At 38.8% G+C, this 72,089-nt stretch overlaps 4 protein-coding genes and 1 long non-coding RNA gene across 37 annotated transcripts in view; 4 read left to right on the forward strand and 1 right to left on the reverse strand.

Moving 5' to 3' along the window:
- The first annotated feature begins 2,207 nt into the window (after window positions 1-2,207).
- On the forward strand, window positions 2,208-9,416 carry LOC128696779 (uncharacterized). Of its 4 annotated transcripts, none has more exons than XM_053788139.2 (3): window positions 2,208-2,241; window positions 7,493-8,018; window positions 8,809-9,416. In XM_053788139.2, exons 2-3 carry the CDS (start codon window positions 7,495-7,497, stop codon window positions 8,969-8,971), a joined length of 687 nt encoding a protein of 228 aa, XP_053644114.1. In that variant the 5' UTR covers window positions 2,208-2,241; window positions 7,493-7,494; the 3' UTR covers window positions 8,972-9,416. The 4 variants fall into 4 exon arrangements, with proteins under 4 accessions (XP_053644114.1, XP_069952087.1, XP_069952088.1 ...); XM_070095986.1 differs by lacking the exon at window positions 2,208-2,241 and adding an exon at window positions 3,176-3,230; XM_070095987.1 differs by lacking the exon at window positions 2,208-2,241 and adding an exon at window positions 3,227-3,281.
- Window positions 9,417-14,645: 5,229 nt separating this feature from the next.
- LOC128696895 (uncharacterized) lies at window positions 14,646-30,893 on the forward strand. The gene is made up of 8 exons (XM_070096123.1): window positions 14,646-14,905; window positions 16,828-16,962; window positions 17,322-17,450; window positions 18,202-18,313; window positions 18,648-18,755; window positions 21,345-21,399; window positions 29,137-29,223; window positions 29,612-30,893. The coding sequence occupies exons 1-8, from the start codon at window positions 14,740-14,742 to the stop codon at window positions 29,867-29,869; spliced, it is 1,050 nt and encodes a 349-aa protein (XP_069952224.1). The 5' UTR covers window positions 14,646-14,739; the 3' UTR covers window positions 29,870-30,893.
- A 1,212-nt stretch (window positions 30,894-32,105) lies between these two features.
- Window positions 32,106-35,492, forward strand: LOC138854217 (uncharacterized). Its single transcript, XR_011393439.1, has 3 exons — window positions 32,106-32,416; window positions 33,119-33,283; window positions 35,361-35,492. It is a non-coding gene; the product is annotated as an uncharacterized lncRNA (long non-coding RNA).
- A 3,504-nt stretch (window positions 35,493-38,996) lies between these two features.
- Window positions 38,997-43,426, forward strand: LOC138851051 (uncharacterized). Its single transcript, XM_070096155.1, has 4 exons — window positions 38,997-39,109; window positions 39,321-39,387; window positions 40,178-40,264; window positions 41,023-43,426. The coding sequence occupies exons 1-4, from the start codon at window positions 39,015-39,017 to the stop codon at window positions 41,581-41,583; spliced, it is 810 nt and encodes a 269-aa protein (XP_069952256.1). The 5' UTR covers window positions 38,997-39,014; the 3' UTR covers window positions 41,584-43,426.
- A 10,986-nt stretch (window positions 43,427-54,412) lies between these two features.
- LOC128696894 (voltage-dependent calcium channel subunit alpha-2/delta-3) overlaps window positions 54,413-72,089 on the reverse strand; it is a 346,629-nt gene continuing 328,952 nt past the window's right edge. For 26 of the 30 annotated variants that reach the window (XM_070096124.1, XM_070096134.1, XM_070096126.1 and 23 more), the window contains 4 exons: window positions 66,770-66,805; window positions 63,680-63,825; window positions 62,743-62,935; window positions 54,413-56,093 (listed from right to left, as the gene is read on the reverse strand). In XM_070096124.1, coding sequence (XP_069952225.1) covers window positions 55,980-56,093; window positions 62,743-62,935; window positions 63,680-63,825; window positions 66,770-66,805 — 489 coding nt within the window. In that variant the 3' untranslated portion in view covers window positions 54,413-55,979. The remainder of the gene's footprint in view (window positions 56,094-62,742; window positions 62,936-63,679; window positions 63,826-66,769; window positions 66,806-72,089) is intronic. The other 4 variants (XM_070096153.1, XM_070096146.1, XM_070096144.1 and 1 more) reach the window with 1 other exon arrangement.

Below are 72,089 nucleotides of genomic sequence, written 5' to 3' on the forward strand. Positions count from 1 at the left end.
AAAATATCTTAGTCTCTAAAATAAAAGGATTAATGTAAATTCTCGGTGTATATAAGCTGACAGAAATACACATCTTGGAGTATATATTCCATGAAAAATCTAAAAAAAAAAAAAAGTAATACGTATTGTTTCCTATTAATGTCGAATTGTGTTATATGTTATTTTCAAATAAATACAAGTGTCAGTTTGCTTATTTCAAATTTTAAGAGATGGAATGGGCAAAAATAATTTGTGTAATTATATATTAGCCACCAAAAAATATATCAGCAGGAACGCTATATAGATAAATACTGATATACAAAAACTTTTAGCACCTGATAATTAATAAAGCAATTTCTTTAAGTCTCCCTCTTATTATATGTTTTCTTTGTAAGCAGCATCTTTCTTCGTTTTCTATCCAGTTTTCAGATAAACTAATATTCAGGATGTTTTCACTTGTGAGCTAATTATTTAACATCGGCAGTTTCTCAGAGGCAAAGTGACCCGAAAAAAACACGTTCATCATCATTCAGTCCATGGCACGCCTACACTACGGTTAAAAAAAATACAACATATCAACACCTATGCTTCGGAGCGCAGGCACTGTACTTTAAACCTCCAGGACTCGAGTCCGGCTAACTGGCTTCCCTGAATCTCTTCATAAATGTTACTTTGCTCAAACTTCAGCAGCATATCAAGTCAAAAATAATTTGTCTCGACTCGCTCATATCTCATTAGCGCACACTTGCTGGAAGTCCAAACCCTTTGCAGACAAAGCCCCCTTTACCCTCTCCCTCCCTCCATCCTTTCCTAGGGCGACCTCTACCCCTTGTTCTTTCCACTACAGATTTATATGCTCTTAAAGTCATCGTGTTTCGTTCCAACCTCTAAATGTCAGAACCACAACAGCCCCTTCTCAGCCCTCTTTAATAATACTTTTAGTAACCCCGTGCCTTCTAATTTCCAAACTATGGAGTCTCTACATTATATTCACACTGCATATTCCACTCAGACATGATATCTCCACTGGGTCCAGCCTTCTCCTTGTTGCAATCTTTACAACCCATGTTTCACACCCAGATAAGAGCGTTGGTATAACCATAATCTCATACATTCCCCTCTTTGTTTACTTGGGACTCGCCTTTTTCCCCTCATCAATTCTATGATTCACCTCTTCTTTCATAGACCCATTTGCTAACACGCTCACTCCAAATATCTGAAAACGTTCACCTTCTCCATACTCTCTCCCACCAATCTGATATTCAGTCCTTCATTACCTAAAATATTTATCCGTATCACCTTGCTCTTTCATATGTTCACTTTTAATTTCCTTCCTTTACATACCCTTCCACACCCGTCCACCAACCTCTGAAGCTTCTCTCCAGAATCTCCCAAAAGCACAGTGTCATCAGCAAAAAGCAACTGTGACAACTCTCACTTTGTGTAAGATTCTTTATCTTGTAATCGCACCTCTTGCCAACACCCGAGCATTCACTTCTTACAGCCCATCTATAAATATTTTCAACAAAAATGGTGACATCACGCATTCCTGTCTAAGGCCTTACCATTTACTGATAATGTCCCTGAATAAAACTGATGTATATCATAAAGACAGGTAGAGGGATGGTAAACGCTTTTAACGCAAATGGGGTCGAGGAGGGGGAGGGAGATAGAGATAGAGAGATGGATAGATATATAGAACAGATACTTGGCTGCGATACAGAATTAATCTTAATTCAGAGCATCATTGCAGCAAGTATGTTAACTAACAGCAGGTGAACGAGTACGTGATCTGCCAATCGCCCTATCAAATCAGTTTCATCACTGCGCCAGCGGTGGTATTAGGTAAGGCAGGGGAGTGTCCCGTTGCCCAAGTGACCTTATAACCTCCTCTGGTGGTGATATATAACGGGTACGTAGGCTCGATCTTCTAACCCTTCTAGGGTAGGGTAGGTGCCTGAGCCCGAGCCTTTAGCTCATAAGACTGTCATTCCCATTTGCCCCCTTGGGGCGGGGATGGCAGACCGGAGAGGCCTAGCTTGTGGCTAGGCCTGGGGACAGTTGGTCCCAAAGATGAGGAGGTACTTGTGCCTCCTCCCATGGGAGACTTAGGTCTCAGACACTCCCTAAAGAGGGAGCCAAGGCCGGACCACCACTTGGAAAAGGCCCGGGCCGGGAGAATACCGGCTAATCTTTAATAATAATAATAATCGATCTTCGCTAGCGCACTCAGCTCATACACTGAGGTTTGAATCTCCTCCGGTACGGCTCGAAAACATTAGGGACGTGTTTCCATAAGACACCTGCTGTCCCTGTCCCTGTTCACCCATCAGTTTAAAATGGGTACTTGGGTGTTAGTCGACTGGTGTGGGTCGCATCCTGAGACAAAACTGACCTAATTTGCCCGAAATTCTCAGCATAAGGGGCTTTCTATAGCAGTATGTCATTGATGTCAGCTAGGTCTTTATACCATGTACATGTACTTGTAGTAAATAGATATTATTATTATTATTATTATTATTATTATTATTATTATTATTATTATTATTATTATTATTATTATTATTATTATTATTAAAACTAGTCTGGAGGCTCAGTTGGTAGCCTCAGATCGCACTCAGAGAAACATTGGTTAAGTTTCCCCTACATCTGCTGCCCTCGTTCACCTACAAATAAATAGGTATCTGGGTGCTAGGCAGCAGGTCTGGGTCACATTCTATGGAAAAACAAAATAAGCGCAGGGAAAGTTGATTATTTTGAATCTTTCTCGCGAATTCGCGATTAATTTACACACACACACACACACACACCAGGCCAAGAGCTTGGACTCGACCCCTGCAACCTCAACTAGGTGAGTACACACATGCAGTGTGCTGCTACATTTCGGGAAAAAAAGCTAGCTATTTTTCCGTTATATTCCATCACACAAGACGTGTTACATAGCGTTGACGTCTGTAAGCCTCAGCTGATAAACGTCAGGAGGCCTATAAGTCAGTGTGTCTGACTTTTTTGGGTTATCCTAGGTTCTCCACACATATGCTGTTATGTATAATAAGCTATGTAACGGTATTTGTGTATACCTGAATTAACTTACTTATGGCGGAAGGTTGAGGTAGCCTGAGCGGAGTGGACGGAAGGCGGTGAGGGGTATGAACGGATGTTTGGTGGGGGGTGGGGGTTATTGTGGGGTCTCACACTAGAAGACTGGGACAGCTCGCAAAACCTCCTGCAGTATATGGTTGTCTTGACTGGTGAGTGTGTTGTCTCCTCGTGTCCAGGGAACAGAGTCTCACCTACCTCATGTATGTGACTGATAAACCTGAGGATAACTAGGCTCCTCAAAGGGGCTTCTGGTTCATATTATTCACGGCACTGATGAATAATATTCAGAATATCGTTAGTGGAGCAGAATACAATTTGTTTTAACAGGAGTTGCTGTATCAGTGGGGTTATTCAGTGCAAGGCGTCCTGAAGACTCCAACTTCCGCGACGTGGACGAATTAACTAGTACTTACCAATTTCTGTAACTAAGAAAAATTGTTGTTACGGTTCTGTTGGAAAAAGAACCAAAACTTTGTTCAGTTTCAACTTTATTTCTGAGGGTTAGTGAGAATGGTTCCTTCTTGTTATAAAACTACTGTAACCTACTGTCATCTTAGCATTTAAATACTACTGCTAATAATAATAACACTTGACGACAGACACCATGATTCCTCTGTGTACTGATTTTGTCTATGTTCTCTGTAAATATTACAGTTTATTACTTAGGTAAGGTTCGTCAGGAAACAGGACAAGAGTTTCCTGACGCTGGTCGGTCATCTGACAGAAGACTTCTGCTTGTCTTGTTTCCTTTCATATTAACCGCATCATGAGAGCAGCGTTGTTGAAAGTCGAGCCTATACAGCTTTGACAGATTTTTAAGATTGAATAAGTAGGCCTGAGATCTAAAAAGTGTGAAATTATCTTGGAAAAGATTTGAAGCGATAGTGTGGCGGAGGGGAAGTATAAGAGAGGAAGAACAGGAAGGAGGAGAGGAAGCTTGGCATTCTGTACGTCAGGAGAAGCTGGATTATATGGGATATTGCCGACAAGCCTGGAAACGAAGGCACAAGTTTCAGAACAAACGTTTACTGAGAAAACGTCTTGCCCTTTGAAGAGTTTTATCATGCTCTCCAGAATGTAAAACGTTGTCCCACTGAATTCTTTTTTTTTTTTATCTGTATAGTAGTACTCGTTTGGCAGGAGAAATGAGAGAAATTTCACACTTTCGTGGCTTGTAAAATAGTTTAACTCCGCACAACCTTCCTCAGCTTATTTCAAGTCCAACCTTATTTATCTAAGGTATTACTGCATTCTCAAGATGTGAGTCGCTACAGTTGCCTAACACCCAGGTATCTCTTTACTATTTACTGTTAGGTAAACGGTAAATAGGTACCCGGAGACTATAATGAGAGGTACGACCACAGTGTAGGTGCTGTCAGAGGTACGACCAAGGCACGGATGCTGCGGCGGAGTGGATGACCTGGGCACGGTTGATAACTTGCGTGGGGAGAGCTCTAAACGCGTAGGAGTTCATACAAGTGCCAAAAGGGGGGGGGAGGAGGCATTCAGATTTGATCCAAGGAAGGGAACAGCGGATCCATTTTCTTGGATCAAGATCTCCTTACTGGCATCGACGAACCTCCCTTAAGGGAATGTGGCAGTAAAGCACGATCGCTTGACACGTCCAGAGGAGGACGGGTTACCGCAGGGGAAAGTAGCTCTGGTTACTAATTAGTCTCAGGAACGGTGTGCTAATACTGTCCTGCTGGTCGAGAACGTGTGGCGATGTATAGAATATTGATACAGTACCACAACCAGTGACTCCGTGCAAGATTAGGCGCTGTATGTGTGTGTACTCATCTAGTTGTACTCACCTAGTTGAGGTTGCGGGGGTCGAGTCCGAGCTCCTGGCCCCGCCTCTTCACTGATCGCTACTAGGTCACTCTCCCTGAACCGTGAGCTTTATCATACCTCTGCTTAAAGCTATGTGTGGATCCTGCCTCCACTACATCGCTTCCCAAACTATTCCACTTACTGACTACTCTGTGGCTGAAGAAATACTTCCTAACATCCCTGTGATTCATCTGTGTCTTCAACTTCCAACTGTGTCCCCTTGTTACTGTGTCCAATCTCTGGAACATCCTGTCTTTGTCCAACTTGTCAATTCCTCTCAGTATTTTGTATGTCGTTATCATGTCCCCCCTATCTCTCCTGTCCTCCAGTGTCGTCAGGTTGATTTCCCTTAACCTCTCCTCGTAGGACATACCTCTTAGCTCTGGGACTAGTCTTGTTGCAAACCTTTGCACTTTCTCTAGTTTCTTTACGTGCTTGGCTAGGTGTGGGTTCCAAACTGGTGCCGCATACTCCAATATGGGCCTAACGTACACGGTGTACAGGGTCCTGAACGATTCCTTATTAAGATGTCGGAATGCTGTTCTGAGGTTTGCTAGGCGCCCATATGCTGCAGCAGTTATTTGGTTGATGTGCGCTTCAGGAGATGGGCCTGGTGTTATACTCACCCCAAGATCTTTTTCCTTGAGTGAGGTTTGTAGTCTCTGGCCCCCTAGACTGTACTCTGTCTGCGGTCTTCTTTGCCCTTCCCCAATCTTCATGACTTTGCACTTGGTGGGATTGAACTCCAGGAGCCAATTGCTGGACCTGGTCTGCAGCCTGTCCAGATCCCTTTGTAGTTCTGCCTGGTCTTCGATCGAGTGAATTCATCTCATCAACTTCACGTCATCTGCAAACAGGGACACCTCAGAGTCTATTCCTTCCGTCATGTCGTTCACAAATACCAGAAACAGCACTGACCCCTGTGGGACCCCGCTGGTCACAGGTGCCCACTCTGACACCTCGCCACGTACCATGACTCGCTGCTGTCTTCCTGACAAGTATTCCCTGATCCATTGTAGTGCCTTTCCTGTTATCCCTGCTTGGTCCTCCAGTTTTTGCACCAATCTCTTGTGTGGAACTGTGTCAAACGCCTTCTTGCAGTCCAAGAATATGCAATCCACCCATCCCCTCTCTCTCTTGTCTTACTGCTGTCATCATGTCATAGAACTCCAGTAGGTTTGTGACACAGGATTTCCTGTCCCTGAAACCATGTTGGCTGCTGTTGATGAGATCATTCCTTTCTAGGTGTTCCACCACTCTTCTCCTGATAATCTTCTCCATGATTTTGCATACTATACATGTCAGTGACACTGGTCTGTAGTTTAATGCTTCATGTCTGTCTCCTTTTTTAAAGATTGGGACTACATTTGCTGTCTTCCATGCCTCAGGCAATCTCCCTGTTTCGATAGATGTATTGAATATTGTTGTTAGGGGTACACATAGCGCCTCTACTCCCTTTCTCAATACCCATGGGGAGATGTTATCTGGCCGCATTGCCTTTGAGGCATCTAGCTCACTCAGAAGCCTCTTCACTTCTTCCTCGGTTGTGTGCACTGTGTCCAGCACATGGTGGTGTGCCCCACCTCTCCGTCTTTCTGGAGCCCCTTCTGTCTCCTCTGTGAACACTTCTTTGAATCTCTTGTTGAGTTCCTCACATACTTCACGGTCATTTCTTGTTGTCTCTCCTCCTTCCTTCCTTAGCCTGATTACCTGGTCCTTGACTGTTGTTTTCCTCCTGATGTGGCTATACAACAGTTTCGGGTCAGATTTGGCTTTCGCTGCTATGTCATTTTCATATTGTCTTTGGGCCTCCCTTCTTATCTGTGCATATTCGTTTCTGGCTCTACGACTGCTCTCCTTATTCTCCTTTGTCCTTTGCCTTCTATATTTCTTCCATTCCCTAGCACACTTGGTTTTTGCCTCCCTGCACCTTTGGGTAAACCATGGACTCATCCTGGCTTTTTCATTATTCCTGTTACCCTTGGGTACAAACCTCTCCTCAGCCTCCTTGCATTTTGTTGCTACATATTCCATCATCTCATTAACTGGCTTCCCTGCCAGTTCTCTGTCCCACTGAACCCCGTTCAGGAAGTTCCTCATTCCTGTGTAGTCCCCTTTCTTGTAGTTTGGCTTCATTCGTCCTGGCCTTCCTGCTTCTCCCTCCACTTGTAGCTCTACTGTGTATTCGAAGCTTAAAACCACATGGTCACTGGCCCCAAGGGGTCTTTCATATGTGATGTCCTCGATATCTGCACTACTCACTACTCACTACCCACTACTCCGTGTGTGTGTGTGTGTGTGTGTGTGTGTGTGTGTGTGTGTGTGTGTGTGTGTGTGTGTGTGTGTGTGTGTGTGTGTGTGTGTGTGTGTGTGTGTGTGTGTGTGTGTGTGTGTACTCACCTATTTGTACTCACCTATTTGTGGTTGCAGGGGTCGAGTCTTAGCAGTGTGTGTGTGTGTGTGTGTGTGTGTGTGTATTAGAGCAATGAGTGTTTACCAACAACAGGCGTGAAACACTTTTGGCGTCTGCGTTAATTTTAAAGTGATAAATATTATTGACATTTGCTTTATTTTGCAGAAATGATGACGTGGTGGAAGGTGGCGTTGGTAGCAGTGACGACGGTAGTCTGCATGGTATCAAAGGCTTCCGGCGATATCAACGAAACCATTAAGGATATTTACGAGAACCCGTCGAAGGGGGAGGTGGCTATTCCCTTCAGCTACGACCCTGCGTCTACGTCCTTCAACACCACCATATCCTTCACGTGCCCGATCTTCTCCTTCACTCTGCCCGGCGCCGGGGACTTCTCTCCTGCAGGCATCAGCTTACAGTCCTTCGGCGGTCTTACCTTCATAGGGATCTTTCTGCTTGGAGGTTTGGCCATAGCAATATACACTACCAACCAGAAAGCCACAGGACCCGCCAGAGAGATTTCTGACGGGTATAGCCTCGGGGAATACTTGCTTAATGGTCTTATCACGGAGTCTCTCACCGTCATGCCCATCATTGTGGACAAGAACTGCGTCAAGCAGGCCATCTGCGAAGCCTACGTAGATTCCAAAAGATTCGGCTTCCTAACATTACCAGTCAGGCTCCTAGTGCCGTAAGTACTCAGTCATGTTCTTAATCCCTTGCCTCTGGTGTTTGCAGTCCTTGTACTACTAAGTATTCAAGTACTAATTACTTGAGTACTTAGTAAATGAGTATATTGCATGTCAGGCTCCTCTTACTAAGCACTCGGGTATTAAGTACTCAAGATAGGTTCCTTGATACTAGGCAGATGAACATATCCTCCAATTCCCTAAGTCCTGAATGACCCCTACATTACCGAAGCAACAATCCTGAGACTTAATATCTGCCCAGGATAGTACGGAATGAGAGAAGTGGGGAGATTAGGTTTGATCCGCTGAAATGGGAGGGTACCTCCAATTCCATGGATCAAAAGCTCTTTGCCATCACTTAGGCATCCCCTCGAAGGGACAAAACATTTATTTCTTATTATATACTTATGGTATCACTATGGCAGCAGCCCACGTATATCTACTCGGGTATAATACCTCATGTGGTATATACATTATTATTATTATAATCAAAAAGAAGCGCTAAACCACAAGGGCTATACAGCTGTGGTATATACAAAGCTAATATATTGATGAATATATCAAGCTTCATTCAGTCGTAAAGAATATTTCAATTTCATTCACAGATACACGGTTTAGCTCACCAAATTCTCTGAACCACATCTTTACTCCCGATGTAGGAAAAGAGTCATTGTAGATCTAGAAGCACTTTCATTGTATCTAAATTCAGAGCTATTCGAGGTGAATAAGCATTAAACAAGTATGTATCTTGTAGTACTTGAGATAAATTAGGATGCAATACTCTGTCATTAGGTCCCCTGGACTCGACGTACCTGAGGAGAAGCTAACGGAGCTGCAGAAGGCCGCCAGGTACGCCGAAGAAGGAGGCGAGGATTGCCATTACGAGTTCCCTTGTCTCCTCCAGCCTCTTGATCTCATCCTCTTTTTCTACGACTACTTGCGTGGCCACAAGTAGGCGTCCGCAATCACGAAGGCAATCGGCGCAACCAAGCTGAACTTCTACAGCAGTCGGCAAGAAAATTAATAAAGTTTAGGAGGGCAGTTGAATTCCTCCGGACGGCTTCATGGCGAGAACGCTCGGTTATAAAATAAAACTGTCTAACAGTGACTGGACGACTAATAGTATATAGAAAATCGAGTCTCCATCACATGCACATTGAGTAAACACCAGTGTGATACTTCATGATGTAAAATCAGTGGCTAGTATCCAATAGTCAGACTTCATGAAGTAAAAATCAGTGGCTAGTATCCAATAGTCAGCTACTAGTCTGGGCATTTTTAAGTAATCTAGTGGCATTTGAATATTTTACAGGCATAATTTATATTAATCATTCCCTTGTTACAGTTACTTTTTTTTTTTTTGGTAACAATGACATGTAACTCATTTTTACGAAAATAATAAAGACATGTAGAAAACCTGATTCATTATTCCTAAAAGATTTGATTTCTTCTTAGGCGAAAACTGTTTGCATTCTCAAACAGGTGATTTTCATTCAAACACAAATTTAAATATGGTTTTTCATAATAAGTACATGGTTGCAAATATGGACAGAAATAAGGGGGGTACCTACGTCGTCCTTTAAAATTATTTCTCCTAAAAATTAGTGAAATAAGTAGACTAAGGTGCTAAACACAGACTTGTAGGTTGAGGGACTAATTATCCCATCTTCCACTTCTTACCTGGAGTTTACCTGGAGAGAGTTCCGGGGGTCAACGCCCTCGCGGCCCGGTCTGTGACCAGGCCTCCTGGTGGATCAGAGCCTGATCAACCAGGCTGTTACTGCTGGCTACACGCAAACCAACGTACGAGCCACAGCCCGGCTGGTCAGGAACCGACTTTAGGTGCTTGTCCAGTGCAAAAAGTCAGTGAAAACCTCGTCTACTATCTACGATTTTGAAATAGATATCCAGGTGTTGCACATGTCTAGTTCCTCGTCTTGCAGAATGAAGTTAAATATACTTATGCAGATACAATATTGATTATTTAACATATGTTTGCAATCTGGAAAAATAAGATCGTTTAGATTAGGTTATATCAATTTAAGTTTTTTTTTTTGAATTTAGATTGTTTATTTTCGTGCAAAATAAAAAAAATAAGTTAGAAAATATTTAAAATTAGATAAACAAAGAAGTCGACATAGTGTGACGGTATAAAAAATATTTTCAGGATTTTTTTTGTTTTTTACTTGAACGTATTTTGTTTTCAGTGACCATCCCCATGAACGTAATAATAATTCATGAGCCAGCAGTGCCGCCATCCTGCTACACACTTGCTAGCTTCATGACTCACGTGAGTGTCAGGTGGCACTCCCGCTATGAGGGTCACTTGCTACTACCTAACAAATCCCCAGGCCCTAATGAACTGTTTGCAAGGGTGTTAAAGGAATGTAAAGAGGAACTTAGCATACCTTTGGCTAATCTTTTCAACATATCGCTACAAACTGGTATAGTGCCTGATAAGTGGAAAATGGCAAAAGTAATACCTATTTGCAAGGCAGGTGACAGGTCCTTAGCTTCGAACTATAGACCAATAAGCCTTACCTCCATAGTGGGGAAAATTTATGGAATCAATAATTGCCGAAGCAATTAGTAGTTATCTTGATAGGTATAAATTGATTAATGAATCTCAACACGATTTTACGAAGGGGCGTTCCTGTCTTACGAATTTACTAACTTTTTTCACTAAGGTGTTTGAGGAGGTAGATCAGAATATGATATTGTGTATATGGACTTCAGTAAGGCTTTCGATAGAGTTCCACATCAGAGGCTATTGAGGAAACTTAAGGCACACGGAATAGGAGAATTTTTTTCCTGGGTAGAGGCATGGCTGACAAATAGGCAACAAAGACTTTGCATAAATGAGGAGAAATTAGAATGGGGGCACGTCACAAGCAGTGTTCCGCAGGGGTCAGTGTTGGGCCCGTTGTTGCTCACAATTTACATAAACGACATAGATGAGGGAATAAATAGCGACATAAGCAAATTTGCTGATGACACCAAAATAGGCCGGCCAATTCCTTCTAATGAGGACACTAGAGCACTCCAGGATGATTTGAATATACTGATGCACAGGTCGGAGAAGTGGCAGATGCAGTTTAATAAAGACAAATGCAAAATTCTAAATGTTGGACAGGAAAATAACCATGCCACATATAAACTAAATAATGTAGATCTTAATACTACTGATTGCGAAAAGAATTTAAGAGTTCTCGTAAGCAGTAATCTAAAACCAAGACAACAGAATCCTTGGCTTCATATCTAGTAGTGTAAATAATAGAAGTCCACAGGTTGTTCTTCAACTCTATATATCCTTAGTCAGGCCTCATTTAAATTATGCTGCACAGTTTTGGCCACCGTATTACAGAATGGATATAAATGCACTGGAAAACGTACAGAGGTGGATGACAAAGTTGATCCCATGTATCAGAAATCTTCCCTATGAGGATAGACTGAGGGCCCTGAATCTGCACCTTCTCGAAAAGCGTAGAATTATGGGGATATGATCGAGGTGTAAAAATGGAAAACAGGAATAAATAAAGGGGATGTAAATAGCGTGCAGAAAATTTCCAGCCAAGACAAGACTCGCAGCAATGGTTTCAAATGGGAAAAAGTCAGATTGAGGAAGGATATAGGAAAGCACTGGTTTGGTAATAGAGTTGTGAATGAGTGGAACAAACTCCCGAACACCGTTATTGAGGCTAAAACGATGTGTAGTTTTAAAAATAGGTTAGATAAATATGGGTGGATGTGGGTGGGTGTGAGTTGGACCTGACTAGCTTGTGCTACTAGGTCGATGCCGTGCTCCTTCCTTAAGCGGAATTGACCTGACTAATCCAGGGGGTGGGACATGGACCTGCTTCGCATGGGTCAGTAGGCCTACTACAGTTCCTTCTTTCTTATGTTATTACCATCATTGGACCATGAGCCAACCAAAACGGACATCCGTCTTGTCTTCCCAGGGGTAAATGATCTGAGAAAAGTTAAAGCCTTCAAAAAAATATTAACTTGGTTAATGAATAGTTATGAAACTGAGTTACACATATCATCGAAGCATTTGTGTGCTAGTGAGAAAGACACACACACACACACACACACACACACACACACTGTGTGTGTGTGAAGATTATCAGGAGGAGAGTGGTGGAGCACCTGGAACGGAACAGGAGTATAAATGCCAACCAGCACGGATTCACGGAAGGCAAATCCTGCGTCACAAACCTTCTGGAGTTTTATGATAAAATAACAGAAGTAAAACACGAGAGAGAGGGGAGGGTTGATTGCATCTTCTTGGACTGCAAGAAGGCCTTTGACACAGTTCCTCACAAGAGATTAGTGCAGAAGCTAGAGCATCAGGTGCATATAACAGGAAGGGCACTGCAATGGATCAGAGAATACCTGACAGGGAGGCAACAACGAGTCATGGTACGTAATGATGTATCACAGTGGGCACCTGTGACGAGCGGGGTCCCACAGGGGTCGGTCCTAGGACCAGTGCTATTTTTGGTATATGTGAACGACATGACGGAAGGGTTAGACTCAGAAGTGTCCCTGTTTGCAGATGATGTGAAGTTAATGAGGAGAATTAAATCTGATGAGGACCAGGCAGGACTTCAAAGAGACCTGGACAGACTGGACACCTGGTCCAGCAAATGGCTTCTCGAATTTAATCCTGCTAAATGCAAAGTGATGAAGATAGGGGAAGGGCACAGAAGACCACAGACAGAGTATAGGCTAGGTGGCCAAAGACTGCAAACCTCACTCAAGGAGAAAGATCTTGGGGTGAGTATAACACCGAGCATGTCTCCGGAAGCACACACCAATCAGATAACTGCTGCAGCATATGGGCGCCTGGCAAACCTGAGAACAGCATTCCGATACCTTAGTAAGGAATCATTCAAGACACTGTACACCGTGTATGTCAGGCCCATACTGGAGTATGCAGCACCTGTTTGGAACCCGCACTTGATAAAGCACGTCAAGAAACTAGAGAAAGTACAAAGGTTTGCGACAAGGTTAGTTCCAGAGCTAAGGGGAATGTCCTATGAAGAAAGATTAAGGGAAATCGGCCTGACGACACTGGAGGACAGGAGGGTCAGGGGAGACATGATAACGACATATAAAATACTGCGTGGAATAGACAAGGTGGACAAAGACAGGATGTTCCAGGAAGGGGACACAGAAACAAGAGGCCACAATTAGAAGTTGAAGACACAAATGAGTCAGAGAGATAGTAGGAAGTATTTCTTCAGTCATAGAGTTGTAAGGCAGTGGAATAGCCTAGAAAATGACGTAGTGGAGGCAGGAACCATACACAGTTTTAAGACGAGGTTTGATAAAGCTCATGGAGCGGGGAGAGAGAGGGCCCAGTAGCAACCGGTGAAGAGGCGGGGCCAGGAGCTAAGACTCGACCCCTGCAACCACAAATAGGTGAGTACAAATAGGTGAGTACAAATAACCCGCACATAGAAGAGAGGAGCTTACAACGACGTTTCGGTCCGACTTGAACCATTTACAAAGTCACACTAACCAGAAGTGGAGCTGGACGGCTATATATAGGCAGGAAGAGGTAGTGATGGTAGTAGTAGTAGTGGTAGTAGTAGTAGTAGTAGTAGTAGAAGTAGTAGTGGGGAACTAAGGAGAAGGAGCCAGTCAAATATAAAGAAAGGGAAGCACTGTGTGTGTGTATACACACACACACACACACACACACACACACACACACACACACATCTGTGACACTGAATCCTAAACACAACAGTTTAAGCATTAACATTTTTTAGATGCTTTTAATGACCCATTAAGCAGGTCACCAAGTGACCAAGACGCACCTTAAATGCTTTTCTTCAAATAAATTAATAAAAGCTCCCACACACAAATATCTCTCAGTATAGTGACAGGCCAATAAATCCTGATATATTATCTTATATGTTCTTGGAGAATAATGTTTGCCTTATTGATATTTATATGGTAATTTGTGATGTAATTTGAGGCAAATTCACTTTCGTAATGTAAAAATGTATATAGTATACCGGTTTAGTCATCATTGCACACTTCAATATCAATATTTGTCTGATAATTATTTTTGGTTATGGCTATTTTAAAGAAATTTTATGAATGTATTGAAGAGATTTTAGTCGTTGTCTAGGTTACTTTTTTTAATATAGCCATTATGGATTTTAGTTTTATTAATAAATTGGGTTTCCATGGCTTCTTTTTACATTTGTTTTTTTCATCATTATCAATGTACAGTTCGTATTTTGTTGAGGTTTTTCTCTTGTATTTTCGGTCACAAGGTTGTTAAAATTTATTATTTTTTGGTTAAGAGCTGATAAATACACACACACACACACACACACACACACACACACACACACACACACACACACACACACACACACACACACACACACACACACACACACACACACACACACACACACACACGATCTTGTCAATTAAATATATTTCCACATTATATATAGTGGATACATGGATATACATAACGGATACGTTCATCCTATATTTATGTTTAGCGCCAATACATTCATCCTGTACAGCGGATACGGGTATTTGATACCAAATTAGATAGCGCACAAGCAAGGTTTAATGATAGGAAGATAACACAATCATGAGGACTCGCCATCTGCCCTTCCCCTGCTGTGAGTACTAGTCGCGAGTACTGCTGAGTCGTGAGTACTTAGCTGTGTGCTACACTCCCCTAACATGAGTGACTGTGAGAGAGAGCACTGCGTCCTGGCACTACTGCTGCTACTGCTAGTGTTCGACTCTTGTCATGCAGAAAGATCTGTTGGAGGCGATGGTGTTGGCCCTCCAATGATACAACAGAAATACATGGTGATGTGGACGGAGGTGGCTACAGGACCTTTCAGTGAGTTGGAGCTTCTCCTGTATCACTTTCTGTTTATTTTATTTGTGTGTGTGTGTGTAGGGAAGACTGTTGTGACTGTGGTCTTTGAATTTTTTGCTTACTGAGGATATTTGTATCTGTGGTGTGTGGTGTTGTCTGTTCTAAAACTGCGAGTGCTTTTGTTCGATTATTTTGCTATTGTTTTGTGGGTGTGATTGCTTTTATTTTCAGGCTTTTTTTTTGCTTTTGTTTCGTAGTTACTTTACGCTTGATGCATGCATGCTTTCACAATAAAAGGAATTTAATGGTTCATGGATTTCTTTTTCTAGCTATTTGTTGAATTATTTGTTATTTATAATGTAATATTTATCATTTCTCTGTATTTAGAATTATTTTTTGGTGAAATCAAACTTTCTCTAAAAGTCTTGTCTACATATATAAGTATGCAATAAGATCACATAAACAGGTGATATTAGAATATGCAAAACAACCACTGTAAAAGGATAGTGAAATTCCAAGAGCCTTCGTGACTTTTCACATTATCAAGGAACTATATGATATAGTTCCTTGATAATGTGAGAAGTCACGAAAGCGCTGGGGATTTCACTATCTTTTCACAGTGGTTGTTTTGCATAAATAAGTATAAACAAACACGCACACACCTGCGTCACAAACCTACTGGAGTTCTATGACAAGGCGACTGCAGTAAGACAAGAGAGAGAGAGGTGGGTAGATTGCATTTTCTTGGACTGTAAGAAGGCGTTTGACACAGTTCCACACAAGAGATTAGTGCAAAAACTGGAAGACCAGGCAGAGATAACAAGGAAGGCACTTCATTGGAACAGGGAATGCCTGTCAGGAAGACAGCAGCGAGTTATGGTACACAGCGAGGTGTCAGAGTTAGTGCCTGTGACGAGTGGAGTTCCACAGGGGTCAGTCCTAGAATCGGTGGTGTTTCTGGTATTTGTGAAAGACATGATGGAAGGAATAGACTCCGAAGTGTCCCTGTTTGCCGATAATGTGAAGTTGATGAGAAGAATTCAGTCGGACGAGGACCAGGCAGAACTACAAAGGGATATAGACAGGCTGCAGGCCTGGTCCAGCAATTGGCTCCTGGAGTTCAACCCCACCAAGTGCAAAGTCATGAAGATTGGGAAAAAGACCTTAGGGTGAGTATAACACCAGGCACATCTCCTGAAGCGCACATCAACCAAATAACTGCTGCAGCATAAGTGCGCCTAGCAAGCCTAAGAACAGCATTCCGCCATCTTAATAAGGAATCTTTCAGGACCCTGTACACTGTGTAAGTTAGGGTCATATTGGAGTATGCGGCACCAGTTTGGAACCCACATCTAGCCAATCACGCAAAGGTTTGCAACAAGACTAGTCCCAGAGCTCAGGGGTATGTCCTACGAAGAGAGGTTAAAGGAAATCGACCTGACGACACTGGAGGACAGGAGAGATAGGGGGAACATGATAACAACATATAAAATACTGAGAGGAATTGGCAAGGTGGACAGAGACAGAATGTATATATACACACACATTATTTATGCATGCCGAACAACCGCTGTAAAAAGAATAGTTTTGAAATTAATATGAATATTGGTTTAAGATTATACAAATTAGATTTGATATTGATTTAAAAACTTTTGATGTTAACTCATATATCGTATGTCTAATTGATGTGTCTTCAACACATCTGTCTACTTCGTTTCTTTTCTTCATCTAGAATTTCAGTTTTTACTTATATTTCACCTAATTTTATCCTGTCCTCTCTTTACTAAGCTGCTTCACTTACGTCCTGTCTTCCTAAGTGAAGATTCTCTCTGTCCCAACTCTCTAAACTCCTGATACACCTCTTGAAAGTTTTCTTCAGTTCGTTATACATTTTTTTCCTCCTCTTTCTCTCTTTCATTAACACCAAGTTATTCCCGACGCAGGTGTGTGGGTGGATAATAACGACGACTTGAAGTCCATTGCATGTAGTAGCAACGACAACTGCACGGCCGCTCTCTACGGTCTTGACGTCGCTCTCTCCTACGACACATCTTTGCCCTCCGAACCTTATTGTAGATGTGAGTATTGTCATATTTCTCGGGGAAGCGCTGGAGCCATATGGACCATTCAACTCCTAAGGGAATGTGAGGAATGCGTTCCTTTAATAGCATCAAGGCCAAAGGGAAAGACAGATAACAGAGAACTCGTAGGTCCTCTGCTATTTGCTATCAGCGAAGGACTATTTGTATCTCGATTGAGGACTATCATACGTTAGATATTTAAAGTATATTTAGTAAAGCACAAGGATTACATTATGGACGCCCAGATTTTTTCACCAAGTTCTGTATTAGACTGATAAATCTGGTGAGCAAAGCATAGGGTTCTTCAATTTCCTTACGTTACACATGTCTATCGTTATGCGGTAATCTACTTACAGTTGCACACAGTGAGCACCAGGATCATCAAGATGGCTTGGGATACTGCACCTGCGGACCGGAAAAATGCGTCTCTTACAGTAGGGAATACAACAACAACGGCGAACCCTTTTATTATTGTGGACCTTGTGGTAGGTGTGTGTGTGTGTGTGTGTGTGTGTGTGTGTGTGTGTGTGTGTGTGTGTGTGTGTGTGTGTGTGTGTGTGTGTGTGTGTGTGTGTGTGTGTGTGTGTCCCATGTTTTTTTAATTAATCATTTTTTTTAGCTTTTAATAATTATTTATCTCAGAATCACTACCAGGAACTAATTCCGGAAAGTATTCAAAAGATCTCTTTCGAGTGTAAGTTGAATGGTTTTCTCTGCCGTAACTTCGTATCATTGTTTCAAAATATTTTCTCTGCCGTCTATTTTACTATGTTCCGCCTCTCCTTTCCAGTATCATGCCGTTCTTGTTTATATAACAGTGAAAAGGCACCTCGGTTTTAGTCAAAATTCATATATTTTTTCCTCAAAACATCAAACATACACATAACTGATAGTCTCTCAACTTGTAGTCTCGTTAAACCTTTCCTCATCTAGCAGTAAGTAGATACCTGGGTGTTAGTTATCCTTACCTGGATGTCGGTCCTCTTACACCGATAGTCCCGGCTCATCTAGCAGGAAATAAGCACCTGAGTGTTAGTTTCCTTACACCAATAGCCCCTGTTTATCTAGTAGTAAATATACTAGGGAGTTAGCCAATTGTTGTGGGAAGCATCGTAAGGGAAAGGTGGTTAGTACACCTTAGCTCTGAACTCTGAAATGAGCTGAGGAATGATAGCACTTCTCAGTTGTAAATTGAACTGTGTAAAATAAAAATAGTGACTATGTGTGTGTCCACAGGATGGGTTGGGTCGGAGTGCTACAACACGACCTGCACTCACCCACTGGCAGAGTGCATAAACGACTACTGCGAGTGTCTTAACTACGGCCTTTTCTACGACCTCAGTTACTGGTGAATATTATTTATAATATGATAATAATTAGTAGTAGTGGTATATTCACTGGGAAACATTAATTTCGTAGGATTCATACAGAGATTGGAAAATGGGAGGTAATCGGGTTCAGTCCAAAGAAGAAAAGAGCTACTCCATATCCTTGTAGCATGCTTTAGCAGCTTATTTCCTTCAGCATTGCTGTTATCTCGAGTTATTTCAACTTAAAAACAGTATCTAAGGGTAACAGTGTTACTGAGACGTGTTATTGGTGTGATCTTGTCTCTTCTTCACAGCTACAACATATTTTGTCTCTCCTTCATGTTTACGAAATACATTATCTCTTCCTCACAGTTACATACCTTTCTACGGCAAGGAGCTAGTGGCTGTAATGCTGATTACAACTATTATCGTCGTGATACTCTGCACGTTTCTTGCCTACGGCTACCACAGGCTGAGGAAGTAAGTGTCTGCTTTTCTCGTCACGCTAGTTTCAGGAGAGATCAAGGAACATTGGAAAAGTCTAGCTAGAGTTTAGGACGTCGAACTGGAATGGAAGCATCGAGCTAAAGTGAAGGAGTCTGACTCAAATGGAAGCTGGTTTGTTTTTGAGTATCTTACAACCATTTCCTGATTACTGTGTGAATGAGGTGTGAGTCCGCTGACTTTATAATTGAGTTAGTCAGTAGTTTGGAAATATATAAACTTTACTTACTGGACATGATTTTACATTGATGAAAATAGTAAATAACTAGACATTTATACCACACTTGTGTTAATATGGTGGAGCTTACGGAAATGTCTTATTATATAAGTTGTTTGTATAAATAAATGATCTCCTTACTTGAGGTTAGACCACTGGCACCGTTAAATAAAAGAAAAGGCACAATACTGTGACTGGAACAATACACAAAAATTTCCACATATAGAAGAGAGGAGGTTACGACAACGTTTCGGTCCGACTTGGACCATTTACAAAGTCACACTGTGTGACTTTGAAAATGGTCCGAGTCGGACCGGGACGTCGTCATAACCTCCTCTTCTGTATGCGAGTTACTTGTGTATTGGCACCATTAGTCTTGGCAACTCGTAATATTGCATAATGAAAGTCAGTGGAGTGGTACTAATACTTGCATCACCTTAAGAGCGAAGAAATGTGATTATAATTCTAGTAGTGACCTGCACCTGGCAGTGTCATGCGCTCATCGAGGAAGTCTGGAATACTTTCAGTTACATGTGATATTCATATAGAAGTTAGGAATATTTAAGTGTTAGGAGTATTTCTTCTGCACAATACACAGATAACTCGGAGAATGAGACTTACGACGAGGAATCGGTCCGACTTGGATCATTAACTAGTCACACTAACACACGAAGGTATTATATATATATATATATATATATATATATATATATATATATATATATATATATATATATATATATATATATATATATATATATATATATATATATATATATATATATATATATATATATATATATATATATATATATATATATATATATATATATATATATATATATATATATATATATATATATCAGTATTAATTATTACCTGACGTACAAGAAACTTTCCTTTTAATTCTTCAGTTTTTTTTTGGTCTAGCCTATTTTTCCACTCCCCTTAAGTGTTTTCAAAATAGGACTTATCAGAGGCATCAGACAAATGTTGCCGTCAAACTAAAGTGAAGGTGCTGAAATTTGCTTTACGATGGTACTATCTCGTGTTTTAGAAGTTTCATAATCTATCTTATCACAGACGATGGTATCATTCTAATGGTATTTACTACATCTGAAGGAAAACAACAGACGCACGTTGAAGGACAAGCTTTGTTAGTGTCGACTTCTCGCTCTGTGCAGAGTTTTAACATCATCAGGGGCATGTATGTACCCCTGATGTATATAAGTATATAAGTGTATATAAGTAAGTAAGTTACTTATTGTAATCCCTCTTTAAAGTGACTCGACTGAGCTCAACACAGAACGAACATGTGTCGCAATAAAAGATTGTGCTACAATGTCTTTTCGTAACTATTTTTGAAAGAATGTTACTCTGATCCATTAGAAAGACTTGCATTGTTATCCTTTCAACACGTTCAGACTTCAGATATTAAAAATTACGTCGTGTTTACCTGTTCCCTCCGTTCTACGACAAGATATAACGACCGGAATAAGTTGATGTGCGTGTATCTCGGGTTCCTCGTTCTTTCCGTATTGAGGCATATGAAAAATAGAGAATATGTATAATAAAGGTAATTTCACAATATGCTAAATAACCGCTCTGGAAAAAAATGGTGAATTTCCACGCTCTTGGAAATTCACTATTTTTGTTTCACAGTGGTTATTCTGCTTTATATATATTATATACATATATATATATATATATATATATATATATATATATATATATATATATATATATATATATATATATATATATATATATATATATATATATCGGTAATAACACTGCGACTAGCCAAAGAGTCGAACCCATGCTTGCTGCTCTGGCCCTCCCCATGGTGAGCGAAAACAGTCCACGGGACCACACAATCCTCCAGAGCAGCATAGGTTCGACTCCTTGGCTAGTCCCAGTGTTGTTATTGATCAATACCACTCGTTCGTGGGCATAATATATATACATATATATATATATATATATATATATATATATATATATATATATATATATATATATATATATATATATATATATATATATATATATATATATATATATATATATATATATATAAAAGCAAAGAGAGAGGTATTTTTATTACATAATATGGTACTAAAGATTTAAAAGAAACATTGCTGGTACAAAGATGGCATATACAGTACATGAGGATTGAGGGATACATTTCAAATACATATTACTACATGTTTATCACAGATCATAATGCGAAAATCACATTCAGCAGCTCAGAGCTGGGACACGTGCCCAAGATACAGCAGGCATTACGTCACTGAACCGCAACGATAATTCTTTAAGAAGCACTAATAGCTTATTCTTCCCTACAGTCGTTCGCGACGAGGCTTCCCTGAAAGCTGGTTCAGAGGAAACGTAACACGGCAGGTATGTTATCATTGGTGGTACTCTGGGGAATGTTGGCAGTGTAAATAATGGTAGCGGATGGAATGGTGGTGGGGTGTGGAATGGTGATTTTATGAGTTACTGAAGGTAGTGTGAGGAATATTGTTAGTAAGTGGGCAGGTTGTAATAACAGCAGTAGTATCTGTGATACAACAGTCACAGCAGTAGTATCTCTGACACAACAGTCACAGCAGTAGTATCTCTGACACAACAGTCACAGCAGTAGTATCTCTGACACAACAGTCACAGCAGTAGTATCTGTGACACAACAGTCACAGCAGTAGTATCTCTGACACAACAGTCACAGCAGTACTATCTGTGATACAACAGTCACAGCAGTAGTATCTCTGACACAACAGTCACAGCAGTAGTATCTCTGATTCAACAGTCAAAGCAGTAGTATCTCTGATACAACAGTCACAGCAGTAGTATCTCTGATACAACAGTAACAGCAGTAGTATCTCTGTAACAACAGTAACAGCAGTAGTATCTCTGATACAACAGTAACAGCAGTAGTATCTCTGATACAACAGTCACAGCAGTAGTATCTCTGATACAACAGTCACAGCAGTAGTATCTCTGATACAACAGTAACAGCAGTAGTATCTCTGATACAACAGTCACAGCAGTAGTATCTCTGTAACAACAGTAACAGCAGTAGTATCTCTGATACAACAGTAACAGCAGTAGTATCTCTGATACAACAGTAACAGCAGTAGTATCTCTGATACAACAGTCACAGCAGTAGTATCTCTGATACAACAGTAACAGCAGTAGTATCTCTGATACAACAGTAACAGCAGTAGTATCTCTGATACAACAGTAACAGCAGTAGTATCTCTGTAACAACAGTAACAGCAGTAGAATATCTGATACAACAGTAACAGCAGTAGTATCTCTGATTCAACAGTCACAGCAGTAGTATCTCTGATACAACAGTCACAGCAGTAGTATCTCTGATACAACAGTAACAGCAGTAGTATCTCTGATTCAACAGTAACAGCAGTAGTATCTCTGTAACAACAGTAACAGCAGTAGTATATCTGATACAACAGTCACAGCAGTAGTATCTCTGATACAACAGTCACAGCAGTAGTATCTCTGATACAACAGTAACAGCAGTAGTATCTCTGATACAACAGTCACAGCAGTAGTATCTCTGATACAACAGTCACAGCAGTAGTATCTCTGATACAACAGTAACAGCAGTAGTATCTCTGATACAACTGTCACAGCAGTAGTATCTCTGATACAACAGTAACAGCAGTAGTATCTCTGATACAACAGTCACAGCAGTAGTATCTCTGATACAACAGTAACAGCAGTAGTATCTCTGATACAACAGTCACAGCAGTAGTATCTCTGATACAACAGTCACAGCAGTAGTATCAGTCACAGCAGTAGTATCTCTGATACAACAGTCACAGCAGTAGTATCTCTGATACAACAGTCACAGCAGTAGTATCTCTGATACAACAGTCACAGCAGTAGTATCTCTGATACAACAGTCACAGCAGTAGTATTTCTGTAACAACAGTAACAGCAGTAGTATCTCTGATACAACAGTAACAGCAGTAGTATCTCTGATACAACAGTAACAGCAGTAGTATCTCTGTAACAACAGTAACAGCAGTAGTATCTCTGTAACAACAGTAACAGCAGTAGTATCTCTGATACAACAGTAACACCAGTAGTATCTCTGATACAACAGTCACAGCAGTAGTATCTCTGATACAACAGTCACAGCAGTAGTACCTCTGATACAACAGTCACAGCAGTAGTATCTCTGATACAACAGTAACAGCAGTAGTATCTCTGATACAACAGTAACAGCAGTAGTATCTCTGATACAACAGTAACAGCAGTAGTATCTCTGTAACAACAGTAACAGCAGTAGTATCTCTGTAACAACAGTAACAGCAGTAGTATCTCTGATACAACAGTCACAGCAGTAGTATCTCTGATACAACAGTCACAGCAGTAGTATCTCTGATTCAACAGTAACAGCAGTAGTATCTCTGTAACAACAGTAACAGCAGTAGTATCTCTGATACAACAGTAACAGCAGTAGTATCTCTGATACAACAGTCACAGCAGTAGTATCTCTGTAACAACAGTAACAGCAGTAGTATCTCTGATACAACAGTCACAGCAGTAGTATCTCTGATACAACAGTCACAGCAGTAGTATCTCTGATACAACAGTAACAGCAGTAGTATCTCTGATACAACAGTCACAGCAGTAGTATCTCTGTAACAACAGTAACACCAGTAGTATCTCTGATACAACAGTCACAGCAGTAGTATCTCTGATACAACAGTCACAGCAGTAGTACCTCTGATACAACAGTCACAGCAGTAGTATCTCTGATACAACAGTAACAGCAGTAGTATCTCTGATACAACAGTAACAGCAGTAGTATCTCTGATACAACAGTAACAGCAGTAGTATCTCTGTAACAACAGTAACAGCAGTAGTATCTCTGTAACAACAGTCACAGCAGTAGTATCTCTGATACAACAGTCACAGCAGTAGTATCTCTGATACAACAGTCACAGCAGTAGTATCTCTGATACAACAGTCACAGCAGTAGTATCTCTGATACAACAGTCACAGCAGTAGTATCTCTGATACAACAGTCACAGCAGTAGTATTTCTGTAACAACAGTAACAGCAGTAGTATCTCTGATACAACAGTCACAGCAGTAGTATCTCTGATACAACAGTCACAGCAGTAGTATCTCTGATACAACAGTCACAGCAGTAGTATCTCTGATACAACAGTCACAGCAGTAGTATCTCTGATACAACAGTAACAGCAGTAGTATCTCTGATACAACAGTCACAGCAGTAGTATCTCTGATACAACAGTCACAGCAGTAGTATCTCTGATACAACAGTCACAGCAGTAGTATCTCTGATACAACAGTCACAGCAGTAGTATCTCTGATACAACAGTCACAGCAGTAGTATCTCTGATACAACAGTAACAGCAGTAGTATCTCTGATACAACAGTCACAGCAGTAGTATCTCTGATACAACAGTAACAGCAGTAGTATCTCTGATACAACAGTAACAGCAGTAGTATCTCTGATACAACAGTAACAGCAGTAGTATCTCTGATACAACAGTCACAGCAGTAGTATCTCTGATACAACAGTCACAGCAGTAGTATCTCTGATACAACAGTCACAGCAGTAGTATCTCTGATACAACAGTCACAGCAGTAGTATCTCTGATACAACAGTCACAGCAGTAGTATCTCTGATACAACAGTAACAGCAGTAGTATCTCTGATACAACAGTCACAGCAGTAGTATCTCTGATACAACAGTAACAGCAGTAGTATCTCTGATACAACAGTAACAGCAGTAGTATCTCTGATACAACAGTAACAGCAGTAGTATCTCTGATACAACAGTCACAGCAGTAGTATCTCTGATACAACAGTCACAGCAGTAGTATCTCTGATACAACAGTCACAGCAGTAGTATCTCTGATACAACAGTCACAGCAGTAGTATCTCTGATACAACAGTCACAGCAGTAGTATCTCTGATACAACAGTCACAGCAGTAGTATCTCTGATACAACAGTCACAGCAGTAGTATCTCTGATACAACAGTCACAGCAGTAGTATCTCTGATACAACAGTCACAGCAGTAGTATCTCTGATACAACAGTCACAGCAGTAGTATCTCTGATACAACAGTAACAGCAGTAGTATCTCTGATACAACAGTCACAGCAGTAGTATCTCTGATACAACAGTAACAGCAGTAGTATCTCTGATACAACAGTCACAGCAGTAGTATCTCTGATACAACAGTAACAGCAGTAGTATCTCTGATACAACAGTCACAGCAGTAGTATCTCTGATACAACAGTCACAGCAGTAGTATCTCTGATACAACAGTCACAGCAGTAGTATCTCTGATACAACAGTCACAGCAGTAGTATCTCTGATACAACAGTCACAGCAGTAGTATCTCTGATACAACAGTAACAGCAGTAGTATCTCTGTAACAACAGTAACAGCAGTAGTATCTCTGTAACAACAGTCACAGCAGTAGTATCTCTGATACAACAGTCACAGCAGTAGTATCTCTGATACAACAGTCACAGCAGTAGTATCTCTGATACAACAGTCACAGCAGTAGTATCTCTGATACAACAGTAACAGCAGTAGTATCTCTGATACAACAGTCACAGCAGTAGTATCTCTGATACAACAGTCACAGCAGTAGTATCTCTGATACAACAGTCACAGCAGTAGTATCTCTGATACAACAGTAACAGCAGTAGTATCTCTGATACAACAGTCACAGCAGTAGTATCTCTGATACAACAGTCACAGCAGTAGTATCTCTGATACAACAGTCACAGCAGTAGTATCTCTGATACAACAGTCACAGCAGTAGTATCTCTGATACAACAGTCACAGCAGTAGTATCTCTGATACAACAGTAACAGCAGTAGTATCTCTGATACAACAGTCACAGCAGTAGTATCTCTGATACAACAGTCACAGCAGTAGTATCTCTGATACAACAGTCACAGCAGTAGTATCTCTGATACAACAGTCACATCAGTAGTATCTCTGATACAACAGACACAGCAGTAGTATCTCTGATACAACAGTCACAGCAGTAGTATCTCTGATACAACAGTAACAGCAGTAGTATCTCTGTAACAACAGTAACAGCAGTAGTATCTCTGTAACAACAGTCACAGCAGTAGTATCTCTGATACAACAGTCACAGCAGTAGTATCTCTGATACAACAGTAACAGCAGTAGTATCTCTGATACAACAGTCACAGCAGTAGTATCTCTGATACAACAGTCACAGCAGTAGTATCTCTGATACAACAGTCACAGCAGTAGTATCTCTGATACAACAGTCACAGCAGTAGTATCTCTGATACAACAGTCACAGCAGTAGTATCTCTGATACAACAGTCACAGCAGTAGTATCTCTGATACAACAGTAACAGCAGTAGTATCTCTGTAACAACAGTAACAGCAGTAGTATCTCTGTAACAACAGTCACAGCAGTAGTATCTCTGATACAACAGTCACAGCAGTAGTATCTCTGATACAACAGTCACAGCAGTAGTATCTCTGATACAACAGTCACAGCAGTAGTATCTCTGATACAACAGTAACAGCAGTAGTATCTCTGATACAACAGTCACAGCAGTAGTATCTCTGATACAACAGTCACAGCAGTAGTATCTCTGATACAACAGTAACAGCAGTAGTATCTCTGATACAACAGTCACAGCAGTAGTATCTCTGATACAACAGTCACAGCAGTAGTATCTCTGATACAACAGTCACAGCAGTAGTATCTCTGATACAACAGTCACAGCAGTAGTATCTCTGATACAACAGTCACAGCAGTAGTATCTCTGATACAACAGTAACAGCAGTAGTATCTCTGATACAACAGTCACAGCAGTAGTATCTCTGATACAACAGTCACAGCAGTAGTATCTCTGATACAACAGTAACAGCAGTAGTATCTCTGATACAACAGTCACAGCAGTAGTATCTCTGATACAACAGTCACAGCAGTAGTATCTCTGATACAACAGTCACAGCAGTAGTATCTCTGATACAACAGTCACAGCAGTAGTATCTCTGATACAACAGTCACAGCAGTAGTATCTCTGATACAACAGTCACAGCAGTAGTATCTCTGATACAACAGTCACAGCAGTAGTATCTCTGATACAACAGTAACAGCAGTAGTATCTCTGATACAACAGTCACAGCAGTAGTATCTCTGATACAACAGTCACAGCAGTAGTATCTCTGATACAACAGTCACAGCAGTAGTATCTCTGATACAACAGTAACAGCAGTAGTATCTCTGATACAACAGTCACAGCAGTAGTATCTCTGATACAACAGTAACAGCAGTAGTATCTCTGATACAACAGTCACAGCAGTAGTATCTCTGATACAACAGTCACAGCAGTAGTATCTCTGATACAACAGTCACAGCAGTAGTATCTCTGATACAACAGTCACAGCAGTAGTATCTCTGATACAACAGTCACAGCAGTAGTATCTCTGATACAACAGTCACAGCAGTAGTATCTCTGATACAACAGTCACAGCAGTAGTATCTCTGATACAACAGTAACAGCAGTAGTATCTCTGATACAACAGTCACAGCAGTAGTATCTCTGATACAACAGTAACAGCAGTAGTATCTCTGATACAACAGTAACAGCAGTAGTATCTCTGATACAACAGTCACAGCAGTAGTATCTCTGATACAACAGTCACAGCAGTAGTATCTCTGATACAACAGTAACAGCAGTAGTATCTCTGATACAACAGTAACAGCAGTAGTATCTCTGATACAACAGTCACAGCAGTAGTATCTCTGATACAACAGTAACAGCAGTAGTATCTCTGATACAACAGTAACAGCAGTAGTATCTCTGATACAACAGTCACAGCAGTAGTATCTCTGATACAACAGTCACAGCAGTAGTATCTCTGATACAACAGTAACAGCAGTAGTATCTCTGATACAACAGTAACAGCAGTAGTATCTCTGATACAACAGTCACAGCAGTAGTATCTCTGATACAACAGTAACAGCAGTAGTATCTCTGATACAACAGTAACAGCAGTAGTATCTCTGATACAACAGTAACAGCAGTAGTATCTCTGATACAACAGTAACAGCAGTAGTATCTCTGATACAACAGTCACAGCAGTAGTATCTCTGATACAACAGTCACAGCAGTAGTATCTCTGATACAACAGTAACAGCAGTAGTATCTCTGATACAACAGTAACAGCAGTAGTATCTCTGATACAACAGTCACAGCAGTAGTATCTCTGATACAACAGTAACAGCAGTAGTATCTCTGATACAACAGTAACAGCAGTAGTATCTCTGATTCAACAGTAACAGCAGTAGTATCTTTGATACAACAGTAACAGCAGTAGTATCTCTGATACAACAGTAACAGCAGTAGTATCTCTGATACAACAGTAACAGCAGTAGTATCTCTGATACAACAGTAACAGCAGTAGTATCTCTGATACAACAGTAACAGCAGTAGTATCTCTGATACAACAGTCACAGCAGTAGTATCTCTGATACAACAGTAACAGCAGTAGTATCTCTGATACAACAGTAACAGCAGTAGTATCTCTGATACAACAGTAACAGCAGTAGTATCTCTGATACAACAGTAACAGCAGTTGTTTCAATGATAGAATCAATAGTATTAACAGTAGCATCAGCAGCAGTAGAAATATTAAGTGTAAGTGTGATATTAGCACTTTTTTAAGTATATTAAGAGTAATATAAACACTTTAATAATATTCGTAATAATAGGAACAATATTAGTTGTAGTTACGTCAACAGTAATACCATTGTAGCCGTTGTTTATGTAAATTTCTCACAGTAACATCAAGGTGCCTAAGAGCTGTTTGATTTTATGTCTAGTAAAATATGTTTTTTTCATGAAACCTGATCAAGCATATAACTCTTACTTTTTACTATAATTCATGCTCTAACTCATTATTTCCCTCCTCCTTATCTTCCTAAGGATTCCTTTCCCTTCATACGAATTTATACATCCCCCTCAGTCTGTGCCAATGTATTCCATTCTATGCTACCTCCCTCCCTGACATATCATTATAACATTCTATATTAATTCACATTTTATTTTAATTGTTTGCCTACAGGCACCAGCAAACGACACTCCTCCCACTTACGATGACGTCGTGGAGAAGTTACCGTCTTACCAGGATGCTCTCCAGATGGTCATCAAGGTAAAGTGCTCCACCTGTCTCTTTTCCTTCATTTTGTCAGCGACGTTTCTCTCAGTAATCATTAATATATATATATATATATATATATATATATATATATATATATATATATATATATATATATATATATATATATATATATACATATATATATATATATATATATATATATATATATATATATATATATATATATATATATATATATATATATATATATATATATATATATATATATATATATATATATATGTATGTATATACGAAACAACCTTTGGCCTTAGAGACCCTCTTATAGCGACAATAAGTAGCCAGAGTTAAACTTAAAATTCAGTGTTATCTCCGGCTTTTTAATATGGTTCATTCTGATAATTTAATCCATGCACAGGAGAACGGTGATGGTGGACTTTCCAATGCTGCCTTTGAAGCAGAACGTGAGCCTCCATCTTATGATGAGAGTGAACAGGTTACGCCAGCGGTCACACTCACTTCCACCCCGACTTGTGCACCAGCATCCACGCCAGAATCCACTGCTTCATCCACTCCCATATACTTACCCACATCTACATCTATATTCGTAGCAGAAGAGCAAGAAACAACCTTAGGTCCTGAGACTTCTCCACCTCCATTAGCCAAGAATATGTAAACAGAAAATGGAGCTCTTGATTGGACGCGAGTGGACAAATTAAAGAGAAGCTTTGAATTCTCTTCTGACAGCTGACCTTGATGACATTAACTTACTTAGACCTACGAACTCTGGAGGAATAAACAATATTTTATTCCTCCAAGAAAATTATTAAAAATAATTCTCCCAAAACAGATTTATTTAGTAATAAAATATTACACATTTTTCTTTGCTGTTCCCAGGAAACTTTCGTACTACATATACTGTAGTACGAAATAATAATAATAATTATAATAAAAATTATAGTATTAATAATTATAATAATGAAAATGATAGTATTAATAATTATAGTAATAGTAAAAATAATTGATCTGCGTGTTGCACGAATCGTGCAACACGAAAAATGTGGTTATGTTCCTGAGACTTCCAGAAAAGCCAATTTTTTTTTTACTTCGCAATTCGTCAAAAATAATATAATTGCTCGTGTCTTACAATGTAGTTGTTGATCTGTATATATATGGAGAGGAGGCTGATGTCTTCCTGTACAACACTTGTACAAATACATGGCAGGCAACACCTGTATCAGCTACAACAACTATCAGCTACCACTGCCTGCCATTATCGTCTACCCTTTCTATTATGGAGTAGAAGCCATTTGCTGTCCCCGTTGAGTAGTAATTCCTTCCACAAATACTGCAAAGTAGGGCTAAGCATGGCGTGAGCTGTGATGGCCTTCAAACTGCCCACGTTAGTAACAGCTGCAGTGACATAATGACGATCATAATTTCATTACACAACTTTCTCGTTTATTAATATAGTCACACCTAATTATCAGCCATCAAAATATATTTAGCATTTGCATAAATTCAACTAGTGTAGGTAAATGGCTGTTAAAAGGGTTCCCGGTGGAAATAAGCCATATTGTACGATGTATAACCCATTTAAAATCTACAAAATGTAATTTTTTCAGGTGCCTATAACATGTGTGCCATCATGACCATTTGGTATACTATGTACGCAAACCTAAATAAACACTTAATGTCCAGGGAATGCATAATTTACCGGAACATTGATTATTATGTAAAAATTGCGCTTTGAACCTCTTCCTCTTTTCTGCAACATTGCAAGCTCCTGATTACAACACGAAAGGCCTAGGGCTATCATTCAACTCCCGCCATGGTTGTTTTGTATGCATACAGTGACTTTAAGGACGAGTTTAGTCCTCCCTGAGGTAAACATGGCATCTCGTGTGACACGAAAGGAAAGGATACCGTGGCACTGAGATACATTAAATAAAGAAGAGAAAGATACAGTAAAATAACTGGAACAATACATAAATAGAAGAATGAGACATTTATGCAACATATGGGAATCTTTACTGAGGAAATGTTTCGTCACACAGTGGTTTCATCAGTCCGATACAAAGGAGAACGATGTAAAGAGAGGAGTTTGAGGTATCAGTCCCTCAGCCTGAACTCGACGTGCTCAGTTCATCAGTTGGACTGAACACATGAAGGCTATGTTTCACTTTACAATGATTTTCGCTCTAAAGTGAAACATAGCTTCGTTTTTACTTTCAAATGAATACTAAAGCCTGTTACCATTATTTACATTATTATATATTAAGCGAGCAACACAGCTGAGCCCAAAAATGCACATGCAGTTCACACATTACTTACCTTAAAACATTTTCGTTATCTTATAGTGAGTGGTGCATACATTTATTGTACGAAATCTGAATAAATAAGGAATAACTATAACTGAAAACAGCTGCATTAGCGAATCACTGTAAAGCTAAGCGCTGTAAATACTTATACGAAATCTTTTCTTGGACTTCTGCTCCTCCTCCTCCTATTCCTCCTCCTCCTCCTTCTTCTTCTCCTTCTCCTCCTCCTCCTGATGATAAATTAGACACATGTGCAACTCTTGGGTATCTTTATTGAGGAAACGTTTCGCCACACAGTGGCTTCATCAGTCCATACGTAGGAGAAAGTTTCTTCTACGTATGGACTGATGAAGCCACTGTGTGGCGAAACGTTTCCTCAATAAAGATACCCAAGAGTTGCACATGTGTCTAATTTATCAACATGTCGGTTCTCTGAACCATTCATCTACAAATCCTCCTCCTCCTCCTCCTCCTCCTCCTCCTCCTCTTCACAGCACAAGCTAGGCGTTGCGCATGAGCAACATAAATACAATGATAAAATCTAATGGTAGAGATAACAGGTGATAACACGATAGGCAGACACGACAGTATCACCTGTCCAGACACACACACACACACAAACACACACACACACAGTACTCGGACCAGGATGGTAGTGAAGCAGGAACTACCAATACTAGGAGTAGTTGCTATACTATTGGTCTCCACTGTCTCCTGGAATACAGTTAGTGGTATTAGTGATGGTGATCATGGTGCAGTGGCGTATTTTACCGGTGACAGTGAAGTTGTTATAGTCAGTGCTGGTGGTGGAAGAGGAGATGGAGAAGGGGGAGGAGGAGGAAGAGAAGAAAGAAATAGATGGTATCGCGGATCCACTGGTCGACGACAATTTTTCCGCCCTCGTAAGTTTATGTAAATAAAAAGTGTACAAAGATTTTTGGAAAAAAGAATACAAGTGCAGTTAATGCGCATTTTATTGTGGCAACGTTTCGCTCTCCAGGAGCTTAGTCATTATTTGTTATGCTTTGCACCTCACTCTATACCCTTTGTGTTAATGTGTTGTTTGTAACGGCTGGACAAAGCTCCTGGAGAGCGAAACGTTGTCGCAACAAAATGACGCATTAGTTGCACTTGTGGCCTTTTACCTAACATATTGTCGGTAATTCTACCAACATTATTACAGTTTATAAAGAGTTCCACTGAAGTCCTGCTGAGACTACCTGCATGTATTGTACGCAAGTGCTGTTAGCCTCGTCTTACATCATAACATCCCATACTGAATTATATTTTTGTGACAACGTTTCAACCAATTCTAGTTCATTATTACGCCACTACCTGGACACCTGGCAACTTGAATCATTATATAACCAACAGATCACTGGAAAAAGGGGACCATGAACATGGCTATGATCTTGTAACTTCAAACATGTAATCACATACATCTATCAAGATGTGTATGAGTGGTACACAATACCGACATGATGAAGAATTAGACAGGTATGCAACACGTCTACAAATAAAGATACCCAGATGTTGTATGTATCTAATTCATCACGTAACTAGGTGATTACATTCACAGTCTTTTCCCATCCCCCATCTCCCAGCCTTGCGTTACGAGGATGTGCCCTGTTCCGTGGATGAGAAGACTTGTAACATCGAAGAACTCTCCTGTCGGTCTGATGAAGATTGCGAGGACGCTTTTCCAAACCTTCAACTGGCCATAGACCTGGGCAAGGACAGCACTGTGCCCTCCCTGCCCTTCTGCACCAGTCAGTTCTAATACCTTTTTCTTAATGCCATATTTTTGACGCTTTGTTGTAAGTGATAGTATCATTAATGACTTATGGAAGGATCATTATTCATGAATTTATTTCTCTTGCTTAAGGTGTTAAGACTGTTATAAATCAATGCTTACTTTATTTTATTCACGACAGATCACTTTACTCGTAGGTAACATACACCGTCGAAATTTCGATGAATGAGGAACTATCCTTACCACGTAAATCGAAGCAAATATTGAGTTCTGAGTCCATGAAGTGCGCTTGAGAGGCAATAGTCACCAGTGAACATTCCATGACATTCCCTAACTACTGCATTAAAAATTGCTATCAAAAGACCGGGGCCCAGTAACTGGACTCTGTATGTGCCTCTGCAGTCTTCAGATTACCGTTCAGTCGTGTGCATAATATAGTTATTTAACTAGTGAAAGGTGATCCACTTTCAAGCAGTTTCAGATATTTGAGGCTTTTTCTGATATATTTGAAATTTTAGCAGTAATATGCGTATAAATAGCAGAATTGTTGTTACGTCGTATAGAAACATTTAAATTGTCATAATTTTAAATCAGATTTGCTCTCTAAAAGTGAAAATTGAATCGGTATTAATGCCTTTTACGACATCCATTGTTTTAACACTAATCCACTCGACAATACTGCTTATGGTGTCTGTAATACACTCAGTGTTTGCTGGTCTTCTCCGGTTGGGGATTCGATCCCTGGACCTTGGGAATAAGAGCCGCTATTCTCACCACTAAGCTAAGAAAATGTATTTTGTTATATTTAACTTGGGAACTGTGAAGGCACGATTCTCCTTCAGGAACTTTACCCTTCTCCTGAACGAGAGAGCATAGCAACACGTCAGTACTCTCGGGTTTACTAGTCAGTAAAATATCTAATATTTTTTGAAATAATGCACGATCTATCATCATTTACAGGCTGGTTACATAAAAATTGTTTTTACACGATGTTTCTGTGTTATGTCTGATTAGATTAATGAGTATCTTATCTGCTCTGACGTATTCAGGAGTTGAGATGGTTGTTGTATAGAATGGTTGTTACATGTAGTTAATGACCAAGACGTGTGCAGATTGGTAGTTAGAGGAATTTACTAGAGCTAAACTTTGAATAATGGTAATTATAAAAAGTTACAAAGCATACCACGGACGGGGTTAGAACCCGCGATAAGTTACAGCGCTAGGGTAGCTCTGTGGTGAGGGGTAGTTACAGGTAGCTACCAGCCATGCATCGTGAAGTGATAATTGCTTGTAGTTACAGCATTGCACTTGATAGTGGTACTTACTGGTAGTTCCAAGTATTACATTGTCAAGAATGGTAGTTACTGATAGTTCCATGCTGTACATTATGAAACAATGGTAGTTACTGTGAAGATATATTTTGTGTTCAGAATGAGATACCAGTAAACCGATGTTGAAAATGACTAGTTTGTATTACTGATGATGATGTTAGTGTAGTGACTGTTGATGTTTGTGTGTGTCAAGGTGTTTATGTTTGTGTTGTGTCATGGTGTTGATGTTTGTGTTGTGTTATGGTGTTGATGTTTGTTGTGTCGTGGTGTTGATGTTTGTGTTGTGTCGTGGTGTTGATGTTTGTGTTGTGTCATGGTGTTGATGTTTGTGTTGTGTTACGGTGTTGATGTTTGTTGTGTCGTGGTGTTGATGTTTGTGTTGTGTCGTGGTGTTGATGTTTGTGTTGTGTCATGGTGTTGATGTCTGTATTGTGTCGTGGTGTTGAAGTCTGTGTAGTGTCATGGTGTTGAAGTCTGTGTAGTGTCATGGTGTTGATGTCTGTGTAGTGTCATGGTGTTGATGTTTGTGTAGTGTCGTGGTGTTGATGTATGTGTAGTGTCATGGTGTTGATGTTTGTGTAATATCATGGTGTTGATGCTTGTGTAGTGACACGGTGCGATGTTCGCTACAGAGCACACTCAACTATACCTGGTTTCAGGAGTAGATTCTCACTTTCCGAGGAATAAGACATGTACCGTTCCCTCTCCTAATATACAATGCCTGGCAGTTCCTTGACACTATAGCATCACCGCTTGTTACAGATGGAGTGGCCGCGACTAGCCCCCACGCTGAAGGCATCAACGGCTCCTGCTCCTGTGGGAAGGGAGGCTGCGTCTCCTATAGCAAACAGTTCGGTCACGACACGAAGTTCTATTACTGCGGCCCATGTGGTAGGTTCTGATCTTAACTGGTTTAACTTGAACTGACAGAAGATCAATTTTCACTGAATCTGATACAAAAAAAACAGTAGCTCATACGGAATTTCTTCTTCCATACAAATTCAAAAATATTTCTTGTAATATTTGTAATTAACCCCAAAAATGCTAATCTAATCACAGAAAAGTAATCAAATAATAATAATAATAATAATAATAATAATAATAATAATAATAATAATAATAATAATAATAATAATAATAATAATTTGCAATCTTCTCAGTTATTTAAGCTGATTTTCCTTTGCCTTACCATAACAAGGGAGGGGGAGGAGGAGGCTGCCTTGATGCTGGGGAAGGGCTCTGGATCTCCAAAATTTGAGCTATCCTTCCCCTTCCTTGGATCAAATCTGATTACCTCCTCTTTCCCTGGGTTCTGAACGAACCTTGCATGTTAAACGCTTTCCCAGTCAGTCATTCTAGTTAACAGCACTAGTTGAGTACTAGCAGCACTAGTTGAGTACTAGCAGCACTACTTGAGTACTAGCAACACTAGTTGAGTACTAGCAGCACTAGTTGAGTACTAGCAGCACTAGTTGAGTACTAACAGCACTAGTTGAGTACTAGCAGCACTAGTTGAGTACTAACAGCACCAGTTGAGTACTAGCAGCACAAGTTGAGTACTAACAGCACTAGTTGAGTACTAGCAGCACAAGTTGAATACTAGCAGCACTAGTTGAGTACTAGCAGCACTAGTTGAGTACTAGCAGCACTACTTGAGTACTAGCAGCACTAGTTGAGTACTAGCAGCACTAGTTGTGTGCTAACAGCACTAGTTGAGTACTAGCAGCACTAGTTGAGTACTAGCAGCACTAGTTGAGTGCTAACAGCACTAGTTGAGTACTAGTAGCACTAGTTGAGTACTAGCAGCACTACTTGAGTACTAGCAGCACTAGTTGAGTACTAGCAGCACTAGTTGAGTACTAGCAGCACTAGTTGAGTGCTAACAACACTAGTTGAGTACTAGCAGCACTAGTTGAGTACTAGCAGCACTAGTTGAGTACTAGCAGCACTAGTTGAGTGCTAACAACACTAGTTGAGTACTAGCAGCACTAGTTGAGTACTAGCAGCACTAGTTGAGTGCTAACAGCACTAGTTGAGTACTAGCAGCACTAGTTGAGTACTAGCAGCACTACTTGAGTAATAGCAGCACTAGTTGAGTGCTAACAGCACTAGTTGAGTACTAGCAGCACTAGTTGAGTACTAGCAGCACTAGTTGAGTACTAGCAGCACTAGTTGAGTACTAGCAGCACTAGTTGAGTACTAGCAGCACTACTTGAGTACTAGCAGCACTAGTTGAGTACTAGCAGCACTAGTTGAGTGCTAACAGCACTAGTTGAGTACTAGCAGCACTAGTTGAGTACTAGCAGCACTAGTTGAGTACTAGCAGCACTAGTTGAGTGCTAACAACACTAGTTGAGTACCAGCAGCACTAGTTGAGTACTAGCAGCACTAGTTGAGTACTAGCAGCACTAGTTGAGTACTAGCAGCACTAGTTGAGTGCTAACAGCACTAGTTGAGTACTAGCAGCACTAGTTGAGTGCTAACAGCACTAGTTGAGTACTAGCAGCACTAGTTGAGTAATAGCAGCACTAGTTGAGTGCTAACAGCACTAGTTGAGTACTAGCAGCACTAGTTGAGTGCTAACAGCACTAGTTGAGTACCAGCAGCACTAGTTGAGTACTACCAGCACTAGTTGAGTACTAGCAGCACTAGTTGAGTACTAGCAGCACTAGTTGAGTGCTAACAGCACTAGTTGAGTACTAGCACCACTAGTTGAGTGCTAACAGCACTAGTTGAGTACTAGCGGCACTAGTTGAGTACTAGCAGCACTAGTTGAGTGCTAACAGCACTAGTTGAGTACTAGCAGCACTAGTTGAGTGCTAACAGCACTAGTTGAGTACCAGCAGCACTAGTTGAGTACTAGCAGCACTAGTTGAGTACTAACAGCACTGGTTGAGTGCTAACAGCACTAGTTGAGTACTAGCAGCACTAGTTGAGTGCTAACAGCACTAGTTGAGTACTAGCAGCACTAGTTGAGTACTAGCAGCACTAGTTGAGTACTAGCAGCACTAGTTGAGTACTAGCAGCACTAGTTGAGTACTAACAGCACTAGTTGAGTACTAACAGCACTAGTTGAGTGCTAACAGCACTAGTTGAGTACTAGCAGCACTAGTTGAGTGCTAACAGCACTAGTTGAGTACTAACAGCACTAGTTGAGTACTAGCAGCACTAGTTGAGTGCTAACAGCACTAGTTGAGTACTAGCAGCACTAGTTGAGTGCTAACAGCACTAGTTGAGTACTAGCAGCACTAGTTGAGTACTAGCAGCACTAGTTGAGTGCTAACAGCACTAGTTGAGTACTAGCAGCACTAGTTGAGTACTAGCAGCACTAGTTGAGTACTAACAGCACTAGTTGAGTGCTAACAGCACTAGTTGAGTGCTAACAGCACTAGTTGAGTACTAACAGCACTAGTTGAGTACTAGCAGCACTAGTTGAGTACTAACAGCACTAGTTGAGTACTAGCAGCACTAGTTGAGTGCTAACAGCACTAGTTGAGTACTAACAGCACTAGTTGAGTACTAGCAGCACTAGTTGAGTGCTAACAGCACTAGTTGAGTACTAGCAGCACTAGTTGAGTGCTAACAGCACTAGTTGAGTACTAGCAGCACTAGTTGAGTGCTAACAGCACTAGTTGAGTACTAGCAGCACTAGTTGAGTGCTAACAGCACTAGTTGAGTACTAGCAGCACTAGTTGAGTGCTAACAGCACTAGTTGAGTACTAGCAGCACTAGTTGAGTGCTAACAGCACTAGTTGAGTACTAGCAGCACTAGTTGAGTACTAGCAGCACTAGTTGAGTACTAGCAGCACTAGTTGAGTACTAGCAGCACTAGTTGAGTACTAGCAGCACTAGTTGAGTACTAGCAGCACTAGTTGAGTACTAGCAGCACTAGTTGAGTACTAGCAGCACTAGTTGAGTACTAGCAGCACTAGTTGAGTACTAGCAGCAGTAGTTGAGTGCTAACAGCACTAGTTGAGTACTAGCAGCACTAGTTGAGTACTAGCAGCAGTAGTTGAGTGCTAACAGCACTAGTTGAGTACTAGCAGCACTAGTTGAGTACTAGCAGCACTAGTTGAGTACTAGCAGCAGTAGTTGAGTGCTAACAGCACTAGTTGAGTACTAGCAGCACTAGTTGAGTACTAACAGCACTAGTTGAGTGCTAACAGCACTGTAGTGAATGACCAACAAGGTTTAGCTCTTTTTTATTAGGTAAATAATAATAAAAACAATAATAATAATAATACAGAATTGTGATTGGTCTCAGTCTGTCTGTCTGTCTGTCTCTCTCTCTCTCTCTCTCTCTCTCTCTCTCTCTCTCTCTCTCTCTCTCTCTCTCTCTCTCTCTCTCTCTCTCTCTCACTCTCTATTTCGACTAACCTGAGGACTCTGTGTTTCCCCTACAGTGACATTCCTTTCATGGGCTACGAGACAGCTCTTCAGATAGTCATCATCATCTGCATAGCCATCGCCTGCTGCATGATAATTGCCTCTTTGTATAGCATCTTCTTCGGGTGAGAACTGGTCTAGGACCGGTGTGTGTGGTGAGGGTAAATAAGGCAGCTTCATGAGTTGATATAATAAGGCCCAAGCGGCCACAAATCAGTAATGCCGATCAAAGTTGTCTAGGTGGCCTGGGCCACGAGCTAAGTCTCGGCCCTAGCAAAGGCAACTCGATGAGTCCTTGTACTCACGCTGTCTCCCACCTGTGTCTCCCCCGTCCAGGAGACGCTTGCCAGGAAGGGTTCCCAGGTTGCTTCTTAGACGCCGGAGGCACGAAGGAACTCGGGAGGTCAGTGCTCCCTCCTCTCTCACTACTGTATCTTCCCTGTGCTCCTTCAAGAAGCACAGACAAAAAACAAGGAAATCCTCTGACTTCAATACCCGCTGCGGGGCTTTTGTTAAGCACTTAAAGTCCTGCAGTGGGGCGAGATGTCAGCAAATAAAAGTTTTACTATATTTTTCTGTGTCCGTCCCTGTGTCAGTATCAGTTATTTGTAAATTATTTGGAATAAGTCTTTCTGCTTTTGTTTTGCCAAAAAAGAACTGGATCCTTATGTTTGGTCTTGTATGGAAGATTGTATTTTTTTTTGCAATATGTGTTCCAGTACTAATGTATTATGGCATAAATGTATACATGTTATATTCATTAATTCATATATTCTTTTAATTTGTTAGTGATGTAACTCAAAAATTTATTATTTTAGTAAGAAAAACAGTTATTTATAAATTGCGTCATTTCTTCATCATTTAATATTTTAGTTAAATTAACAGTATTCATGTTTCTTTCCTTTATTATTATTATTATTATCATAATCAAGCGCTAAACCCACAAAGGGTCATACAGCGCTGGTATTCTTTTCTTAATATATTAGGTTATAGTATCATGTTTTGTGTTGTACTGAATTTATAAATTATTGTCTAATTCAGGTAATTCTGCACTAATAAATTACTACATTATCCCCCCTCCTCCTTCCTCTCTCTCACTCCTCTCTGTCCCTTTCAATTTTTCCCGTCCGTGTTCTTCACACACTCCCGTCTTCCACTTCCTGCGGTCTCTACCTCGCCCACTCAACGTACAGTCCCCTGAGAGGGACGCGCCGCCGAGCTACGACGAGGTCGCTAATAAACTTCCTACGTACCAAGATGCACTCAGGATGGCAACCCTCGTAAGCTTTTTCCTGTGTAAATTTGTGTCGTGTAAATTCATGTTTGGTGGAAGCTTTAGCAGGAGGGTGGAGAGAGAGAGAGAGAGAGAGAGACTTCTGCTACACTATAAATGCATCAAACTCTGTAGAAAGAAAGAAAATTAAATCTGTGGCATAACTAAGGGAGGACTTAGAAAAGCATTCAATTCCCCTGAGCAGATTCAGTGTCTCTTGTTCTCCACTCCCCGATGCTTTTCCTTCAGCTGTTGTAGCTTTCCATATTTCTTAAGCGTATTGAAGCCCATAAAATTCGACTTATCTTGACCACTTCGTGAATGCATGCTAGTTTTATGTTTTATTTGTAATTGATATAATTATTAGCTATCAGCACGTTTTAAAACTTGGAATTTTGACGAAAATTCATATAAGCAGAGAAACGATAAAATAAGCATGTTTTGACTTTAGAAGAAGATTAATACACTAAATATCGCCACAGACATCGAAATTCACATGATTTCAAACTGTTTTTAAGGTAATAAATGGAGTCTTTTGAGTTAATAAGTAGCTCCTCTCTCCTATGTGCTCGATCCCCATGACCTAGAGCCCTGAGGTAGACTGTTTTGTCCTTATTAGTTAAATAAGATGACAGGGAAATGCTCGTTCCCCATGACCTAGAGCCCTGAGGTAGACTGTTTTGTCCTTATTAGTTAAATAAGATGACAGGGCAAATTAATTTGTTTAGCTGATTACTTTGCTGTTAAAGTTTATATTTCTCGTAGGTCAATCCGGATGGAGTTTCTAACCTTTCCTTCGAAGTCGATGATCCTTTGACTTGTTCACTCCATTTCTCAAATGGAAGGGAAGAGGATGAGATGAAGGAAGGGGAGGAAAGAGCAGATGAACAGGATGATCAACCTCACTTCCGTTACAACAGACAGATCACCATTGCTGAAGTTAATGAAACAGTCAGCGGGAAGAATCGACCTAGCGAGGACGACGATTCAGCTCAAATGACAATCTCACATTCACCGGAGGCTGAAGAATCAGCTATCGGATTTATCACGCACTCGAGGGCTCGTGATTCGCCGACAGTTCACCGATCCACTGAGATACTGACGACCGTCTCTAACTCCTCGAAAGATCATTTGGTTACTGATTCGATGCAATCTAACCAGGGTTCTGTTATATCCTCTTCTGACTGGTTACAAGCTGGCCAATCATCTGTTAGAACCGTTACTGATTCAATGGTAGCTCGCCAACCAGATGTCAGCCAAACGATTCGGGTTCAGCCAATTGAAACGCCGATTCTTCAAGCAATTAGACATCCCAACGGCATATAGTCAGTTACATACGTTCCATAAGACCTCACTCTAACTACTGAACTAATTTCAGGTGCTAAAAGTTAGTGCTTAGTACTGAGTTAAAACTCAACATCCATTAACAAAAAAAAAAGAAAAGATTAACTTAGCTAAAAGTCAGAAATAGCAGAAAATTAATTGATCATTGTCTCAAGGAATGTAGTGAAGAAAAACTAACCAGTTACTCTTATATTAGTGAGATTCTATTTACCTTGGTCTTATGGCTTAGTAAGGTCATATCAGGTCAGGTTAAGAGCGATCGGGCCAATCTAAAAGACCCTACAACTCTCACAGACTGTAATATTAATGAATACCTCCAGATTGCTTTGTTTGGTTTAAAGCCTGTAGACAATATGGGGCCATTGAAATTGAAACGAAATTTGTGATTTCTTACACATAGCAGAATGAAACTTATGACGACCATTAACTAGTCACAGGGTGTAGTTAATGGTCCAAGTCGGACCGAAATGTCGTCATATGTTTCGGTCTCCCATGTGCGGGTTGACTGTTGTTCCAGTCACTTTATTGAGCATTTTTAGTCTTTTAATTTCCTATTTGTAATTGTCTATGTTATTTGTTTAAGATTGAGACATGCAACATATGGGAATCTTTATTAAGGAAACTTTTCGCCACACAGTAGCTTCACCAGTCCAGTACAAAGCAGAACTGGGTAAGGAGAGGAGTAGTTTGAGGTGAAAAAGTCCCTCAACCTGGAATCGATGTGTTCAGTCCATCAATCTTGTAGAAAGTACAGCATGTGGCCAGAGAAGTGGAAGTCAGGTGAGTGGAAGCAGGAGGAGGCGGGATCACAGTGGAACCATCCACTAGTGTAAGTAGGTTTTCGTCCTAAGGTTTGACAAGTAGTGAAGAATTCCTTGTACCAAGATCCCATGACGTTGCAGTGTCTGTATCTACAGGAGCAGAGCTATGTTCGGTTTTCTGTATATTCTGATTTTTGATTCATGGTTAAGAATTAATACATATTAATATAGCACTGAGTGCTTTTCTTTCATTCCATAGTGTCTGTTTTCATTTACATGAAGCAACATTATTTAACTCAATAATAAACTTGGAATGAAATAATATCGTAAACCGGGGGTCCACTGTATATGGGATTCCTCATTGCCATACCAGTCTATGAGATATAGAATTCTTCATTAACTAAATTTTTATTAATAATTTTCAGCTTTATATCATCAAATAGGGAGCGCGTCTGTCTTGCGTTCAGCAGACGGAGGATCAAGCCTCCATTACGTCTTGCGCTGAATGACCCATGTGAGTTTAGCGCTAAACGTGTATTGTAAAAAAAATATATCATGATTGTAGGCTCGTGTAAGGAATATAGGTCAGGTTAGGTAAGGTTTGTCAGGAAACAGGACAAGTGTTTCCTGACGTGAGTCTTAGCTATATGATTACCCACATATTATTATTATAATTAAGGGGGAAGTGCTAAACCCGGAGGATTATACAGCACCTGGGGGAGGGATGTGGAAGGCATTCAGGCTTAATTCGGGGAACTGGAGCACAGTTCCAATTCCCTAAATCAAGAGCCCCTCACCAACATCAAGGAACCTTCCTTGAGGGGATGATTACCCACAGCTGGAGCCGTTGATCATCTGACTGTAGCCTTCAGCTGGCTTACCAGTCCCCCCTTTAATAATTAATGTTAAGGAATATAACCATAAGAAGAGAGAAACACTAGGTAGAGTTCCAGGACTAAAGTGTCTGTAGTGAACATGTCTTGGTGTTGCATTCTGTTTTTCTCCATTACTTGTCAGTATCGTGTACCTTTATATCCAGAGAAACAATACAGTGTATCTACTAACCCATGCTTGTCATGTCATCCTTAAATAATCCTTCTAGCAAATATGCTTCTCCAGTCTATTCTTGTAAATTTACCAAAGCCATCTGCTTCGATAACTCTAACGAGAAGACTGTTGCCTAGTGAGTTCACCAGAAGGTGGTGTAATATACTCGTAGCAGCGGCAGGTAGATCCTGTGTAGTAATATCACAAGCAATACACAGACTGGGAGCAAGACTTAAAGTGGTTCATCAGACACAAAGCTTATTAAATAATTATTTAATAAGGAACCTATGTAAATAATGGTTATTATTATTTTTTAACGCAGCCGTTACCCACTGAGGTAGGGTGACCCTAAAAAGAAGAAACATTCTCATTATCACTCACTCCATCACTTTCTTGCCAGAGGCGTACCAATGTTATCATGAAAGTAATTGTTTATGATTATATTAGTTATAGGGAAGCGCTAAAGCCACATGGGTCCTACAGTGCCTGGAGAATGGTATGTAATCAGACTTGATCTGAGGGTTGGAAGGGTGACTCCTACTTTCTGGATCAAGAGCCCTTCACCAGCACTAAGGCAATATGAGTCTCAGTGGTATACAGTGCTGGCAAGTTGATAAAAAAGGTGCAACATGTGATTTTCATTATTGCCGAAACTTGCCGCCTGCACAGCAGGCTTCTTCTGTCGAATATGACACTGGAGGCGATAGAACAAAGAGTTCTGAGGTGATAGGTCCCTCAGCCTTTGTAGAAGGTGGGCAGTCTCTCAGGGCAATACAAGTCACTACAACACCAATACATAACAAGATAAACAATATACACCTAGAGGTGTATTTCTGTTTATTATTATTATTATTATTATTATTATTATTATTATCATGACTAAACGCTAAACCCACCTCTCTGTTTACACATGCTGAGAGTTCACTTTAATCTCTTGTTTAATGGTGAAAAGGTTAGGTGCGGCCTTAACCACTCTGTTGCAGTCGATAGGATACAAACCTCCCTTAAGCCAACAACTCACACGCGTCACACCAAGACTGGGGTATATAAACCAGGCGGAGACAATTAACATTTTATTATTGTGTCCTCAGGATACAAATGAATTCTCGTGAGGAGCGAAGGCGTCGCATGGAAGAAACCGTTACACAGGGAAGAGGTGAAGAACGCGTCACCTGAAAGTTCTCCTACCAAGCCATGCTGGGATCGGCGCCTGAGTGTTCTCAGTCTGCCTGCCACCATTGCAAGAGCCGCCAGTGAGTGCATAACTTGCTCTCGTTTGAAACGATCATTGTACGTTCTGCCAATCACTGTCTTTAATAGCAAACTTGGTTAGTTATTCAAAAGAATGCATTTTTTTTACTTGGAGGGATGGGGTGAAGGTTTTCTTTTTTCTTGGAGAAAGAGAGCATTTCTGATGAGGGTTTGGATAACCCGCTTAGCAAGGTTTCGGGTTATTTGACCGAAGCCTTCCGCTGGCTTATCAATCCACCACTTAAAGCTAATCATCCCTCTATGAGATATTGCTTTATATTAAAGATACACTGTTTTAATATATGCAGATCACTGATGACATGTTATGGATGGCAATATATATATATATATATATATATATATATATATATATATATATATATATATATATATATATATATATATATATATATATATATATATATATATATATATATATATATATATATATATATATATATATATATATATATATATATATATATATATATATATATATATATATATATATATATATATATATATATATATATATATATATATATATATATATATATATATATATATATATATATATATATATATATATATATATATATATATATATATATATATATATATATATATATATATATATATATATATATATATATATATATATATATATATATATATATATATATATATAAGAGAATTTGGATCTAAAATATTTAAACAAAATTTCTTCTGGTTCTGACGAGTTGTGAGTGTGAGGTGCAAGGAATAATGAGGTATTATCATGTGCTTGGAAGACGAGAGTTAACTTTAAATGATATTATTTCGCACATGGAAACTAAAGGAATAATACACAAACAGCGGTCAGCCAGGTAAAAGGCAGTTCTTCAACTGCCGCTTGGTAGACCTGTCCAAGTTACTGACAGACCCCGTAAATGATTATTTTGATTAATTTATTTCTTTGTTACTCCGATTCTTGATATCTTGGACAGTACGGACATAATACAATAGAAAGACAACAAATAGGATCAGATCACTCAGATTCCGAGGCAACATTGACAAATAAAGAGAAGCCGGGACAGGTCAGGGCCGGGCTGGGAAGCTGTGGAAGGCAGCCGCCCGCGGTATGTGGGTGTGTGTGGAGGTGTTGCGGTGTGTGGGACAACACAACACACACACACGCGCAACATTCCACCACTACCACCACCAATTAACCGCACCGATAAACACACGAAAAAACGGAGGTACAAAATTAAATCTGTCCATCTTGTGATAGATTTTGGTTAGGATTTGATGGCGAGGGCTCTGAGCGCCTCCCTGATGTCCAACCCGGCCAAGAGAGTTGAAGATGGAGAATGGCATCGAGCAGCGCCCGGGTTCACGGCCTAATGACCAAGAGAAACTCGTCTCACGGGGACTGACCTGTGCAAGCTGATCCATACTGTGAGATCCTATCTCTTTCATTATACAACTGCTCTACCCAATATTTTAAACATGAGGGAGGGGGGAAGGAGAAATGAGCATCGAATCGCGTTCTGCAGATGTGATTATCATCTCTTAAATCATACAGTGTTGGTGAGACAAACAATGTTCCTGCACAACTCTTTACTAACCCCTTGTTGATTCTTTGGACATTTTTGGGTCCTTCGTCCGCTGGGGAGAGCGAGACGCTGGTAGGGCATCAGAGATCAGTTGTATGACTCCTGACCAGCTTAACATCAGCTTCTAACCAGCTATTGATTAGCTGCTAACCAGCTACTGACCATCATCTGACCAGCAACTAACCAATTTCTGACTAGTTTCTGACCGGCTACTGACCACGCAACCAATTTTTGATCAGCAACTGACCAGGTAATGACCAAATTCTGCTAAGCTTCTGACCAGCTTGCACTTCTCAGCCTCAGAGACCAGTCCTCCTCAAATTGACTTCTTTATCGACTTCGCACCTGTGAAAATAGCCACTCAGTAGTTCCGAGTGTGACCTACTTCCTTGGATGCCTGCACTAGTAGTTTTAATAATGAGAGTCGAGTTTTATAAGGGCAATATTTACCTTTCTTGAGTTAGGGCATCACTTAAACTACGTAGAAACTTATTTTTAAAACCACACTGAAGAAAAATGTAGTCTTTACATAAATATATATTTTAATTCATCGTTAACCAACATCTTGTAGGACTGAACACATTCATGCACATTCCAAGCCTATATTCCATCTCTAATACATATACAGAAATATTCTAAGAGCTCATGAACTACATGGATATGTTATATCAATACAACAATGACTATAATGTTATTCAAACCCCGGGCTCTGGGGGAAGTTCTAGTGGTCGTCGTTCAGGAACTTAAATAACCCGTAAGGCTGTATAATCTTCCCTTCACATAATAGCTTTATACGATAGATAATTATAATCCCAGGAGGCCGGTGGCTGCTACTAGCAGCAACACCCCCGTGTCTAACATAAATATATTTCGCCACTAACCCGTAGTGCAGCAGGAGGCGCCCTGCAGTGTACCTGTCAATCGTGACCTTTTATATCAACAGTCTTGATGCAGATATTGCAGATTCGATCCTTCAAAAGCAATAAATAGGGTTAATTTCCTGGATTTCAATGACTGTGACTTCACTTTGCACAGTTAAATGGCTTGACATCAATCAACAAATTTATTTGTGAATGGCTTCATTTTAACCTGCAAATGTTATTTGTAATCTAACGTGTAAAAAATATAATACGTTATGCAAAAACTTGTCACGAATTGACCTTTCGTATTTTATATCAGACGAATCGTGATAGACGCGATGGCATCCCTGCCAAGGGACGAAGTTAGTGAATAAGAAAGGTAAAAATAGCTCTTGGGAAACTCGTCTAATGTATATAAATATGTGTATATCTATCTATATATATATATATATATATATATATATATATATATATATATATATATATATATATATATATATATATATATATATATATATATATATATATATATATATACAGTATATATGTATATGTATTCGTGTGTACTTTGTGTATTTGTATGTGTGTAGGTGTGTGCATATAAGTGCATGTTTTAATTGCCAACCAGAGTATTTAGCAGCGCTGGTCGGACGACAGCATTACGTTCAGGTCACCGTTCTCCTGCTGCAGGTCACAGGTCAGGTGCAGGTCCTCCACGGCTCTCGAGGATCTGTCTCATCCAAGCCTTCTCTTTATCTTACTTTAAATATCTTACGAAATAGCACATCCCGTCGAGTTTGAGAACTGTGTTGTATACTCATCTTCTAAGTTTCTATGTGCAAATGAGCATTACTCTCAGAATGAAATCTGTGCTTTAAAGGTTATAAATTTTACACTTGCAACAACTTTTGCAATTTTTTTTAATCTAAACCTCTGAAAATTAAAATGATCCTTAATCATACTGATTTAGTGCTTACATATTAACGCGGTTGCAAAACTAAAGTAACGTTCTGAATTTTCCGTGATCCAGTTTAACCTTGGAGAGCGAAATGTTTCTGCACCTGACCTAAGATGACCCCAAAATGACAGGTCATCAGCTTCCCCTCACTAATGACCCCAGGGCGAAAGGTCTCCCCTCAGTCGTCTGGTGATTAGTGCATTTGTTTTATACAATTCCGTGATTACCAGTGCGTGATTAAGGAAGAATTTGAAGAAAATCTTACCCCTCTTAGTTTCTCTCCTGACAGTCTGTAATATTAGTCTGGAAGTCACTCGACTTCTCGGTTCATTTGGCATTGATGAGAAATATATCAGTAATTGATGAAATATGCAACTACAGTCTTCATGAGTAGTAGTTGTAATAGTAGTAGTTGTATGAGTAGTAATTAATAGCGAGGAAGTTGTAGTAGTTGACAAGAAAAGTAATAAAGGGATACAGTAATAGTAGTATTATTATTACTAGTAGTCGTAATAGTAAAGTAGCAATAGCAGCAGTAGTAGTATCGTAGTAGTAGTAGTAGTAGTCGTAGTTGTAGTCATATTAGTAGTCGTAGCAGTAATAGTAGTAGTGCGTGAATCAAGAGAAATTTATACGTGATTCCGGTAGAATTTTGTACTACTGTGTGAGAGAATGGGCGCTTGGTGTGCATTACTAATACACGACCTCATAGAAGATCCAGCGCTTAGTGTCGTGAGTGATTCTCATGGATGTCTTATAAAAGACCGCACGGAGGAGCAAGCATATGGGGGTGATGAGTGATTCCCATAGATTTTTTTTCTTAACGAGACTGCATGGAGAAGCAGGCGTTCGGTGCTGGGTGCTTAATTGGTCCTCAACCAGGGAGACCTCTCGCCCTTTATAACTTCACCCTTAACTGATAGAATTACCTAAAATCGCCCATTATGAAATGAATTGCAATTGCTGGGATTCTGTCATAATACAAGGTAGCTTTTTCCCCCCTATATAAAGTTCTGAAAGTACAGAACCATGGGAGATACTCTACAGTCTCCTTGGCGGCTAAGACTTGATTTTTTCCTAAGCTGTGTCACAGGTATATGACTGATTGCCGACTTCATAAAAGGGGGGGAGACCTGGCCAAAGGACTGGATCCCCTCCGTGGAGTCCTGCGGTGGCTATCTAAAGCGTTGATAGTTTCTGTATTTAGCCAAATTACTCCACTACATTATTACTTGTTACTTACAAGGTGGAGAAATGGGAAGAGGGTCAGTGGGCGTGGTACGGGGAGAAGGAGCAAAGAATGAAGATGGGGAGGGAAGAGGATAGGGAGGATAATTAGTAATTTATTTCCCCGTTAATGCGATTTATAGAGAAGGAACCCACATAGAGAGGGGACAAACAGAGAAGGATCAAACAGTGAAAGAACAGATAACGAACCCACGTAGACTGAAAAAAAAAATTTGTAAACAAAAAAGTATCCACGGGTTAAAAAGTCCACAAGAACAACAAAATACAGAGTAGAGGATTTACAATGCACACAAGCCCGAAATGGAAGATTTTCCTTTAGCACGGAAGTTCTACAACTGAGGACATAGAGAGCAGTGGAGGATTTTCTCCAGCATTGTCACCAGACTGACAAAGTACTGTCGATGTGACATAATTCATATATATATATATATATATATATATATATATATATATATATATATATATATATATATATATATATATATATATATATATATATATATATATATATATATATATATATATATATATATATATATTATATATAAAACAAAAAGAAAGAGCAGGTGGACAGTAAACATCTTGCTGGAAATTGGGCAAATAATAGGACCGAGAATGACACAAGTTCGACCCTTACCTCGAACTGTATATGTGTGTTTGTGTGTGCTCTGTGGCCTTCAGGAGAGGGGTGGGAGAGGTGTGAGCGAGTAGTTGGATTTGGGAAGAGAGGGGAGGCAAAGTTGCCCCTCAGATATAAAAGAAGACAAAAGATCACCGCACATGCTCTTCGAAAAATTGAGAGACGTATGCAACAGTATTGTGAATATAAAACATTATATATGCACCCTATAGACCTCTATACATCCTGTAGTGTTTCTCTCTACCTCTATTAGACAACTTAGCACACACCTCCCTCACTCTCCCCCGTAGAAATATTGAACGATAAACCACTGCATGTTGGCTAAAATATTATTTCTGCTATTATTATTATTATTATTATTATTATTATTATTATTATTATTATTATTATTATTATTATTATTATTATGCAACTCTGAGGTAATAAACCCTGTGAATACATCTTCAGTGAGAGGAGACATCTCTTCACGATTTCCTTAAAATACTTTAACATTCCTCCAGCAGCAGAATTTTTAACTTTTGATTATTTGCCGCAATTTCACATCGGATTAGCTACCCGATAAACACTAAGAGAGAAATAAATCATATGTACTTTTCTCAACACATCTACATGTATCTGCAATTCACATCAGATAGATAAAAAAAGCATATTATATTTCTACGGAAGAATAATGGTATTCAATGTCACCTAACATTCTTCAACAGAGTAATGGTTGGCAGACTGTATAGTCAGTGGTTATGACGAACATTATATATATATATATATATATATATATATATATATATATATATATATATATATATATATATATATATATATATATATATATATATATATATATATATATATATATATATATATGTATGTATATATATATATATATATATATATATATATATATATATATATATATATATATATATATATATATATATATATATATATATATATATATAAATGAAGAACACACACTCGTGTTGTATAGACAACTGCAATAATTGAATTATTTCTCACATCATAAGGGACAGCCACATTGAAGCAAGTTTGAGGTTTCACGACAGCAATAAACACATGGTTGTGAATTACAAGGTTTAACAAGATTTGAACATCTGTCATAACGCATGAAAAGCCTCTTTGCCATTACGAAGAAGGATCGAAGTCCATTACTCTTCCCGTTCAATACGTCTATGCATATCTCACCAGCAACCAGGGCTGTGTATCCAATAAGAAACTTGACAACAGGCACAAGTTATAAGATAAAATAAAAAAAAGAATACCGTACACTAATTGACATGTACATTGACATACTAAGATTAATTATCCGTAATGGAATAACACCATTTTTTTTTTTTTTTGCCTTTGTCTCTTGTCCTTAAATATGCTCTAGAGTCATGTTATGGACTCGATTATAAGGACTACAACATAGATAGCGCATCCTCACAGGAGACTTGTTTTATGTACATTATCTGCAAAAATTACTCATTATTTTCAACCCTAATGGCATCTCTCTCTCAAGTTTCGTAAGTAGAATACCAAATCTGTTCTAACTCTAAACAAAATAATCTCAAGCCAATAACGGTCAAGAACTAGTATGGGAGAAACCTCTCGCTTTCCTAAGGTTAAGATGGATTTGTAAGTGAGACTTTTGTGAGGCATCCCGCTTGGGTATCTCTCTCTCTCTCTCTCTTTCTCTCTCTCTCTCTCTCTCTCTCTCTCTCTCTCTCTCTCTCTCTCTCTCTCTCTCTCTCTCTCTCTCTCTCTCTCTCTCTCTCTCTCTCAACAGGTGCAAAAAAAGGTAATTTTTTGTATGAGTCATGTATAAATCCAGTTTTTTGAGAGCATGAAAAAATTTTCTTAGATTTTTTTATTCTTTGGGAGTCACTCAAATGTTGAAACGTCACTCAATATTGATTTTTTTTTTTTTGACCCATTTTAGAATGTTATTTAATGTGATTTATTTTTTTGCTGTTTTGGAAAACAAAACAGTAACAATAAAATTTACATCTTCCTTTCTTTTCTCTTCTACTTCCCTCCAACATTTTCTCTTCTACTTCCCTCCAACATTTTCTCTTCTACTTCCCTCCAACATTTTCTCTTCTACTTCCCTCCAACATTTTCTCTTCTACTTCCCTCCAACATTTTCTCTTCTATTTCCCTCCAACATTTTCTCTTCTACTTCCCTCCAACATTTTTCTCTTCTACCTCCCTCCATTTTCTCTTCTACCTCCCTCCAACATTTTCTCTTCTACTTCCCTCCAACATTTTCTCTTCTATTTCCCTCCAACATTTTCTCTTCTACTTCCCTCCAACATTTTTCTCTTCTTCTAACATTTTCTCTCCCTCCAACTCTTTACTCCCTTCTACCTCCCTCCAGCATTTTCTCTTCTACCTCCCTCCAACATTTTCTCTTCTACTTCCCTCCAACATTTTCTCTTCTACTTCCCTCCAACATTTTCTCTTCTACTTCCCTCCAACATTTTCTCTTCTACTTCCCTCCAACATTTTCTCTTCTACCTCCCTCCAACATTTTCTTTTCTACTTCTCTCCAACATTTTCTTTTCTACCTCCCTACAACATTTTCTCTTCTACTTCCCTCCAACATTTTCTCTTCTACCTCCCTCCAACATTTTTCTCTTCTACCTCCCTCCAACATTTTCTCTTCTACCTCCCTCCAACATTTTCTCTTCTACTTCCCTCCAACATTTTTTCTTCTACTTCCCTCCAACATTGTCTCTCCTACTTCCCTCCAACATTTTATCTTCTACTTCCCTCCAACATTTTCTCTTCTACTTCCCTCCAACATTTTCTCTTCTACCTCCCTCCAATATTTTCTCTTCTACTTCCCTCCAACATTTTCTCTTCCACTTCCCTCCAACATTTTCTCTTCTACCTCTCTCCAACATTTTCTCTTCTACTTCCCTCCAATATTTTCTCTTCTACTTCCCTACAACATTTCTCTCTTCTACCTCCCTCCAACATTTTCTATTTTCTCTTCCAATTTTTCTCTTCAACACTTAGAGATGTTTCATTTTTTCCAGATTTTCGGTTCTCATATCAAATTCTACGAGGCATCATTCTAGGCTCGGTCTGGCGCCAGCCTTAATTCAGCCTGGCGCCAGCCTTAACTCAGCCTGGCGCCAGCCTTAACTCAGTCTGATGCCAGACTTAACTCAGCCTGTCACCAGCCTTAAGTCAGCCTGGCGCCAGCCTTAACTCAGCCTGGCGCCAGCCTTAACTCAGTCTGATGCCAGCCTTAACTCAACCTGGCACCAGCCTTAACTCAGCCTGGTGCCAGACTTAACTCAGCTTGGTGCCAGACTTATCTCAGCCTGGCACCAGACTTAACTCTGCCTGGCACTAGCCTTAACTCTGCCTGGCACTAGCCTTAACTCTGCCTGGCACCAACCTTTGCTCTGCCTGGCGCCAGTGCTAGGCCTGAAACTTCGTCTTGAACACATTAATACAGCCTACTCGCATCTTTTTTTTACAAATATTTTCCAGATAGTTATTTTAAAAAAAAGAAATTGTTTAATATTATGATAAAAATAATATTTTTCTCCCGAGATAATAACACTAATATGATAAAGTAATATTTTTCTACCGAGGAAATAATGACAATAAACACAAAATTAACAGTTTTCCTATACCTATTTTACTATATTATATCGAATTCTTTGATTTTTCTTTAATATTTTCGTATTATTCGATCATTTTCCTTATTCTTCTCTTCAATGTCTATGAGCAATGCTTTAAGCTATTCTTTAGTGAAATATTTAGGCGACCTCACTCTGTCTGTCTGTCTGTCTGTCTCTGTCTGTCTGTCTGTCTGTCTGTCTGTCTCTCTCTCTCTCTCTCTCTCTCTCTCTCTCTCTCTCTCTCTCTCTCTCTCTCTCTCTCTCTCTCTCTCTCTCTCTCTCAGGCACAGTGCACGACGTCCCTCAATTAGTATATCACTGCCAAAGAAAATGAATGAATGCATATTATATGTATGCAATAAAATCACAGCAAACAGGTGATATCACAATATGCAGAACAGCTACTGTGAAAAAACAACGAAATTCCAAGCGTTTTCATGACTCGCATCATGGAATTTCGCTGTTTTTTCACAGTGGCTGTCCTGTATATTATAAGGTCTTTCTTTACCCCAGGAGAGCAGAGGTCTTTCCCATTAGCAACAACATCTTACTGTAAAACAATTTACATCTCATCACAGTCGAGGTCTCATACCCCTAATACTGTAGCGTGTGTGTGTGTGTGTGTGTATATATATATATATATATATATATATATATATATATATATATATATATATATATATATATATATATATATATATATATATATATATATATATATATATATATATATATATATATATATATATATATATATATATATATATATATATATATATATATATATATATATATATATATATATATATATAATGTATTTATAAATATGTGTGTGTGTATATATATATATCGGATAAATCATAGCTTTAAACAAATAACAATGAACAATAAACTAAATTAAAGCCTCTCTCGGAGGGGTAATTAAAAGCGAATGTAACAATTACATTACTTAAAGTGATATGTGTCACTTTTTTGATATGCCTTTCCTAGATCATCACTTAAGAGGCTACAGTCCACTAGTGTATAAATTTCTAATCACTAGTCACAACTAAAGTGCTTGGTAGAAAATTGAGGAGTCCTCTCTACTTTACTAGTCAACTAGAAGGCCAGATTAATTTGCATGTACCTTGTTTTAAATACTCTACTGCATTTTACCTTTTTTTCCAAATGTTTAATTTTCTGATAACTTCATTGAAGTCAAATTTTATGGTAATATATATTCAATAGTCCTAATAAAAGTTATAAAAAAAATGGCAAGAGTACAGACTAAAGACAATAGTGAGAATACTGTCTTAAGTAAAAATAATACTGAATGAAATAAGAGGTGATTATACTACATGTACAGAGCTGTGATGTTATTCTTCAGTGTGCAGCATCACTTCCTCAGTAATACCAGTAGCAACACAAGAAAAATTGCCAGAAGCAACGAAATGACAACCAATATTCATCATATTTTATACACGCAAAATAAAGAAAGATATAGATTTTGCTCATATCATTCAGTAACAGTACTGACCTCACAGTTCATGTCACTTTTCGTAGGAAAAATTTACATTTTCTGTTTTTTACTTTCCATTAAAACATTCCAGTTGACAGGTGAGGCTGGAGCCACACTTCTACACGTTCCAACGGGACAGTTTATGTGTATAAATTGACAGTTTAAGAGAACGGGATTCCATATCCTTAAAAACAAACGTTAACAAGTACTCTTATACTCCAAGGAACTTGCCTTTGTCTCTATATTTTTCTTCTGAGTCACAAGTCATCACACTGGAGCGAGACACTGAAGAGTTCACCAGAGAGGAAGAGAAGAGGTTCAAGAAGGGATTCAAGAGGTTCGAATTATATGTATAATGGATTTAAGAGGTTCCTGCTGGTTGGCGATAATTCTAAAGACCTCCTTTGTCTCTGAACGAAGAGGTCCTTCTCTCTTCCTCTCTCTTTCTCTTTCTGACCCTTTCTTTGTCTATTTAACACTCGGTTGCCAGTCAGAAACAACAATTGCCATCAGACTCTCGGCTTGATGAATTAGGAGCGTTGCTTCCTGACTGGCTGCATCCTCTGGCCGATTTGTAAGAAAGTTCCGCATTATTTACATACAAGAAAGAGAAAACGTCCCCTGCTGAAAGATTTCCAATAATCGGCTCACACAGGAAATCCAGAACAGGCCTACAGTTTTTCCCTGGCAGATGCTCATCCTTGCAAAGGTAGTTACAAACAAAAAAGGATCACCTACCAACACACAAAATTAATGAAAGAAACAAGTACCAATAAAAAAAATCACTGCTTCTGCTTAATTTATTTTCTGTTGCGTATTTTCGGTTCACAGCAGAGCGCGCGTGTGTGTGCGTGTGTGAGAGGGCGTTCAGTCACACCGCAACTATCACGAACCAAAGCTAAGGTTGTTGAAGATGTGGACCAGCGTCAGGAGGACCAGCAGGGCCAGTGAGGGCAAGCCCAGTGCTCCAGCTCCTCCACACAGCTTGATCTCGTGCTCCTGAAAAAGAAAACACAGGTTACCATGAAAGACAGTAGGAAAAAAAAATTATCCTTCCCTGCTATACTCATTTTGACATCTAATTTCATCTTAATTAGAATTAGAACATTATTATTATCATTATTAGCTGATTATTCCTTTTGAAAAAAAAAATCTATGTTCTAATGTTCATTTAGAAGTTAAAAATGATAATTTGTAGGAGATTAATCGTACAATTGTACAACAATATACTCATTCCAGTACATTTAGCTGCATTTTAACATTTCCTACAACATGAATATACATGTAGAACTAAGGGAAGAGAGTTGTTCATCAACCAAAAGAACATTTGTTCAAAATTCCTCTCATGGATAGATTTATTTAAATACAGTACTATTCAACTTCATAACCCATATTTCAAAAGTTTTTTGATTATCAATACATTACTATATTATAAAAAGTAATAACTATTACTCATTATTATTATTATTATTATTATTATTATTATTATTATTATTATTATTATTATTATTATTATTATTATTATTATTATTATTATTATTATTATTATTACTGGGTGATGCTCAAGATGGCGTCTGGTTCCGTCTAAGAATTTGCCATTGATACGTAAGCCCAGATCAAGAAGGGAGCCAATTAACTGCAACTTAAGGAAATCTTTCAGAATATGGGTGTCATTGGAGGTGGCTCATCTGAGAAAGAAGAGTCAGCTGGGTTGGGTGTTACACCTGTGACGGTTGTGCATGTATATTGAACATGTGTATATAGACTTCAGCTGAAGTGTCGTTAAATGCTAATCGATGAAGAGCTAAACAAAAAAATATTTGAGTGGTAAATTGTAAATACGACCGGGACGTTGCACCCAGTGACGGCTTTGTCAAGCCCGTTTGACTCAGTGACGGCTTTGTCAAGCACGTTTCACCCACTGGGTGAAATCACGTATAAATGAAAGTTTTAAGTCCCCCGTCCATTCTTCTGTTTACTTTTGAGTTTAAATATTATTAAGGCTATTCCTTGCATGTTGTCTTTATACAACACCTCACTTTTACCTGTTTTTCACTGTTCTGTCGAAATCATTTCTTCCTTCGGTCTGACTTGGACCATTTACAAAGTCACACGGTCCAAGTCGGGCCGAAACGTCATCACAAGTTTCTCTCTCCTACGTGAGGGTTATTTGTGTATTGTTCCAGTCACGGTATTATGCCTTTTTGTTCTATGATTTGTTAATTTCCTGCTTCGAATATTTCCCTGGTTTGTTAGCGTTTTGGACTAAATTCATACAAATTCACCAGCGTACACCAAACCCGGGCCAGCATAAGGCACAGCCTCCTCTTCCCCAGATGCGCCAGAGCATTCTTTTCTGTTGCTCATGCTGTTTATATGAACAGAGAGAAAGAGAGTAAGAGAGTGGGCACTGAGACACTCTTTACACCTGCCACCTGGATGAAAGACAATATGCCAAGAAGGTAAAATATAACACAGGTGACAAGTGGGCAAAAACATTCAGTTTACAGAAGACGTTGTATTAGCGTTTATCTCCTCCTGTTAGTTCTGTCCGTTTTAATCAAAATGCCAGCAAGTAGGTTAATACAAACATTTATTTATACCTTTTGCCAGCCTTAGAGCAAAATATTGTGTGGAGGTTTGCTCTGCTACAAGTTAATATTACCCAATGCGTGTCAGCTATCAGGGTACACTTATTGACTACCATGCCTGGCAACTGCTGTGGCAGAGGTGTTGACAGGGGATGGAAGGGTGACACTCTCTGACGCCAGCACTTTCTCAAGTAAAATTTAGTATGGCTTAAGTAACAATGTAATTCTAAGAAGAGCAGAAAGAAGGTAACTTCACTTCATTTTTTTTTAAATATATTTTATACCGTTGTTATTATTATTATTAATTATTATTAATTACACTCCACTTAGCAACTGTCACTTAAGTAGCCAATTAAGTGGTATTTGCTAAGCGTAGTGTAATTATCTCTCCTGAGCGTAATGAAGCTGACCCTACGAAACTCAGGTATGACAAAGTGGTGACAGGGGTGGGATCCGAACCGAAGCCTCCGAGGAGACCAGTGCATGTTATAATTACCATTATTATCATAATGATTATTAGTAATAGCACTTAGCTGAATATTTATAAAAAACAACATTGACCTACTGGCTCTCTTTTCCAGGTTGAGTCATTTTCTAAGACTCTTCTTTCCTTGAGTTATGGCCTCAAAAAGTGACACTTAAGTGGACTGAAGGTACGAGAACACGTTATGGAGGGGAAGGGAAAGAAGGTAGAGGGGAAGGGAAGGGAAACAAGGAAGGGAAGGTTTCAAATGGAGGAAGGGGGGGGGGGGAAGCATTATGTAATTTAGACATGCTGCCGAAACACCAAAAAAAAGTACAATGAAATTTAAAAAAAAAAAATAGTGCTCTTACAGAAAGCAGAAAAAATATAAATACCAATTATATATTTTATTAGCATATAATTTCTAGGGTGTCTCAGTGACTATTTCTTTATCAGCAACAGTAAATATACAATGTTGGTCTTATCAACACTGGGAAGCCCTGGTTATTCTCTGATGGATTCACACAATGCATAAAGGCCTGTAAATACTACATGGAATTCATATATATATATATATATATATATATATATATATATATATATATATATATATATATATATATATATATATATATATATATATATATATATATATATATATATATATATATATATATATATATGAATACGGTTTATCTGCTGTTTCAGTGGGGATGGGTAGCTGGGAGTCCTGGAAAGAGCTCGTGTATGATTGCTTTGTAGCTTGTTTATGGTAATATTGTAAACTTTACCACTTTTCTCTAAGCAAGCTCTGAGTAATTGCTGCCTTTGAACTTGTTAGGTGTTGAGAGAGAGGGAGAGAGAGAATAAAGAAGACCATTCTCAAGAATAACGAGAACGCGAGGATATCTACTCAGGAATATAAGCTGTTATTATTAATTCAAGCTGAAGCTGCTACTGATACTGTGAGATTGATTACTGTTAAGGGGAACTGGGCTTCGTGTGGTATTAATAATAATAATAATAATAATAATAATAATAATAATAATAATAATTATTATTATTATTATTATTATTATTACTATTATAATTATTATAATTATTATTATTATTATTATTATTATTTTTATTATTATTATTATTATTATTATTATTATTATTATTATTATTATTATTATTCTACATTTGCATGAAAACGCTAAACTCCTAAGGGTGGTGCAGCGCCTGGGAAAATAGAGTCAGTGTGCTAACCATCCCTCTACTTAGGGTTGGGGAAGAGGCGGAGGTGACACAAGTGTGGCTGTAAGCCCTGATTTTTTTTTTTTTTGGTGAAACAAGTGTTGGTGAGCCTGTGTTTGAAGCCTAAAAGGGAAGGATTATTCACTGCTGAGGAAGTAGTGCTTCGGGCCAGACTGTGAAAGTGTTAGGTTATTGGGATTTGATTCATTCCTTTGAATCCCGAAGTTAACTCTGTTAGGCTATTGCAAAACGGTGGGATTTATCTCTACGCTCCCAGACTGACTCTGCTGAACTCCAAACAACAGACTGGAATGATTGCCAAAGAAATACAATGAGAAGCATCTACACTTTGTAAGAGAAATTATTTTTTATTTAGTAATTGATAAAATTTGATCTTGGTCAAGACGAGAGTTGGAATCATGTCTCTAGTATCCGGTTCACGTTTTTCTTCAGAATGGAAGAGAAATGTCTCAAGGAAAAAGACCATAGTGTAAAGCCATCTTCGGAAAAAAAAAGTCTACATGAAGAATGCAGAGAATATTATGAAGATGAAGAAAAGAGGGAAAGAAACAAATATATATATATAGAGAGAGAGATGAACATATATTGGCATAAGTTCAGACTAGTAGAAGAAAGGATGTGTGATGATAAACTGCTGTTAATTTTAAGTAGGAACAAGCAGAAGGAGGCGACAGCAGATGAAGGAGGAACAAGAGACGAGCAAATATGATGGTGGGAGGAATCCCGTGGCATCGTTACCCGAAACTCCTGTATCAGGGAGGCAGAAGGGAAGTACAGAAGGAGCACGTTAGAATTCTACTGTACAAGAGAGAATTTCTCCATCCACAATATTAGTGACTTGATCAAAGGTGACCACAGTAAAAATTGTGAATGGGCACTGTACCCTTGGGAGACACTTCCTAACATTATAAGATCATTACTTAAAGTATCATAATCACAGCACTATTTATTTACCTAATTAGGGATCCTTATAAATTATAATATCTTTTATAAATTCACTCCTTACCTTTAAGATATAAAATGTCAACTAAAGAATTAACAGAGAAAAGTTTGTAACTGAAAGACATGTTTGAGTCCTGTGAAGTGAATAATGAAAAAATTCATATCTCCCAAGTGATACATTGTACGACCCTGCTTCTAACTCGACATTATACCTAATGAATAACTAAAGTGTAATGAGCACTTGTCAATACCCAATAATAACCCACATGGAGACAAAAACACAGAAGGCTGATTGATCCATACATTTTATACGTACATACTTTCATACACTGATACCACATGTCCATTCATTCTAAAAGTAAATATTTTTATACATTACATGTATTTGGTTTATCCGAACAAATGTTGCTTAACTCTACACATTCATTTACGGCATATCTATGCACATTCATGCATTATAAATCTATATAAGTTTACAATATAATTGTAATACATTTCTATCCATTCGTTTAGTATACAGCTCCATACATAATTTACCAATATACATTCAAATATTATATACAGGTACATGTATAAACACTGAATATCTATGCAGTTTCCAACACTATAAATTTATACACATCTAAATACTGCTTACTTCTAGAAGTAAATAATTAACTGCCTTCTACACACTCTAACATTATATTGCTATATACATTTAGCCATTGTATAGCTATACACTTCTATACATTGTTTGCCTACGAATATCTGAACACTGTATTACTATACAGGTATAAATACATAAGACCATGCACATCTAAATGTTGTATTTTAAGGCATGCCCAAGACTGTAGTGATATACATCTCCGTATATCTCTATATGTCTAAACATTTAACCATTATAGAGCTATGAAAACATTGATGATACAAATACTGTTTTGCTATACATGCCTTTACTTAGCATGTATATTTAAATCCATACATGCATCTTATTTCTAGACGCAGTGAAATACAACTATAAACACGTTGCATGGATATACATGTCTACATATTGCACGGCTATATACATTCATGTAAATTGCAATTATATATATCCAAACTTTTATATATATATATATATATATATATATATATATATATATATATATATATATATATATGTCGTGCCGAATAGGCAGAACTTGCGATCTTGGCTTAAATAGCAACGCTCATCTTGCCATATAGGACAAGTGAAAATTTGTGTATGCAATAATTTCACCAAAATCATTCTGAACCTAACGAAAAAAATATATTTCACTGTGTTTGTTTAGTATTAAATTACTGTAAACAAATCTAAAATATATTTAGTTGGGTTAGGCTAAAATAAATTGTTCTTGTTATAATAAGGTTAGGTAAGTATTCTAAGATTCTTTTGGTGCAAAATTATAAATTTTTACACTAACATTAATAAAAAAAATATATCTTTAAACGTATAAGAGAAAATTTATATATATATATATATATATATATATATATATATATATATATATATATATATATATATATATATATATATATATATATATATGTCTATATATATATATATATATATATATATATATATATATATATATATATATACATAAACATTAATCTCTGGCCAAAGGAGACTCGAACCTACGAACCTTGGAACAAGGTACGCAGTGCTCTACCGCTGTACGGCGTGTGTACGGCGGTAGAGCACTGCGTACCTTGTTCCAAGGTTCGTAGGTTCGAGTCTCCTTTGGCCAGAGATTAGTGTTTGTGAATATTTCGCCTGTTCTGAGAATTCTAAACATCTATATACATATATAGGATGACTTGGAGGGTGCATAAATCTGTAGTGGAGGGAAGGAGGGGCAGGGGTCGTCCTAGGAAGGAATGGAAGGAGGGGGTAAAAGGGGGCTTCAACATACAACAGGCATGTATGAGTGTGTTAGATAGGAGTGGGTGCATTTTTGGGACTTGACGAGCTGTTGGAGTGTGAGCAGGGTAATATTTTTGTGAAGGGATTCAGGGAAACCCGTTAGTTGGACTCGAGTCCTAGAGGTGGGAAGTACAGTGCTTGTACCTTAAAGAAGGGTTTGGGATATTTGATGTTTAGAGTAATATCTAAATTGTCTTGATGGGAGATGGCCAGCGTGTTTATATGTATCTTTCTGTATAAACCGTCGTTCACAACGGGTCCTTTAATTAATAAATTAATTAATTAGATGTCACATGATTAGATGTCACATGATTATCCTAAATATGAGGCGAAAGGGTGGATGGCGGGCGGGCGGTTGAATTTTCGGGTGTGGGTGGTTGAGTGGGTTGGGGGGTGGTTGAGTGGGTGAGTGGGTGGTTGAGTGGGTGGGTGATTGAGCAGGTATGTGAAGCCGAAGCAAAGACTTACGTCAGGGTGGTAGTTGTAGCAAGTGGATGGCCTCTTTCTGAAGTGTTGTAGCAGTAAGCGGTTGCAGTGCATGGTCTCGTTGTAGTCGACCTCCACGGGCTCGATGTCTACCTTCCTCGACTCGCACGGACACAGGTTGTTCACGGCCACCAGGATCAGGTTAGTTGAGATCACCTTCTGTACGCTGAACGGCCTGAGGAAGTGTTGATGAGGCAGAAAATCGTCAACACAGACAACACAAAATAATAATAAAAATAATAATAATAATTATTATTATTATTATTATTATTGATGTTATTATTGTTATTATTATTACTGTTGATATTTTTATTATTATTACTGTTGTTATTGATTTTATTACTAGTAGCATCAATGTTGATTATTATTATTATTATTATTATTATTATTATTATTATTATTATTATTATTATTGATTTTATTATTCATTTAATTATTATTATTATTATTATTGTTGTTGCTTTAAAGTCGTGGAGGAATCACGTTTGGTCGAAGGAAAAGAAAGGTATCAACAATTCCTTCGATTAAGAATCCTCAGCTCGCATTGTAGAGCCAGAAGCAGGGAATCGACCCCTGCAACCACACATAGGTGAGCACAAATAGCTGAGAATCGGGGCTCGATCCCCGGTGCTTATCGGGGATTTCGTTGAACTCTTTTTTCTTATAAATCTCTTTTTGGTCCTGGGTGCTTAATATTGTCCTTAATATTATGTCAGCACTTACAACCATCACTCTCAGATAACCACCATCACACTACACACACCACTACAATCACTCTCCACCACCACCATCATGCACTCTACCATTGCAGTAGCAACCACCACCAGCAACCACCATACCACAACCATCATTCAACCACGACATATCCCATCTCCACACAACCAACACCACCATCACTACGTGAACCAGAATCACTTACCTTCCACAACCATTTGTATGGCAATTAGACAATTTTCCCTTCACTGGCTTGTAGGCTCCCTCCTGCTGCAGTTTATGGTTCTGTAGTTTGTAGAGATAAACCTCCTTGTCACAAGGCCGAGGATGCGTTTTGTTGATGTACGCCAGCTGTAATGACGCCAGAGGAGAGTAACATGATTTCTCTTCTCTCTGCACTTAACATGTTAGTCAGAAGCGCAAGATAGGAGGGTCAGAATATTGTCTGGATCATTTAAGTCATATTTAATATAATAACTCTCGATCGATGATCTGTTATGTTGAAGGTCAAATTACTTTTGGGTTTTTATAAAACTCGTTCAAATTACGCCAGCTATGATAGGGTCATGGGTTAGGATGTTTAAAATTTTTGTTATCACCTGCTAGCTAAGTGTTTCAAGTTCTTGCCAAGTTAGAATATAGCATTATCGAGCACTAAATTGTTGAGTACGCAGCATTCCTATCAAGGGAAAAAGTTACAAGAGTATTAGCTAGGCGTCAGCTTTGCCCGGATAGCGAGAAGCATCTTTGTGGGAGGGGAAAAAATAGAGGTTGGGAGACAGGAAAACGGAGGGTAATTAAAGAGTTAGGAAATGTTTGTATACACATAATGGACATGAAGGAAGAGATATCAGGTCGGTAGGAAAAATTCGTGTAAATCACTCGCGTAGCTTACCTGGCACCAACGAATGGAATCAGGTAACGTTATAAGATAAATTCCAATGACTTCCGTGGAATTCCACCAGCTGAGATTATTATTATTATTATTATTATTATTATTATTATTATTATTATTATTATTATTATTATTATTATAACTTTTTGTTTTATTAATAGTTATATGAAAAAATATATCTACCAGACGATATGTTAAAGGATTCTTGTGTTCTTCCAGGAGTGTCGTTATACCTAGTAACACTGTAGACTTCACACTTACATGTTAAAATATCTTTCTTATTCAGAAGGATTGAATAATTAGACTACTCAGGAGTGGTTACTGCAACAGATCACTACAGAGTGGTGGATGGCTCGTGGGCACGCCGAAGCGGTAGCGGAATGCTTGTCAGGGAATAAAACGCGAACGCCAGTAACGATCTTTAAAAAACGCCTGCAAGAAGACACGAGGAGAAAGCCACGAGGCTCGAAGCGAGAGATAATCAAACGGCGCGAAATGTGCTGTGATGGAGCAGCTCGAAACCCGCGAGGACTGAGTGGGGTCAAAAAAGGGGTGATGGATCCAGCTAACTCGTCTCGATCAAGTTCCCGAAGTCTGGAACCCCCGGGCGACATAGACCTTCCCCGAGCAATAATAAATATTAATATTACAATAACAAAACATTACCAGAAGATGCTGTGAAGTAACAAGACAAGTAAAGAAAATAAAACGATGACCATCCGAGTCATGCAGAGTGAACCAACACAGAACTTGATAAAAAAAAGAGACTAAAGAATAATTAAAGAAAAAGATACAATAAACTTGAAAGCTATTTCAACACAGCACAAACAAATGACGGTAGATCAAGCAGAAGATATATACATTATATATAATATATATATATATATATATATATATATATATATATATATATATATATATATATATATATATATATATATATATATATATATATACATAAGTGGTCAAAAGCCCAACCCTCCGTGCGAGCAATCCCTAGTGCAGTAATATGACTCTTGATGCGTGAGAGTCAATCTTCTTATATATATGTATTGTATAGGTAGATAGAGGTGCCAGAAAAAAAAATATATATTTAACAAGCTGAGGGCACATGATGGAGCAATGCAAAATTAGCTTAAAAATATGCAGGATGTAAGTTTTCTCGACATCACATACCATGCTGGTCCCAGCTAGCTTCATCACAACTCACTGTCACAGCTAGCTTCGTAACAACTAGCTTCGTCACAATTCAGTCGCAGGTAGCTTCATAACAACTAGCTTCAGCAAAAACTAGCTTCGTAATAACTAGCATTGTAATAACTAGCTTCGTAATAACTAGGTATGTTATAGCTAATTTCGTCACAACTAGCTTCATCACAACTAACTTCGCCGTATCATCGCAAATGAATCGCCAGGACTTATTAAATCCTGGTGAAATTGGTCATTAGAGTTAGTTCTCACCGTGCATAGTGGACAAATTATCAAGCCTCTGAAAGTCCTTGTTCTGCATGACCCACATGGGTTTAAAATGGCCGTTGTTAGGAGTTGCTCTTAGGTGAGCGACATGGCTGGTATTAGCTACATTGACTGTCCTTATGGCATTTCCATGCATAGCCCCTGGACCCACTCGATTTTGGCTGCCACTCACACGATGGGCACAGCATGCATTAATAAAACTATCAAACTAGCCCACATGTTCACCAGGCAAGCGCCGCTTGTGCAAGGTATCGGAAAACTCGTTGAAGCAACATTGTTTACATTCTGGGCACAAGTCCCTGTGCCCCTCTACTGGCGGCCATCTTGTAGATGTTTCCGACTGTCTCGTCTCGGTAAAATGAGAAAACATTTGGTAGGTGGTCCGGTGAGTACTGAATAGAGCAGCATCAGGACGATACCTCGTTGCAAAAGGCCAACTCTCCTGAGGCCGACTAGCAAGTCTTGTATAGCACAGAAAAATTGTAATCTCATGCCCATAAAAGAGGAAGAGAAAAAAAAGAGGATCAAGCCTTGGTTGTTACTGCCATATAGTGCTTAAAAATTCTATGAATGAATGATGAAGTAACGAAAGGTATAATGTGTGCTGTGCCTGAGACAAGCTTGGCTCCAGCTGTCATTGCCCCATGAAAGAGATAAGAGAGAAAAGCATATCAAACAGATGAGGTCAATAGTAATAATAACTAATATTAGAATCCAAATGCTGAAAAATAATAATATATATATATACATATATATATATAGATATATATATATATATATATATATATATATATATATATATATATATATATATATATATATATATATACATATATAAAGCAAATGCAGAGCAAAAGAGGAAGAATGATGGTGGCTTTTAAGGTAAGCAAGAGAGAGAGAGAGCGAGGTAGTTTGGCTTGTCACCTGAATGTTCATGAGAGGCAGCTGTGGCGTCCTGCTCTGTGACCGGCCCACAAACACAGCAACACACACAGCGAACAGGGTGTCACAATTACAGCAGATGACATCCATATTCAAAATGTAACATCATTAATAATAAAGAACATAGAAATGAAATAATAATAATAATAATAATAGGAGTTATACTGAAATAAACGATATGAAACTTGGGATTTGGTAAGAAGAGGGAAAAATAAATAAATAATGACTGTCCGATTCATACGGTTTTTTGTTGTTGTTGTTTTGTGTTTTGAGACAACGTCTAAAGAAGGTCGTTTTTGTTTTTTATTTGAAAATTAAATTAATGATGAATGTGGGAGTGACACTTGCTGGAAGTGACGCTTGTAGTTACAGGAAAACGTACAGACACAAGCCAAGACGCCAAGACGCACACATACATACACATACATGTATAGTTATGAAAATACACACACACACACACACACACACACACACACATTCTGATTCACACGTAGCCTTGTGTACACAAATATCCAGAGGCAAAGTCCTACGATCATTTAGGTGAGAATAACAAGGTTAGAGCCTTGTCTTTCACATAGAGAAGGGAGAACAGAGCCTCCATCCCTCCTTAGAGTGATGGAGGCTTAGAGCTTCATATTAACGCATTATTATATTTTCTTTCCGCGGTTTACTGAAGCTAGTTTAAGACTGAAGAAGCCACTAGTAGAGAAACGTTTTCTTTAGTAGATGTTTACAACTGTACACAGGTCCCCCTTTCCACAGTGTGTTGGTATCACCATAACATTTATAACCAAATAAGCAACCCTACAGGAAATGGCCAGACTGTCTTCAGTGATCTGGGGTAAGCGAGGAGAGCGTTGGGACGGTGTGTGTGTGTGTGTGTGTGTGTGTGTGTGTGTGTGTGTGTGTGTGTGTGTGTGTGTGTGTGTGTGTGTGTGTGTGTGTGTGTGATCTTAGTGGAAGAGGCGAGATCTGTTGTGCTCTGAAGTATCCAGTAGTGCGTTAATGCACTGTCAGATGCGCTTTAGTTTAATACTAGATCCAGTCATGCTAGTTCATTCTGCCCTCACCCCCCCCCCCTCTTTCTCTCTCTCTCTCTCGTGCGCACCTGAGATGCTGGAACAGTTTTTTAGTGCCACTTCATCTTTGCCACATGCACTTTCTACTTCCGATATTCAGTTAAAGGTTGAAGTCTCCCATAATGGGCAGCTCTCTTTACATGAGCTCTACCTGCGAATTTCCGAGTTCCACTCTGGGCGCCCCCAATCAATAATCTGCTTTATCCAGGGTCATTGGATAACCTATGTTCATCCCTTTCATCTCCATTACAGGGTAACTAAGCGTGGATGGGTAGGTACTGTGATCATTTACCCACTGGCAGATGGAAGTTTGAGTCTCTACCAGATATATATATATATATATATATATATATATATATATATATATATATATATATATATATATATATATATATGTATGTATATATATATATATATATATGTAGGTAGTAGGTTGGTAGACAGCAACCGCGCAGGGAGGTACTACCATCCTGCCAAATGAGTGTAAAACGAAAGCCTGTAATTGTTTTACATGATGGTAGGATTGTTGGTGTCCTTTTTTCTGTCTCATAAACATGCAAGATTTCAGGTACGTCTTGCTACTTCTGCTTACACTGAGGTCACACTACACATGTACAAGCATATATATACACACAACCCTCTGGGTTTTCTGCTATTTTCTTTCTAGTTCTTGTTCTTGTTTATTTCCTCTTATCTCCATGGGGAAGTGGAACAGAATTCTTCCTCCGTAAGCCATGCGTGTTGTAAGAGGCGACTAAAATGCCGGGAGCAAGGGGCTAGTAATCTCTTCTCCTGTATACATTACTTAAGTTAAATAGAGAAACTTTTGTTTTTCTTTTTGGGCCACCCTGCTTCGATGGGATACAGCCAGTTTGCTGAAATTTATATATATATATATATATATATATATATATATATATATATATATATATATATATATATATATATATATATATATATATATATATATATATATATATATATAATCTTTCTTTTTCAACAAACCGGCCATATCCCACCGAGGCAAGGTAGCCCAAAAAGAAAAACGAAAGTTATATATTTATATATATATATATATATATATATATATATATATATATATATATATATATATATATATATATATATTACTCCTATAAACAGTGTCACTCCTGTGTGCGTGTAATTGTTAGAAAACAAAGGAATATCTGATCTGGGGAAAGCAGGAAAAGCAATGGAAAATAAAAAATTTTCTCTGAATCATATCGAATAAATACAGTTTTACACACGGCCGCTTCCCACCAAGGCAGGTAACCCAGACAATAAAACATCTTCACACTATCACAGTCATCCACTCTGAAGAAAGACCCAGACATGTGGATTCAGCGCATGGTCAGCCATAGAAGATAAAACTGTTGGACTACTACCATCATCCACTCACTATACCTTCCAAAAATAAAACCACATACATCACAATCATGCATTATCATCCATCACAATCCGATTATAGCCGAATTGTCTATATAATTGTATGTATACAGACGTTTCATTCACAGACGATCCCACAAAACACACAGAATATTCATAGAACACCCACAGAACACTCACAGAACACCCACAACACCCACAGAACACACCGAACACATACAGAACACCCACAAAACACCCACAGAACACCCACAACATCCACAGAACACACAGGACACATACAGAACACCCACAGAACACACACTGCATAATACCAGGTGAAATTGTCGACAAAATCATATAGTAACGAGGAAATAACGAAATTAAGACGTGAACAAATACTTAAAAATTTACAAAAGAAAATGTTCGTAAAAAAAATGTTTAGCAGAATTTGAAAAATCGAGTCTAGTACATGTTTGAAAATCTACTTAAAAAATCATCAAGTATATTCGAAAATTTAAGTTTCACTTCAAATAATTAATTGCCTTGTTAAATATATATATATATATATATATATATATATATATATATATATATATATATATATATATATATATATATATATATATATATATATATATATATATATATATATCACTGTTTAACAAAGATACAAAAAAAATCATTTTTTTTTTTGAAGCAAGTTTGTTATACTTAAAAAAATATTGCTCATTATTATAGATTTTGATTTAAGAAAAATAATAAATGAATACAAATAAAAATAAATTATATAATAAATATGAGCCCTCTCATGCATTCCATGAAGTAAGAAACACTGAATGAAATGTTAAATGAAGAAGTGAATGAGAGAAGCACACGTAAAGCATAATAGGTGAACTCTAAGGGCATTCATTTCATTCATTCACTCGAGGTCAGTTTTATTGCTGCCATATATACTTAGCTCGGGGAAGGAAGGGGTTGAGAAATTCATTTCACACTCCTGCACACATACACAAGTATGATTTGGCTGAAAGATTCATGCTAGCTCTACGGCGACACTTCAAGACGACTGGCGATCGGGATCAATGCTACACACACACTTACAAGAGGATTGTATCATGCTCATGTCAGCTCAGCTCCACTTACAATGATAATATTATCATGCCTATGTCAGAACGTCTCAACTTACAATGATAATATTATCATGCGCATGTCAGAACGTCTCAACTTACAATGATAATATTATCATGCGCATGTCAGAACGTCTCAACTTACAATGATAATATTATCATGCGCATGTCAGAACGTCTCAACTTACAATGATAATATTATCATGCGCATGTCAGAACGTCTCAACTTACAATGATAATATTATCATGCGCATGTCAGAACGTCTCAACTTACAATGATAATATTATCATGCGCATGTCAGAACGTCTCAACTTACAATCATAATATTATCATGCGCATGTCAGAACGTCTCAACTTACAATGATAATATTATCATGCCCATGTCAGAACGTCTCAACTTAAAATGATTTTTTTTTTTTGGTCATGCTCACCTCAGATTCCACTTACAGTGATGAGTTTTATCATGCTCATGTCAGAACAGGTCCACTTACAATGATGTCATCATGCTCACCTCGAACAGATTCCACTTTAGGAAGATATTCCCTTATAAATAAACATAATATTTACTTCATGCTAAGTTGAGTAAATACACTCACACAAAATGCTCGCATTATGCTACATACAAATAATCCATAACATATGTTATGCTAACGAAAGATATGCGCTTGTCATTAACTGTTATTTAGTTATTTCGAAGACCCAAAATTACATAAAAAAGGGTATAATCACCCTCGCAATAACGACATAAATGGTTGCAAGAGATTGTAGTCTGTGAAATGACAGAACGACTTCGCTAGTAATGGTTAGCTGTCCGGAATACTTAGGACTCAGCTAGATAAATTAACTAAATGATAAGATAATCTGTGAATTGGATGTAATATCTTATGGAATTATGTTTGCATGCACAATGGGATCTGATCTTACACAATTACACAAAGGACCTATTTACTTACATAATGGGATCTGATCTTACATAGCGGGGATCTGATCTTACACAGGGGGATCTGATCTTACATAGGGGGATCTGATCTTACACAGGGGGATCTGATCTTACATAGGGGGATCTGATCTTACACAGGGGATCTGATCTTACACAGGGGGATCTGATCTTACACAGGGGGATCTGATCTTACACAGGGGGATCTGATCTTACACAGGGGAATCTAATCTTACACAGGGGGAGCTGATCTTACACAGGGGGATCTGATCTTACACAGGGGGATCTGATCTTACACAAAGGGCTAATTGTGATTTCTGAAATTCTTGTTGTTGCTTTTCCTCACACTACCTCCCACAGGATGAACTTAGGGCTCACGATAAACTAACCAGTGAGGCTTTAAAAAATTATTAATTTCTTTAGGTAATCACCTTTTATCAATGCTACGGCCCTTTCAAGAACGTCTGCAACACAGATGCATAAATTACGGAAAAAAAATATTTTGCAGATTGGATTTTTTTTTTTTTGATGGAAGCGAAACAATTTAAACCACACAAAACAGCAAAAGATTTGACAGGAGATGTAATATTCCTCCAATGAAAAGCAGGGACGCCACGAGTACACTGAGAGACAACATAAGTGTCAGGGGCCCAAGACTGTTCAACTGCCTCCCAGCATACGTAAGGAGAATTACCAATAGACCCCTGGCTGTCTTCAAGAAGGCACTGGAAAGGCACTTAAAGTCGGTACCTGACCAGCCGGGCTGTGG

Source organism: Cherax quadricarinatus, chromosome 52, assembly GCF_038502225.1.
Source record: "Cherax quadricarinatus isolate ZL_2023a chromosome 52, ASM3850222v1, whole genome shotgun sequence".
Classification (NCBI taxonomy): Eukaryota; Metazoa; Arthropoda; class Malacostraca; order Decapoda; family Parastacidae; genus Cherax; species Cherax quadricarinatus.

What these genes read in the sequence shown, in the direction of transcription:
- LOC128696895 (XM_070096123.1), top strand. Translation starts at nt 14,740, where the DNA reads ATGAGTGACTGTGAGAGAGAGCACTGCGTCCTGGCACTACTGCTGCTA. An exon ending in TTATTATTGTGGACCTTGTG is followed by an intron (nt 17,451 to 18,201) that starts GTAGGTGTGTGT and finishes GTGTGTCCACAG; the next exon opens with GATGGGTTGGGTCGGAGTGC. An exon ending in TTCTACGACCTCAGTTACTG is followed by an intron (nt 18,314 to 18,647) that starts GTGAATATTATT and finishes TCTTCCTCACAG; the next exon opens with TTACATACCTTTCTACGGCA.
- LOC138851051 (XM_070096155.1), top strand. Translation starts at nt 39,015, where the DNA reads ATGGGCTACGAGACAGCTCTTCAGATAGTCATCATCATCTGCATAGCC. An exon ending in GGCACGAAGGAACTCGGGAG is followed by an intron (nt 39,388 to 40,177) that starts GTCAGTGCTCCC and finishes CTCAACGTACAG; the next exon opens with TCCCCTGAGAGGGACGCGCC. An exon ending in CACTCAGGATGGCAACCCTC is followed by an intron (nt 40,265 to 41,022) that starts GTAAGCTTTTTC and finishes TATTTCTCGTAG; the next exon opens with GTCAATCCGGATGGAGTTTC.
- LOC128696779 (XM_070095986.1), top strand. An exon ending in CCAGTCAGGCTCCTAGTGCC is followed by an intron (nt 8,019 to 8,808) that starts GTAAGTACTCAG and finishes CTCTGTCATTAG; the next exon opens with GTCCCCTGGACTCGACGTAC.